The sequence below is a fragment of the Brassica rapa genome, chromosome A01, assembly GCF_000309985.2.
Source record: "Brassica rapa cultivar Chiifu-401-42 chromosome A01, CAAS_Brap_v3.01, whole genome shotgun sequence".
Taxonomy (NCBI): domain Eukaryota; kingdom Viridiplantae; phylum Streptophyta; class Magnoliopsida; order Brassicales; family Brassicaceae; genus Brassica; species Brassica rapa.
In genome coordinates this window covers 16,824,600-16,895,792 of record NC_024795.2, presented here as the reverse complement: position 1 = coordinate 16,895,792, position 71,193 = coordinate 16,824,600, and the positions used below count along the sequence as shown (strand labels likewise).

General features: G+C 35.6%; 7 protein-coding genes and 1 pseudogene across 10 annotated transcripts; 3 read left to right on the top strand and 5 right to left on the bottom strand.

Moving 5' to 3' along the window:
• Window positions 1-13,105: 13,105 nt before the first annotated feature.
• On the bottom strand, window positions 13,106-18,094 carry LOC117133379 (uncharacterized protein K02A2.6-like). The gene is made up of 2 exons (XM_033289407.1): window positions 16,943-18,094; window positions 13,106-13,326 (listed from the first exon to the last, which is right to left on the bottom strand). Exons 1-2 carry the CDS (start codon window positions 17,847-17,849, stop codon window positions 13,220-13,222), a joined length of 1,014 nt encoding a protein of 337 aa, XP_033145298.1. The 5' UTR covers window positions 17,850-18,094; the 3' UTR covers window positions 13,106-13,219.
• On the top strand, window positions 13,730-16,954 carry LOC117133366. Its single transcript, XM_033289387.1, has 2 exons — window positions 13,730-15,095; window positions 15,177-16,954. Exons 1-2 carry the CDS (start codon window positions 14,487-14,489, stop codon window positions 15,804-15,806), a joined length of 1,239 nt encoding a protein of 412 aa, XP_033145278.1. The 5' UTR covers window positions 13,730-14,486; the 3' UTR covers window positions 15,807-16,954.
• Window positions 18,095-30,277: 12,183 nt separating the features above from the next.
• On the top strand, window positions 30,278-33,774 carry LOC103844328 (probable serine/threonine protein phosphatase 2A regulatory subunit B''delta). Its single transcript, XM_009121129.3, has 11 exons — window positions 30,278-30,636; window positions 30,703-30,948; window positions 31,540-31,645; window positions 31,719-31,818; window positions 31,918-32,023; window positions 32,098-32,188; window positions 32,368-32,509; window positions 32,597-32,744; window positions 32,841-32,950; window positions 33,032-33,314; window positions 33,411-33,774. Exons 1-11 carry the CDS (start codon window positions 30,487-30,489, stop codon window positions 33,549-33,551), a joined length of 1,623 nt encoding a protein of 540 aa, XP_009119377.1. The 5' UTR covers window positions 30,278-30,486; the 3' UTR covers window positions 33,552-33,774.
• Window positions 33,775-34,029: 255 nt separating this feature from the next.
• LOC103844335 (protein RRP6-like 1) lies at window positions 34,030-38,422 on the bottom strand. 4 transcript variants are annotated; one of them, XM_009121139.3, is made up of 14 exons: window positions 37,785-38,422; window positions 37,524-37,679; window positions 37,053-37,211; window positions 36,885-36,968; window positions 36,472-36,551; window positions 36,334-36,384; window positions 36,146-36,254; window positions 35,915-35,997; window positions 35,667-35,712; window positions 35,494-35,581; window positions 35,215-35,384; window positions 34,779-34,922; window positions 34,623-34,703; window positions 34,030-34,542 (listed from the first exon to the last, which is right to left on the bottom strand). In XM_009121139.3, exons 1-14 carry the CDS (start codon window positions 38,265-38,267, stop codon window positions 34,192-34,194), a joined length of 2,085 nt encoding a protein of 694 aa, XP_009119387.1. In that variant the 5' UTR covers window positions 38,268-38,422; the 3' UTR covers window positions 34,030-34,191. The 4 variants fall into 4 exon arrangements, with proteins under 4 accessions (XP_009119387.1, XP_009119393.1, XP_009119401.1 ...); XM_009121145.3 differs by having other exon boundaries at window positions 34,779-34,832; window positions 37,785-38,413; XM_009121153.3 differs by having other exon boundaries at window positions 34,444-34,542; window positions 34,623-34,698; window positions 37,785-38,421.
• Window positions 38,423-59,046: 20,624 nt separating this feature from the next.
• Window positions 59,047-62,526, top strand: LOC103844359 (aldehyde oxidase GLOX). Its single transcript, XM_033289294.1, has 2 exons — window positions 59,047-60,341; window positions 60,554-62,526. Exon 2 carries the CDS (start codon window positions 60,562-60,564, stop codon window positions 62,218-62,220), a length of 1,659 nt encoding a protein of 552 aa, XP_033145185.1. The 5' UTR covers window positions 59,047-60,341; window positions 60,554-60,561; the 3' UTR covers window positions 62,221-62,526.
• Window positions 62,527-62,847: 321 nt separating this feature from the next.
• On the bottom strand, window positions 62,848-64,773 carry LOC117133356 (annotated as a pseudogene).
• Window positions 64,330-65,401, bottom strand: LOC103844994. Its single transcript, XM_033289490.1, has 2 exons — window positions 65,143-65,401; window positions 64,330-65,068 (listed from the first exon to the last, which is right to left on the bottom strand). Exons 1-2 carry the CDS (start codon window positions 65,336-65,338, stop codon window positions 64,896-64,898), a joined length of 369 nt encoding a protein of 122 aa, XP_033145381.1. The 5' UTR covers window positions 65,339-65,401; the 3' UTR covers window positions 64,330-64,895.
• Window positions 65,402-66,498: 1,097 nt separating this feature from the next.
• LOC103845004 lies at window positions 66,499-69,225 on the bottom strand. The gene is made up of 8 exons (XM_009121835.2): window positions 69,165-69,225; window positions 68,954-69,034; window positions 68,687-68,866; window positions 68,156-68,597; window positions 67,920-68,053; window positions 67,256-67,802; window positions 67,122-67,201; window positions 66,499-67,001 (listed from the first exon to the last, which is right to left on the bottom strand). The coding sequence occupies exons 1-8, from the start codon at window positions 69,223-69,225 to the stop codon at window positions 66,499-66,501; spliced, it is 2,028 nt and encodes a 675-aa protein (XP_009120083.2).
• Between the last annotated feature and the right edge of the window lie 1,968 nt (window positions 69,226-71,193).

Here is a 71,193-nt window from a genome sequence, read left to right as displayed (position 1 = left end):
GAAATATAATACATGAATCTACACAAGGCGTTACCCTCCAGACTTGTCTGAAGAATACGATCCCATGTATACCAAGCCCCAAGACAAGCGATTATATCATATTTAGTGTTGGTGGTCAGCTTTGGTTCCTTCAAACAATCAAGGCAAGTGTGTATAGTTGACAGGTTGATCCACTTTAGCATCTTTAGTACTATATGCAATCAGTAAATCTATTATGGTGCTAAAGAGTGGTTAGACATTCAAGTATAAATCAATAATAAGATATAGTCCCTTTCACATAGCTAAGCATAACTTTATTAAAATCCTTTTATAAGAATCAGAATAAATAATATAAGTAAACCTCCCCAGACTTAAATTACACTGTCCCAGTGTAACACAGTCGAAGTTATGGTGGAAATAAATCATAAGTAATCAATGTAACAAGTTAGGAAGATAAACCTGACCGGAGTGGGAATCGATCGATGTGCATCGGTATGCATCGATCGTCTTATGTGATTGTAGGTCGATCGATGTCGACGTCTCGTCCACGGTCGATATGTTGGTAATCATCCTACTTGGGTCTTGCAATAAATCTGAAAGAATGAAAACGAAAGTAAATACTAGTAACTAAGAAAACCAATTAAAATTACCTAATAGTGGGTTGCCTCCCACTCAGCGCTTTGTTATAGTCATTTAGCTTGACAGTGGAGGTGTGTGGCTAGTTGGTGGAAAAACAGCTACTTGTTGGGAAACAAGCATCCACCTCATCTCTGCACATTCTAGACCAAGCTGCAATGAAACTTCTTGTGGCCTCATCATTTCTGGTCCATCTCTCATCCATGTTCTGTATTGCATTTGAGATGTTCTGTAGCCTTTCTAGGATGTTTTCAATGCTGAACTGATGTCATCCTATCTTGTCGTAGGAGTATGCTGATAGCTCGTTCAGTTCCTCATGCATTGACTCAATTTTTTTTGTATCAGCTGCTCATCGTCTTGTGTAGACGTGGTATTGATCGATGCGACCAAGTGTTTATCGGTCGATGCTGGTGCCTTATTGTCGATCGATTTGGAGCGTTTTCTGTTGATCGATGTTGATATCTGGTGTTGAGATGCGAGTTGCTTCTGAATGGCTTTGACTTCCTTCTGTAACCACTCTGCTTGGCTATCCAGTCCACCGAGTCTAACGTCGAATAGAAAGTAGATGTCATCACACCGCTTATCAAGTTGTTCCTCCATGGTGTCTATAGCTGTGTAAAGGTTTGATGTGATCTGATCAACTTCTGCTGATGTGTAGGGAAGATGTTCGGTAGGTTTCTTGCCGTCGAGCGATGCCCTGCGGAACCTATCGATCGATGTTGAACCTTCTTCCTGAAAATCATGTTGATCATTAAGCTTGCCAATATCCCTCTGGACATTCATCATATGTGTAGACAAGGTGATAGGTGAGGTGAAACAGTTGTGCATATCCTCGTAGGTTTGTAACCTATCTTCCATTTCTACGAACTTGTTGTCGATCGATGTGATGGTGCATATATCGATCGATGTGGCTGGTTGTGGATCCTTCTTGCGAATGGTGTCCAAATCTTGTTGTAGCAGATCAATTCTCGTGCTTAACCAGTCCACATTGTTTTTGAGAGGGTTGTATACGTCGTTAATCCCCGTGTTGATGTATGCAATCTCCCATTCATCCTTATTCTCTGCCAAACTTTCCGATTATGTAGGAATATGGGATGTTTGTGGCTTGACGTCGATCGATGTTGCTTTGTTGGCGTCGATCTATGGTGATGTCGTAGCTTCTTTCTCAAGGTTGTGCTGCATACTCTCAATATATGTCCTCATCTCTGCTATACTTCTGAAAAGCTCATTGTAACCTCTGTCCAAAGGCTGATAAGTGTCATCTACCAATGTCTTGAGTTCATCTCCTAGCTTTTCCTGAGCTCCACAAACACCAGTCACCATCTCATTAATCTCATCATTGGTGTAGATCTCTGGTGCCAGTTTTGTAGGTGTGAAAGAAGTGGCATGTTCTGGAAGACATAAGTGACTCTCTTCAAATAGGGATGTTCTCTCCAGAATTTTTTTTGATGTTGTCCTTGGTAACAGGGATCATCTCACCAGCTACGTTCCTTATATATCCAGACTCATCTCTGTAGACACCATATTCGTCCTTCTGTTCCCATCTAAACTTTCTGGCTCCATAGATGACATAAGCGCGATGTCCAAATTCGTAACGTCTGTCGATCGATGGTGAAGGTGCCTTGTCGAGCGACATTGGTGTTACCCTGTCGAACGACGTAGGATCAACCTTGTCGATCGATACTTGGCCAACTGGTCGGCATGATTGGTGTGAACCAATTTCTGTTGTGTCGGCCCTTGCATGTTCGTCTGGAACAGCTGGGATGTTGTCTAGAATGCTACATTGCTGCATAAACAAGTTGTTTGGTCCATTGGCCACCTGAAGAATGTCTGCTATGTCCTCTCTGGATACTTGTAGAGTCCTTCCATCCATAGCTCTTGCATGGCCATCTGGGTCCCTGAAAATATCAAATTCATCAGGAGTTAGAAAACCGTAATCAATACTCATATTCTTCTTAGTAAATAAAGAAAGTTTAGGTTTAGAATGAGAATCGATCGATATTGATACTGGAGTATCGATCGATGGTAGACGTTTGTCTGCTAAATTAGGGTTTTTGGATCGAATGCTCTTCCTTGATTTTCCTTCTGATTGGTTAGTGAGAGCATTCATCTTTTCTGCTTCGGTGTCGTGATAAGTTATCTGGGGTGCAAAACTTTTTATATAGGTGTTGGTAAACCTACTTGGGATTGTAATATTCCCTTTCTCTTTTTTTAAGGCGGCGGCTTTAATATTGATCGATGTACCAGGTGTGGTATCGATTGATGCATAAGATCGTTTTGCTGGATGAGGGTGGGTATCGACAGATGCTGAGTAAACTCTGTCGATCGATGGTGGAAACGTGTTGTTCAAGGAATGGCTTGAATATCTGACATCCTGCATATCAATCTCTATAGCTCTTTCCTTCCAGTAATCCTCATCATACCCCTCAGTAGGATCCTCATTGGATGAAGGAATTACAGTCTCTACTGTAAAACATTCATAGAATTCACTGTCTGTCCAACTGCCTATGGAATAGTCATCACGTCCTCTTTTGTTGGGTTGTTGAAAGGCAAAGTTTGGATAACACTGATCTGGTAACGTGAAGTGGTCAACCGGATGCTTCCCATCGAGCGACGTGGGATAGTGTTCATCTGTCGTCGGTGACTCACTGAAATCGATCGATGACGCAGTGTGTGTGTTGATCGATTCTGAGTACTCTGTTTCGTATCTGCTCCACAATGGCATGCTGCAATGTAGCCAAGATCATTTCCACGCTCCACGAGGTTGACCTGTTGTCTCACAACTTGAACTGGGTCATAATGGACGTCTGGATCTATCAGTGTCAGACACAATCTGTTGGCGTTCATGTCACATAGAGCTCCTAATGTAGCCAGGAAAGCTCTTCCAAGCAGAAGTGAAGCGTTCCAGTTAAGCTTGATGTCCAGGACATGAAAATCTACTTGGACAAGGACATTACCAAAATGTACCTCAAGGTCTCTTCTGATGCCTCCTGAGCTTCTTTCTGAAAGGTCCACGAAGGTGAAAGATTCTGATGAGGGCTCTATTTTCAGACCCAGCTGGTTCGCCATAACCTTAGGTAGTATGCTAACTGATGCTCTTGTATCACAAAGTGCATGGGGAAATTCAATACCCTTCACCACACAGGGTATTGCAAACTTCCCAGGATCACTCTTCTTCTTCAATGTGATCCTTTGTTTCATCATTTCCCTGACATTATGAAACATTCTCCTAATGTCCTCCTCAGTCTCCTTAGTTTCTCTGAAGAACATCCACAACCGGTGTGTGAAATAAACTTCATCAAAAGGTTTCTCCACTGGGATTCTGAGGACTCTCTTATCCATCTCCTTCTCATTAGCTTCTCTCTTAAGGTTCTTAGGAATCTTCTCCTTCTTTTTCCTTAACCTTCTTCCTTCAGTTGCCAAATCAACTTGCATATGCTCTGGTGTAGTGTATGAAGGGTTGGTTGTAGGTTCTGGTGGGTTTACTAAAGGTTTAGGTGGTGGTCTGAGTGCGTTGATTCGGTCATTATCAATAGATGGTAACCGCACTCCGTAGGTGAGAGGTGCCCGTCGATCGATGGGAAGTGAGGAGGATCGATCGATATCGGTCTCTCTCTGTCGGTCGACTGCTGGCTCATATGGTCGATCGATTTTGACGTAGAAAGGGAAGGGTGGGTGAGGATATTTTTCTGTGAATTCCTCATGAGTCATGATTCAAACTGTACTATACTCCGCAGTCGATTCAGCAGATGACGTCAATCAATGTTTAGAGTAATCTGTCGATCGATCTTCGTCATGGTCTGTCGAGCGATGTGTATCCATTGACATCGGTCGACACCAATGTGATCCACCGAAACTCATGGAGCTTTCAACTTTGAAGTCTCATTCTCCAAGCTTCTCATGCTTCACCACCTGCCATAAATCATCATCTATGATGGCATTGACGTGGTGTTTTGCTTTCTCAACTCCTGCCTCTCTAGCCAAGGCTTCTTGCCTCTTTACAGTGTCTCCACTCTAAACCACTTGCATTCCAAGCTTCCTCACCTGAGTCCCTAAGGTCTCAATTCTTGTGTTCAAATTGTTGTAGGCGGAATCTATCTTCCCATTGAAATCCACAGTGAGTTGTTGTTGTCCTTCCAGAACTCTGTCAAGCATTGCTTCAATCTTGCTTTCCTGAGTCTGTGGTGGTGGATTCTGGTAGAATGAGTTTCCATAGCCTCTGCTGTTGTTGCTGAAAGGTTTCTGGAAATGTGAACTCTGGTTACTCCTCTGACTATTGCCATAGAAGTTTCTGTTTCCACCCTGGTTTCCAGACCTCTGAAATCCAGTACCTCCAATGTAGTTCACATCTTCTTCTCCTTCCATGTCTACAGCTTCTTCTCCTTCAGCTGAGCAGGCCTGCTTCCTAAGAAGCTCATGAACCACATTTAACTTTGCTCTAATTTTGTCCATCTGCTCCTTCTCTAGGGATGCAACAGACTTCTTCCTCTCAAAGTCAGTGTTCTTGGTGTTGCTGCTGTTTGCTAAATTTTCTATCAGTCTCACAGCTTCCACCGGATTCCTGGTGTTGAAGTTTTCCACGTTAGATGTATCAAGAGCCATCTGATACCTCAAGGCGATACCTCTGAAGAAAGTGCTCAGCAGTTGCACTTCGTTGAATCCGTTGTGTGGACAGTCTCGCTAGAAGAACTTGAATCTGATCCACGCATCTTTGAAAGACTCTCTAGTATCCTGTGCGAATGTAGCGATTTTTCTCCTCAAGTCTTCAGTGCGTGCCTCATCGAAGAAGTTTCACAAGAAAGCATTCTTGATGCCGGCCCAGGATGTTAGAGATCATGTGGATAGCTGCTTAAGCCAGTGCATCGTCTTTCCAGTCAGAGAATACTTGAAGAGCTTGCACAATATGTAGTCCTCGGGGACTCCATCCATACGAATAGCAGCAATGAGATCCTCGAACCTCTCTAGATGGTCCATAGGATGCTCGTGCGGTAACCCAGAGTAGGATATCTGCGACACGAGTGTGTAGTACTGAGGCTTAGGCTCGAAATTCTGCTTCTGAATCTCTAGATGTCAAATAGCTGATCTGTTAGCGTAGTACTCATCTGGACGATTGTAGTCAGCCAGTGCACTTTGTCGAGCAGCCTCTTCTACAGGTTGAGCAGCTCCGGTAGCCTCAGTTTTAGGGATTACATTCCCCTGAGTGTCTAGTTTCTGACTTGTTGCATTACGCAGATGCCCATCCTTGTCATACAGGTTTCCATTCTCGTCCTGTCTGAGAATAACAATCATAACCATTTTTCGCGACTGATGATCGATCGATGTACGCGGTGTAGTATCAATCGATGTCGAACGATGTAGATCGGTCGACGATGAAGGTCGAGTGTCGGTCGACGGTTGGGTGCGAGAATCAGTCGACGTGAAAAGCTGCTATGTTGATCGATGTGAAACGTTTGTCTTTGCGGATCGTGCGTTCCAAGTGAGCAGGATCTTCTGAAAATAGCAGGTGTTTGTCCTTGTTGCTTGTGGTACTGCTGGGCATGCACCTGAAAAGACAAAAAAAAAATTGTGTGAGAATGGGGGTAGAGAAAAGAATGAGAATCAATAACACTAAATCTAACGGCGATCAAAGCTCCCGGCAACGGCGCCAAATTTGATACCACTCAAATTATCCTAAAGAGTGAATTACTCTCTCAAATAAGAGGTTCAGTTGCGGTACTTAGGGATCGAATCCACAAGGAGCTAGGGAACCTATTAAATCTAGTTAGGTTATTAATTCTAGGTGTTTGTTGTTTTATGGTTTAAAAGTAAATAGCAATCATAATTGAGAAAGTCTATTGCTCGACTAACAAGATGATTGAGGGTGTAACTTTATTGGAAGATATTAGATGCAGGGTTTCTATTCAGGTGTTAGAGATTATAATCCTATAGATGCTTAACAGTTGCATGCATGATATATTAGAGCTCAACTCCTTAATCATTGTGATCAGCGATGGCAATGTTTCACTGGTTAACTAACTAGATCTTGGATCTCAACTGTCGTCTTTTGATCACAAGAAAGTGTCGATCGATGATCCTATAGTATCGATCGATTGTCAGAAGACAATATCGATCGATAGCTTCTAGCTAAGCCCTAGGCGTGGGTTGATAATGTTCACTAGTCTCCTAGATCAGCGGTTAACTCTCTCATGCCGTCCTAGCATGACAGATTATATTCTGGACAGGATGATCAAGGATGCTTGACACATTAGCGTTAGGAGTTTTCAAGGCTCCTAAGACAAATGTTGTAGTATAAATGATTGTCGAACCAGTTCTGAGAGATATCAAAACACCGAGAATGCAAGTAATCACTTAATCTAAGTGCAACCAATGATTTAGAGGGGTTAAACTATGACTAAAACTAAAAGCAATAACTGAATGATACTTTCTTGACTATGGAAAAAAGAGAGAACTCATGGGTATAGGGATTAGACCTTGGGTGATTAAGTTTCAAACTAAGGATGGCAAACGATCAATCAAACTATCAACCATAAGCTTAGACACAATCTTAAACAAACTCTATGTCTAGATGAATGTTCATTTACTAACACCTTTCAAACATCAAATGTCTTTGGTTGAATAATATGAAAGCAATCATTACTAACAAGTCTAATGGCTATCTTAGCACCTCTAACAACAAATGTCTTTGGCAAAGTATGCCAAGAGCTTAGAAGAGTTTTCTCGGGCATTTCCTCGAACACCTTTCGGGTGAGAAATGCCTAAGGATCAACAACTGAGAGGCCAACTCAGAGGATGCATTATGAATACTCTACTAGCAAGGAAATATGAATGATCTACACTAAAATATCCTAGCTCTAACCTAATCACCCTTAATCTCCCTAACCCATGAATTCAAAAGGTGATTACTCAGTAATCTCCATGATTCCTCTTAAACCCATGTTGGATTTCAGATTAATCATGTAGAGAAATACAGAAAATAGATATAAGAACACAGAATTTCAATAACAAACTGATCAATTGATTCAAAGAGATGACTTTCCAAAGGTTTTTGGTGGTTTTTCTTAAGAACAAAAGATAATCTGCCTCCTGGTGGCTTACAGAGTATTAAAACATAGGTTTAGAAAGTAAAAACGTGCATAATGAAATGACCAAAAGGCTCTTAAGAAAACTTGAATTCGAGCAAACAATAAGCACGCAGCGACCTCGGCTCGTCGCTCCGACCTTCGGGAGCGACCTGGATGGGTCGCCGCGAGAGGTTGCTCCGAGTGCGATTTCGTGCCTCCAAGAAGCAAAAGAGCGAGCGACTTCAGGGAGTCGCTCCAATAAGGTCGCTCTGAAGGGGTAGCCACAGCGACTTCACAACGTCGCTCCGGTTAGGTCGCTCCCGTGCACTGTTCGTCCCAAAATAACTTTAAACTCTTCATTTGAGCTCCAAATGCACGTAAATGTCTCCAAGAACTCCATGTGGTACTCCAATACCTGATAAGGACTCATGTATGCAAAATGCAACATAAACATGGCTAAACTTTAATCTATATGATCAAAATGCACGTGGCTGAATGGAAAAAACAAAGGAAATATGCAAGATATCAACTCCCCCAAACTTGTTCTTTGCTTGTCCACAAGTGAACTTTCTAGAACTCATAGGGAGAGAGATTTGAAGGTGGGAGCTCATAGCCAAAAGAAACACCACTAGCAAACACAATAGCACACTCTCTTATTACACTCTAGCTTCTCTAGGCCTATCTCAACTCCTTTTTATTTACACCTATCATCAAGCATCCACACATTCAAATCAACCAACTCTCACATTCATTAAGCACAAAACATCAGGTGAATTCTTGCAAATGGTCAGTCGGTCCAAGTCATTTGGGTAAGGGAAGGCTTTTATTCAAGTGATTCAAGAGGTTCAAAACATATAATCTTTAACGTGGTTTACTCTCGAAACAAGTAGTCTTGACATTGCACATAATATATCTAAGAAAGTGATCAACTCATGCATACAATGCTCAATCTCCATTGTTCTACCCTTTTCCCAAATATACAATTACACAATCTTTCCCCAATGTCAAAACCCAACTCACACCTCTCACCAAAAGATTCTAAAAGCATCAGCTCTTTCTCCTTGAAATCTATAAGGGATTTTTCACAACCTCAAAACATTTCTTAGCTCCTAACAACTTTGCTAGCACCCTTTTTTTTTTTTTTCTTTTCGTTTTCTTTTCTCTTTTTTTTTTTTTTTTTTAGGCTGGGGGCCAAGACTTTTCAAAACTTGAGCTAGAGGCTTCTCTACTTATCCCAATAAAACAAATCACTTAAGCACAAAGAGTCTATTCTTTTCATTTTTCATTTCTCCCAAATCATAATCAAATCACTTAACTCACACCTCTCACCAAAAGATTCTAAAAGCATCAGCTCTTTCTCCTTGAAATCTATAAGGGATTTTTCACAACCTCAAAACATTTCTTAACTCCTAACAACTTTGCTAGCCCCCCCCTTTTTTTTTTTTTTTCTTTTCGTTTTCTTTTCTCTTTTCTTTTTTTTTTTTTTAGGCTGGGGGCCAAGACTTTTCAAAACTTGAGCTAGAGGCTTCTCTACTTATCCCAATAAAACAAAACACTTAAGCACAAAGAGTCTATTCTTTTCATTTTTCATTTCTCCCAAATCATAATCACAACACTCACCCCCCCCCCCCCCCACCAATAGCTAGACAATAGAGTGCCCAATCTAGCAATAATGAAGATCAAGTATTGTCGTTCCCGATACTCTCAACATTATGCACATGTAAGACTTTCCGAAAAAGGCCTCACTCATCAAACAATGAAAGCTTAAAAGGAAGGAAAGGTTTTGGGAGTGGTCTACCACTAGAGTTTGTCAAAAAAAAATTGGCATAAAAGATGTGACAACTCAAGTGTGTATAGCCATGACTCAGTACACAAGGGACCCTAAGCAAGAAGCATTAAGTTCGTTCAGTTCAAATAAGGTTGTAGTTGGCTTCAAAGACTGAGTTTCAGCAATCAACAAGTTTCAAGAAGAGTTTTCAAGGCTCGAAACATACAAGTCTTTTTGAGAGGTACATAGCTACTCAGGTGCAACGTAGTGTTCTTTACAAGGCATTTAAAATCATTGCTCCCAATGCAAGTGAATGCAACCTATATGCCCTAGACTCTCCTAGAAATGCAAATGATGCAAACTAAATGATTTCTTTTTTTTGTATGCAAATAGGTATGCAATGCATGACTCCATGAAACAACATCAAAGCAAACATGATCAAATGCTTGGTACCTCCCCCAAACTTGAGTTACACAGTCTCTGTGTTGTCAAGTAAAGAGAGAGATACCGAAAAGAAAACTAATATGCAAAAATGAAATGGTATATACAAGGGAAAGAAAGAAGTATCTCCTACGGATAGTAAGTGGGGGTAGATGCCCCAGCATCGTCGTCGTCAGGTAAGAAGGTGGTGTAGTAACCGCCAGATGCTGAACCGGAGTCTCCATACCATGGTTGGCTCTCAACCTCGTCAATTTCGACCTCACTATCAGAAGAAGCGAGGGATGGGTACTTGTTACCGGAAGTGGAAGGTTGAGTGGGTGGGTTCCTCCATTTACGCTGAAGCTGCGCAGCAGTGAGGGGGAAGCCAAGAGCATCAGGCGGAGGTGGAGGCTGGGGGTTTGATGTGTTTGCGAAAGCGAAGTCTGCCGAGCTACATCCAGCTATTCCTCCCCTGGTTAAGACATCAGCTACTTTCTTCATGAACTTGGCTGAAGTCTTTGCCTGCTTCTTTACAGTCTTGCTTAGCGCCTTGCATTTATCCTTCAGCTTTTCTATCGTTCTGTCCTGAGCCTTGTTCCACCTCTGAAGGCGACCATTGTGGTCATGAGCATCACGAAGAGCTCCAGGGGGAAGAACTCCGTCATGTGGCTTGAAGTAGTAGCGCGGAGGTCCATAGATATGCTCAGATGTGTCTGCAGCAGGCGAGTCAGGTCGCGTAGTAACACTCCTTCTCCTTGATGGAGCAGCATGAACTGGATCGAGAGACCCGTGTTCTCCAAGAAAGTACTCCTGAGATATGTTGAAGCTGATATCTCCTGCTGTCTCTAAACTCGTCAGGTTCCGTTTTGGAAGGACCACTTCGACTGGCTTACCCTGCAAGTAGTAGTGGTAGACGTAGTCCTTCCCATACATCCCACTGAAATAGGTGGCAATCCTCAAGTAGGTGCCATCAATGAACTTAGGCCCTGCTGCGTCCTTTCCCAAGGGAACATTCAGAAATTGGAGCAGTGGTGTGATCATCCCGCCTATTCCCACCTTTGGGCGCGAATCAGTGGTATACCACGCCCAGTCTCTGTAGTGCTGGAAACGGCCTACAAAGAAACTGACCATCCCGAAGGTAGCATAGATGTCGGTGCTGGGAAGGGGTAACACTCCAGGTTGGGCGTAAGGACGGATAGCTGGACAGAGCAGTTGCATGTCTTCCTCAGTGACAGTACCAGCTTGCTTCCGTGGGTAGAATGCATGGACGAGCATCCTGTGGAGGTAACGTACAGACACGTGTCGGATGTGTGAGTTCTTGTCAGCCCCGGTAGAGTGTCTGTTTCCAGTGATCAATTTCCAAAGCTCTGTGGGGAGGTTCTCACACTTAGGAAGGGAGTGGTCTTCTAGGTCCTGGAACCCCATGACTCTCCCAATTACTTTGAAGCCCATGTTGTATTCTCTTCCATTGATCTTGAACCTGATTTTCCCCCATCCTTGCCTCACATGCGCAGTGTCGTGGTAAGTGACCACAAGAGAAGAAAAGAACTGACAAGTGACATTCTTGTAGAAAGGGTAAGCCATGGTGAGGAGTTTTGGCATCTTCAAATGTCCTAGCATCGCCTCAATATCAGACTCAAGACCCAACTCCTTCAGCAAATCAAGGTCAGCGAACCTTGTTGGAGTCCAAGTGACCCCATTCATCAAGTGATCATACAGCTCCTCCACAGATGGAGTTTTCGCCCTGTCCCGATCAACAGCAGCTGTCTTCCCTTTGGACATCTTGGCTTTCTTCGTAGGTGCCTGCTCATCACCACTCTCAGTTTCACTCTCCTCATGAGTGGGAACTGCTACACTTTTCCCTGCCCTCTTCTCTTGTTCTTGCGATTTCCTTACAGCCAAGGTCTGCTGACGAAGAGTCTGCTGCGTTGAGCCAGCTGGCTCGCAGGTTAAAGCTTTCCCTCTTAGTGCAGACTTTTTTCTTTCAGCTTCTTCCCTCTCAGCTTCCAACTTTCCCTTTGTCTTCTTAACCATTGTCACCTGAAAAATTAAAAACTTGAAAAGGGATAAATAGATGGAAGTAAAAAAGAGCAAGACTTTGCAAGTGAAAATTGCAAAAGTGACCTTAACAAATGAACTATCAATTTAAGCTCAAGCTCAACTCAATGCAACAAATTCACACATTAGCACTAAAAGACCAAGTGAAGAGCAAGGATTACACTTCTCAATCTTGTAACACCTTAACAAATCTAGTTCACCCACAAACACACCCAATTAAGGTCAAATTCGAAAACCCCCAAATCTATGAACCCTAATTTTGCCAAAGTGCAAATTAAACTCAATTTCACCATTAATTCAACAACCCAACTTGAGAGATAAGCTTTTCCTAGTCTATTTCACCACAATCTAGCAAGAAAATGACCAAATTTCGATTTTCAAATTCTAGGGTCCATGGACCTACGAATTTGAATTTAAAAACTTAATACCTTGCTTTGGATGAAAGGAAATGGTGAATGGGTGGTGAGGAATAGGCTACAGGGGCGAAAGCTTGGATTTAGAAACAAGAACTAGTTGATTTGGGTGAGAATTGAGAAGGTTTTGGGATTTTTGGTGTGGGTGAGTTTGAGAGAGTATGAGTGTTTGTGAGAGGAGGGGAGAGTGAGAGAGATGGAGTCGCGGGGGTTGTGGGTAGGTTTAGGGTCGTCCAGTTCGGTCTAGGGTGTTTGGGGTCGGCTCACTTGAACAAAACCGGGGGTTTAGAGTTAGAAAACTTACCTGGACCGGTTCGGGAGCGACGTGAGGGTGTCGCTGCGAGAGGTCGCTCCAGGGTCGTTTTCTCACGTCGTGATTCGACGAAAACGCGAGCGACTTTGGAGTGTCGCTCTTGAAACCTCGCTCTGGAGCTGGAGCGACTTCGAGGTGTCACTCTAGGACGTCGCTCCAGGTCAGTTTTTGAGCTCCGTTTCGTCGAAAACGCGAGCGACTCCGAGGTATCGCTCCCGTAACGTCGCTCCCAGCTGGAGCGACTTCATGTGCTCGCTCTGGGAGGTCGCTCCGAGAGTGTTTTTGGAGCACAAAACGTCGTTAAGCCGAGTGACCTCGATCTGTCGCTGCGGCTATGTCGCTCCCAGCTGGAGCGACCTTTCATCCTCACTCCGAGACCTCGCTCCCACGCACGATTTTTGCTCAAACCTGCATCGATCAAGCACCTGCACACGACTTCTCTCTTTCTCTTTTTTTTTTATGCAATAAGATGAAAATGAAAACACCAATGCAATATATCAAGGATACGCATGGGACTTCCTCCCAAGTGGGCTTGTTTTAAGTCTCTAGCTTGACTTTGCCTCCTTTTGGATTAGGCCGGGGTAGGATCAGACAGTGGAGTTGAAACCCCATCTTCCTCTGGTGCAGTAGCCATGTAGAGCTTAACCCTTTGCCCATTGACTGTGAAGTCTCTTCCATCAGTACTTGGTGTGATCCTGATCAGGATTGGAATCAATGGATTGAAGCCAATGTATGGGTCAGCTATACCACTGATCATGGTGCAGTTTAATGGACAGTATCATACTCTTATTGGCATGATCTATGAGGTTCTGGATAGAGAGAAGAGAAGAACTGTTGGTACTGCCTTGAAACAGCTTGAACAAAGAGGATTCAACCAACTGAGCTTAACAGGAGCTATGGAGACCATTCACCTCGTCCAAATATGTATGGAGAACAAGGAAAACATGTCAGGAAGTTTCTGGATTGGGCTATATTTAGATCTAGGCCAAATAAGGCTTTTTCGGTCCAAAAAGAGAGTTGCAGCCAGAATCTTGATCCACTTGCTTTGTAGCTCGCCTAACAGGACGTGGAGGATCTAAAGCTCATTAGGAGACACTCCAAATCAAGTTCAAGTCGTGGCCTATCATAAACCAAAGAAGAACCAGCTTGTTGGTTTGATTTAATTCCAATGTAATGGGTTTAGTTTATTGGGCTTTCATTTAATTTAAACCAAAGACAATTAGGAATTTGAGTAAACCAGATTTGGGTAGATTAATATTTAAAACAAACCAATTTCGAATTGGATTAGGAGATTAAACCATCTTGGTTTAAATTTAGGGTTTTCAGTTTTATTCTTTTAACATATGTAGCCACGTTTTGGCATGGAAAGGAATCAATCGACATTTTTTTTCAACTTCTTTGTTTTGAGTTTTCTCTCAATTCTGCTGGTGTGTAATATCCAGCTTGGGTTCTCTGATTTGGTGTGTCATATCCAGATCAGAAGCCTTGGAGTATCAGGAGGCGAGCCATCTCTCTTGTGTCCCACATCAATCCACAAACCTTGATACAGATCGAGTCTTTGATTCTCTGTTTGCAAGGATTATCTCTGTGATCCATCCTAGACACTAAGCAGGGTGATCCTGTGTCTGTGGAGCAGAAAAAAACATCTTTATAGCATCCCATAGCTCTAAGGAGAAGACCATATCCATCACCTTTCATCCACCCACGCCCCCTTCAAGTGATCCAGGGAGAGACAGCCATTCCAGGGCTGCACCAAGTGGTATCAGAGCCTCTTGAGGGTTAGGGTTTGAAGTTTTAACAAGGGAGCACGAAATCTATCAGTTAACAAACTGTATTCTATGTCTGGATATGAAGAAGAGCTTACAATTCCATTCTTCTATGGGAAGATTGATACAGAGGCATACCTTGATTGGGAAAAGAAGATGGAGTTTCTCTTTGGACTCCTATACTACACTGAAAGGAAAAAGGTATGTCTAGCAGTCAATGGACTCTGTGGAAGTGCATTCTCATGGTGGCAGAGAGTTTCTCAGACTAGGAGATTTGAAAAAAAACCTCAAATTATTTCATGGGTGGAGATGAAGACCTTGATGAAGAAGAGGTTTGTCTCGCAGTGGAAACTTCCAAAACTAAAACCAGAAGCAGCAACAAAGCTTACTACTTTAGATCAGCCTGCCTATTGGTCTGAATTGCCATTAAAACCGGCTGAGAGAAGATCTGTGGTTCCTGTTCTATCATTGAAACAAGAGGAGGAAAAGCTGCAAGCTTCTATATTAGCTTCTCCAATAAAACAGATTGAGGAGAGTCATAAAACTGAACCAGAACCAACAACTCTTTGTTTAAAACTAGAGGAGGAGGCAGAAGTTGCAGAAGCTGAGTGTGGCCACGTACCTGATCAAATAAAACAAGAAGAAAAGGTTCCTGGAGGGTCATCTAAAGCTCTTGAATTGGTGCTTCCTACTGTTGAGCAAGGTGATAACTTTAAGTCTTTAGCTTGTGAGTTACTAATCAGACCTTTGGTATGTCTTCAGCTCAGCTTAGTGGAACATCTGAGAGTTGTTAAGGGCCTGCAACAAGTTGTTTTTGAACCAGGAGGAAGCTTGTGTGTGGTTAGAAGAAACAAACAAATTCTGGATCAGAAAGCAACTGCATACAAGCTCAATTTGCAAGGCTCATTCACTCTTGAAAAACAAGATTTGTGGTCAAATCTTTTTAAAGGGAGAGAGACTGGTATGATAAAAACTATTTGCAGAGAGAATGAAGGAAAGTCAGGAGGTAACACGTCCTTTATCAGGTTCATAACTGACCAGAACAAGCTGAGAAGAGATAAACAGGAACTGGTGGTGGTTAAAGAGAAGCCAGAACTGGAGGATGAGTATGGGGACCAAACCACACGACCACCTGACCAGAAGGATGTTAAACTGAGAGTACATGGTCTCATGTTCATGAGCAGGACGTGGATAGGATCATCCTGGAGAGAAGCATTCAACTGCAAACTCAACAAAGTGGAGAAATCATCTGCCTTGGAAGCCACATGCAGTGAGGAAAGTTCCAAGATGTTGCTGAGACATGAAGAAGGACTGCAGAGCTTTGTGTTTCATCCTGGAGAGACTAGAGAGGTGATGATATATCTCATGGCCAGGTCAGGAACTTTGGAGTAAAATTATCAAGGTTCTATCATCCTACAGAGCTTGGATTTGAGGACAAATCCTTTTAAAGGAGGAGGGGATGGTGTGATCCTGATCAGGATTGGAATCAATGGATTGAAGCCAATGTATGGGTCAGCTATACCACTGATCATGGTGCAGTTTAATGGACAGTATCATACTCTTATTGGCATGATCTATGAGGTTCTGGATAGAGAGAAGAGAAGAACTGTTGGTACTGCCTTGAAACAGCTTGAACAAAGAGGATTCAACCAACTGAGCTTAACAGGAGCTATGGAGACCATTCACCTCGTCCAAATATGTATGGAGAACAAGGAAAACATGTCAGGAAGTTTCTGGATTGGGCTATATTTAGATCTAGGCCAAATAAGGCTTTTTCGGTCCAAAAAGAGAGTTGCAGCCAGAATCTTGATCCACTTGCTTTGTAGCTGGCCTAACAGGACGTGGAGGATCTAAAGCTCATTAGGAGACACTCCAAATCAAGTTCAAGTCGTGGCCTATCATAAACCAAAGAAGAACCAGCTTGTTGGTTTGATTTAATTCCAATGTAATGGGTTTAGTTTATTGGGCTTTCATTTAATTTAAACCAAAGACAATTAGGAATTTGAGTAAACCAGATTTGGGTAGATTAATATTTAAAACAAACCAATTTCGAATTGGATTAGGAGATTAAACCATCTTGGTTTAAATTTAGGGTTTTCAGTTTTATTCTTTTAACATATGTAGCCACGTTTTGGCATGGAAAGGAATCAATCGACATTTTTTTTCAACTTCTTTGTTTTGAGTTTTCTCTCAATTCTGCTGGTGTGTAATATCCAGCTTGGGTTCTCTGATTTGGTGTGTCATATCCAGATCAGAAGCCTTGGAGTATCAGGAGGCGAGCCATCTCTCTTGTGTCCCACATCAATCCACAAACCTTGATACAGATCGAGTCTTTGATTCTCTGTTTGCAAGGATTATCTCTGTGATCCATCCTAGACACTAAGCAGGGTGATCCTGTGTCTGTGGAGCAGAAAAAAACATCTTTATAGCATCCCATAGCTCTAAGGAGAAGACCATATCCATCACCTTTCATCCACCCACGCCCCCTTCAAGTGATCCAGGGAGAGACAGCCATTCCAGGGCTGCACCAGTACTCCACAAAACTATTGCTCCATATGGCCTAACCTCCTTGACTTTGAAAGGACCGGACCACCTTGACTTAAGCTTTCCTGGAAATAGCTTCAGCCTAGAATTGTAGAGAAGAACTTGATCTCCTTCTTTAAACTTTCTCTTCAGGATATTCTTGTCATGGAAAGCTTTAGTCTTCTCCTTGTAGATCCTTGAGTTCTCAAAAGCATCCATTCTTATCTCATCAAGCTCATGTAGCTGAAAAATCCTTTTCTCCTTGGCACTCTTGATGTCAAAATTCAGCAACTTTATTGCCCATAGTGCCTTGTACTCAAGCTCCACTGGCAGATGGCAAGCTTTCCCATACACTAGGTTGAAAGGTGTGGTGCCCAGTGGTGTCTTGTACGCTGTCCTATAAGCCAAAAGTGCATCATCAAGCTTATTGGACCAATCCTTCCTTGTGATCCCCACAATCTTCTCCAAAATGGACTTGATCTCTCTTGTAGAAATCTCAACTTGACCACTTGTTTGGGGATGATAAGGGGTTGCCACCTTGTGCTTTACACCGTTCTTCTTGAGAAGTCCCTCAAACAGTTTGTTAATGAAGTGAGAACCTCCATCACTGATCACAACTCTTGGGACTCCAAACCTTGGAAAGGTGATGCTCTTGAACATCTTGGTTACAACTCTAGCATCATTGGTGGGGCTTGCAATAGCTTCCACCCATTTGGAGACATAATCAACTGCCACAAGGATGTATTTGTTGCCAAAAGATGATGGAAATGGTCCCATGAAGTCAATACCCCACACATCAAACACTTTAACTTCAAGGATTGGATTTTGAGGCATCTCATTCCTCTTGGTGATGTTTCCTCTTCTTTGGCAAGAATCACACTTCGAAACAAAGTCTTGTGTATCCTTGAACATATGTGGCCACCAGAATCCAGCTTGTAACACTTTTGCAACTGTCTTGAAGGTGGCAAAGTGGCCTCCATAGGATGATCCATGACATTGTGTAAGGATCCCATCAATCTCCTCATTTGCAACCACTCTTCTATAAAGTTGATCCTTGCAGAGAATGTAAAGGTAGGGCTCATCCCAATAGTATCTCTTCACATCCTTGTAGAACTTCTTCTTGGCATAGCCCACAGGATTCAAAGGTTCTCTTCATGTGGCTAGGTAGTTCACCAAATCAGCATACCAAGGTTCCTTCTCTTCTGTTGCCTTGACTTCTTCCAGCTTCCTACCAGTCTCACAAACTGCTATCACTGCTTCAATAGCCATGATCTGCTCCTCAGGAAGTCCTTCGTCAATAGGAATGCCAGACTCCACCCTCAACCTGGACAAGTGATCAGCTACACCATTCTCAACTCCTGGCTTGTCCTTGATCTCCAAATCAAACTCTTGAAGCAAAAGGATCCACCTCAAAAGCCTGGGTTTTGCATCCTTCTTGGCCAAAAGGTGTCTCAAGGCAGCATGATCTGTGTAGACAATGACTTTAAACCCAACCAAGTAGCTCCTGAACTTCTCAAAGGCAAAAACAATTGCCAGCATCTCTTTCTCTGTTGTGGCATACCTCATCTGAGCATCATTGAGGGTTTGGCTGGCATAGTAAATCACATGGGTTTTGCCATCTTTCATCTGCCCCAAAACAGCTCCCACAGCATAGTCACTAGCGTCACACATGATCTCAAAAGGGAGATCCCAATCAGGTGGCTGGACAATTGGAGCACTGATGAGTTCACCTTTCAGCTTCTTGAAGGCTTGTAGACATTCCACATCAAAACTGAAAGTGGCTTCCTTGCACAGCAGCCTGGTCAAAGGTCTAGTGATCATGGAGAAGTCCGTGATGAACCTCCTGTAGAACCCAGCATGACCAAGAAAACTCCAGATGTCTTTCACTGTCTTTGGTGGGGGCAAACCAACCATAACATCGATTATGGCTTTATCCACCTCAATCCACTTCTCTAAAATCTTGTGTCCCAGCACAATCCCTTCCTTGATCATGAAGTGACACTTCTCCCAATTCAGCACAAGGTTGGTGTCTTCACATCTTTGTAGGACCCTGCACAAGTTTGACAAACAAGCAGAAAACAAAGATCCGTAGACAGAGAAATCATCCATAAACACCTCCACAACATCCTCAATCAGATCAGAGAAAATTGACATCATGCACCTTTGAAAGGTGGCTGGAGCATTACATAGACCAAATGGCATCCTTCGATATGCAAAGGTACCATAGGGACATGTGAATGTCGTTTTTCTCTTGATCATTTGGATGTATGGGGATTTGGAAAAATCCTGAGTAACCATCAAGAAAGCAATAGAATGGATGATTTTCAAGCCTCTGAAGCATCTGATCAATAAATGGTAATGGGAAATGATCTTTTCTAGATGCAGAGTTTAGTTTTCGGTAATCAATGCACATTCTATGACCTGTGATGGTTCTTGTTGGTATCAATTCATCCTTGTCATTTTTAATCACGCTGATACCACCCTTCTTTGGTACAACATGCATAGGTGATAACCATTTAGAATCTGAGATATGGTAAATAACACCAGCATCTAAGAGTTTAAGAATCTCTTTCTTTACAACATCCTTCAAGTTAGGATTTAACCTTCTTTGATGCTCGATAGAAGTCATTGATTCATCGTCAAGATGTATCCTATGCATGTACAAAGAGGGTGATATTCCCTTGATGTCATCCAGTGAGTAACCTATTGCCTTTCTAAATCTTTTAAGCGTTTTCAAAAGTTCAGATAGCTCAGTTTCAGTAAGTTCACTGCTCACAATGACAGGATAAGTTTCATTAGGACCAAGGAATGCATACCTTACACCATGGGGGAGAGGTTTAAGATCTACTTTAGGTGCCTTAAGCTCACTCCAGTCATCTTGCTGGGTGTCCTCTTGTTGAGTGACTGAGACTTCTTGGTGAACCATCTGTGGAAGCTCCTCGTACTGATCCTTACTGACAAACTCCTGGTGTGAATCCAGCATCATCCCATAGGCAGCACTCTCCAGGTTCTCAATCACCTCAGCCTCTCTCTCTACAGTCAAAGCATTCTGTAGAGGGTCCTCTAGTGACAACTCTTCAAGGAGTTCATCAGCAAGGGCGTCCATCTCTTCAATGTAGAACACTTGCCCTTGAACTGTTGGCTTCCTCATCACTTCTTTGATGTCAAAATGGAGAATGTGCCCTTTACCCAGATGGAGATCAATCTTGCCTTCTTTCACATTAACAATAGCTCCTGCTGTGGCTAAGAAAGGTCTTCCAAGGATTAAAGGATCTTGAGCTTCTTCACCCATTTCAAGCACCACAAAGTATGTATGGATCTCATAGTTTCCAACCATCACAGGGAGGTCCTCTAAGATACCCACAGGGTACTTCACTGAACGATCAGCCAATACCAGAGAAAGTCTACACTTCTTGTACTGAGTGAAACCGAGTTTCTTAGCAACAGATAGAGGCATCAAGCTGACACTAGCTCCCAAATCGCAGAGACATCTATCAAATACCATAGGTCCAAGAGCACAAGGTAATGTAGAGCATCCTGGATCTTCCAGCTTCTTTGGAACAACAAGCCTCTGGATGATGGCACTGCACTCATGAGTGAGAATCACCATGCCCTCCATCTCTTTCTTCTTTGCAGCTACAGCATCTTTCAGGAACTTGCTGTATTGAGGAATCAGCATGAAAGCATCAATAATGGGCATTGTGACTTGCACTTCACTCATTTGCTTTTCAAAAAGAGCTTTGTACTTCTCTAGCAGGTGTCTCTTGAAACGACCTAGGAATGGAAGCTTGGGTTCATAGGCAGGGGGAATAAAAGAACTTTCGCTTGCTGGAGTAATAACTTCACCAACCTTAACTGTTTTCTTCTCTTCTCCAACCTTTCCTTTTCCTTTGGCTTCCACTATCTTCTCCAAAATCTCATCATTGATCTTCTCATCAACAATCACCACTTCATCATCTATGTTGATGGCAACCCCCTCACTTTGTTTCTCAGCATCCTTGGTGAGAGCTCTCTGAGATAACTCCTTACCACTCCTGAGAGTTATAGCTTTCATGGTTTCCTTGGGGTTTTGCTCAGATTTTCTAGGTAGAGAACCTTTTTGGCGATTTTGTTGAGTGTTCATGGCAGCAAACTGGTTCTCCAAAGCTCTGAACTTGTTGTTGAGCTCATTGTAGCTCCCATCAATCTTTGAGTGAAGGTTCTTCAACTCATAGCCAACATGCTTCTCACTTCTTGTTTGAGACTCCAAGATTTGTTTCAGTAGAGCATCAGTGCTGCTGACTTGAGGAGTAGAGGTCGAGGGATTAGATTGCTGTTGGGAAGAATGGTTGCCCTTGTTGTTGAAACCAGGAGGAGGGTTTTGCTGAGGTTGATAGCTGCCTTGCTGATTGTTCCGAGGCTGATAACCACTCTGTTGGTTGTTGGAATAGGATTTCTGTTGGTAGTTGTTGTACTGAAAGTTGGGCTCTTTTGTACCAGCTACCATTGTTGTTGATGAAACACAGCTCTTCCTGACCTTCCAAACCCTCAACTTCATGGACAACAACTGGTGTCTCTTGGCTTGGGTTGCCAACAAAGTGCAGCTGCTCTTGGGTAGCTTTATCAGCAATGAGGATAAGGCATCTTCGGACACACCATTGGTTTTTGACAACCTGCAGTAGCTGTCGAACCTGTCAAGGTGATCAAATGGATCTTCTAGAGCCAAGCCATGATACTTGTTGTTCTCAATCACATTGAGGAGTCCTGATTTGATCTCAAAGTTGTTGGCTGCTACAGCTGGTGCTCGGATTCCCAATCTATGACCATGAATATTGGGGCGGTCGTAAGTGCCAATGGGTCGAGCTGCTCGCTGTTGGTTTGCTGGAGCATTGTTATTAGCGCCATTGACGCCCGCATCATGCTGTTGTATGTCTCCCATGTCAGTGTTCAATCTCTGCAATTGAGCATGTTGCTCTTCTTCACTTCTCTTTCTAGCACACTCTCTCTCTAAAGCTCTGATGTCTGCAGCTCGTGGAACTAGGTTTGATGGACCCCTGCTCCGCAAATTCATACACCTGTAGATTAAAGGGAGGTGAAGAAGAATCAATAAAAAAAGAAAATAAAAATGACTTAGTCTCAAGCAATTGACTAAATCTCAATGTTTAAATCTACTCAGAATTTGGCAACGGCGCCAATTTGGCGTTAGGAGTTTTCAAGGCTCCTAAGACAAATGTTGTAGTATAAATGATTGTCGAACCAGTTCTGAGAGATATCAAAGCACCGAGAATGCAAGTAATCACTTAATCTAAGTGCAACCAATGATTTAGAGGGGTTTTAAACTATGACTAAAACTAAAAGCAATAACTGAATGATACTTTCTTGACTATGAAAAAAGAGAGAACTCATGGGTATAGGGATTAGACCTTGGGTGATTAAGTTTCGAACTAAGGATGGCAAACGATCAATCAAACTATCAACCTTAAGCTTAGACACAATCTTAAACAAACTCTATGTCTAGATGAATGTTCATTTACTAACACATTTCAAACATCAAATGTCTTTGGTTGAATAATATGAAAGCAATCATTACTAACAAGTCTAATGGCTATATTAGCACCTCTAACAACAAATGTCTTTGGCAAAGTATGCCAAAAGCTTAGAAGAGTTGGCTCGGGCATTTCCTCGAACACCTTTCGGGTGAGAAATGCCTAAGGATCAACAACTGAGAGGCCAACTCAGAGGATGCATTATGAATACTCTACTAGCAAGGAAATATGAATGATCTACACTAAAACATCCTAGCTCTAACCTAATCACCCTTAATCTCCCTAACCCATGAATTCAAAAGGTGATTACTCACTAATCTCCATGATTCCTCTTAAACCCATGTTGGATTTCAGATTAATCATGTAGAGAAATACAGAAAATAGATATAAGAACACAGAATTTCAATAACAAACCGATCAACTGATTCAAAGAGATGACTTTCCAAAGGTTTTTGGTGGTTTTTCTTAAGAACAAAAGATAATCTGCCTCCTGGTGGCTTACATAGTATTAAAACATAGGTTTAGAAAGTAAAAACGTGCATAATGAAATGACCAAAAGTCCCTTGAGAAAACTTGAATTCGAGCAAATAATAGGCACGCAGCGACCTCGGCTCGTCGCTCCGAGCTTCGGGAGCGACCTGGATGGGTCGCTGCGAGAAGTCGCTCCGAGTGCGATTTCGTGCCTCCAAGAAGCAAAAGAGCGAGCGACTTCGGGGAGTCGCTACAATGAGGTCGCTCTGAAGGGGTAGCCACAGCGACTTCACAACGTCGCTCCGGTTAAGTCACTCCCGTGCACTGCTCGTCCCAAAATCACTTTAAACACTTCATTTGAGCTCCAAATGCACCCAAATGTCTCCAAGAACTCCATGTGGTACTCCAATACCAGATAAGGACTCATGTATGCAAAATGCAACCTAAACATGGCTAAACTTTAATCTATATGATCAAAATGCACATGGGTGAATGGAAAAAACAAAGGAAATATGCAAGACATCACACATGCAAATTCCTAGGTTCATGTTCTAGTTAGCAAGGCTAAAACAAGCATTAAGAACAATCAATCAATGAATATCACAACTCAGCAAATCTATAGTTGGGGCTAATCCCTCTAACCTATTTGAACCCTGAATCTAACAAGTAAACTACTCAGACATAGCTAATTAATTCATGACACAAAATATAGATAAAAACTGCATAGAATAGAATAGATGAATCAATGGAGTTCCAATCACAAATCTCTCTATAATTTTCTCTCCTAAAACTCTCTCTCGCTCTCTCTCTCTCTCTCTCTCTCTCTTGCTGAAAGTAAGAATACAATGGTAGCTAAAAGCTCTCTTTGCCTCCTAACACTTAGGCAAGTATATAACTATTAGGTTAAAAACTCGTCAGGGGTAATCTTGTAATTTGGTGAAACCTTGGGTTTAAAGTTGGCTGGAACCAAGTTTCGCATCTTGCGTCTCGACATCGATCGATGGTACAGGATGTACATCGATCGATCATAATCTTCAATCGTCGAGGCTTCTCTTCTGTATCGATCGACGGCACTGGATGTGCATCAAACGATTGCTTCTTCTTCGTATCGACCTTTAATGGTCAGCTCGGATGAAATCTCTTTTAAGCTCCTAAATGCTCCATAATCATCACTTTACTCCAAGATACTCTTGAACCTGAAAACATACCTAATAGGATAGAATATATAATATCTAGATAGTAAAACACTTATATACCATGGATGAAAATGAGTCAAATCCGTGGTATATCATTTGGTTAGCTCCAAGTGGATACCTCATCCTCGTTGGACTTGTGCGTCATATCAAGCAACGGATTGAGTTTGCTCCTTTGATGGACTGGTGCATCATATCCGGCAACAAAGTAGTTCGGGAATCTTAGCAGCGTTTCCGCAACTGCTGTGCGACCCATCATTCCATCAGTTCTCCACTCGGAGATCATATCCAATCCTTACCGGTAGGGTGATCCGTTCTTAGGGTCCTTCAAAACCTGTACAAAGCTTTTAATTGCACGAGAGAAGCGAAGACATAGTTCATAATATATATATAAGTCTTAATAACAAAATGAAACACCAAAAGAAGGCTCTAATAACCTTTAGCCGAGAAAAAAATGAAACACTAAAATAAGGTTTTTTTTTCACAAATAGAAATTTTATATATACCAGAGTAACATTACATCTTTTGTCTACAAGGCAAGCCATAGCACAAAGAAAGATCATCTCAAAAAATCGGTTAACCTAACCCAATCTCTACTCCCAAGCACTAACAACGTGTATCCAAAAAACAAACCGACGGCAGTAACTTAAGATATAAATGTGTTTCTTTCATGGAAAATTTGCCAAAACTAACCCACAACTTGATTTTAACCCCAAACTTATACTCAAACTTGAATCAAATGCAAAACTAACCTAAAAACCTTGTGAAATTACAGCTCAGCCTCTTGTGACCCAACAAAAAAACATAAGCTATTTTTACGAATATAGCCCTAGTAAGTCGTCTGAGATGTTGGAAGTCGTCTGGACAACTTCAAATTAAGTCTTCTGGTGTAGCTGATCTTAAAAATAATTTATAAATTTTTTAAAAAATATTTTGATAAGCGAAAAGCTAAAATCATGTAATTATAAACAGTTTTAAGTGATATAAATTAAAATATAACAAAATTGAAATGTTTTCAACATAGATGAGTGTATGTAGTGAATCATGGTATTCTTTGGTCTAGGGTTTGGCAACATATTTTGAAGTATTGTATGTATTCTTAGGGTTAAATTTTGGAAAGCTTGAATATTTTTCTGAAAAGTTAATTTTTTACCTTTACGTGTTTATTTTTGTGTATAATAAACACTTTTGAAGTTTAATTTGATTTTATGAAGTGTTTTGTTAGTTAATTAAGTTTAGGGGTTATGTTTAGGGTCTAGACGACTTATATTTCAGTCATCTGGTGAAGAAATTAAAACAGACGACTTACATGTAAGTCGTCCAAATATTCCCGCCTAAAATAAAAAAAAAATTATTTACCCGCTTAAATAATTTAAACCAGACGACTTACTTGTAAGATGTCTGGGAAGTCTTCTATTTTAGTTTTCCGCTAAAAATATTTTAATTTCCCGCTAAAAATATTAAACTCTTCTAGACGACATATTTAACCTAATTGGATTTTTTGTCTCCCTATATAAAGAAAAATTTACACATTCTCTCTCCTCCTCTCAAATGGCTGCAAAAAAAATCTAATGTTCATCATTCTAAAACTCTTCAACCTCTCTCTAATCTCTTTGACTTGAAAACACCAAACTTTATATGAATTTTTCAGTTTTGTCTCATGTATTTCTTACTAATATATCTCTTTTGCAGGTTTTTAATCAGATGGTACTCATCTTCTACTAATTTAAAGGTAGATCTATTAATTTTAGATATGTATTTTTTTGTGTGTTCTATAAAGGTAGATTTATCTAATCTTCCACTCATTTTTTTATGTTTTTAAGTCATTTGAACGTTTTTGGATATGCAGATTTTTCAGATCTGGATTTGATATGCAGGTTTTTCAGATCTGGAACATATTTTGTAAATATGAGTTTTACATATCTTGAAGTTACTTATCACTCTTAAAAATACAAGTTATTCAAAAACTAGCCTAGAAGACTTAAAAACTAGCGGAGAAGACTTCCACGGAAGTCTTCTCGGATCAGTTAAAAATTTTAATTAACGTGAATGTTGGTAACCTCATAAATATCACCAATTAAGTTATAAATTTCATCCAGTAGCCCAAATATTCATTAAGAAACATGTATTAACAAGAAAATGTTTAAAAGTCTTTATAGTTTTAGAAAAAATGCAAGTTTATTAAACATTGACACAGACGACATCCACAGAGGTCATCTAGTAGACTTCCAAAGAAGTCGTCCATTTAGGTCGATGCGGACGACTTCAATCTAAGTATTCCAGACGACTATAATATAAGTCGTCTGGTCAACGCAGAGGTTATTTTTTGCAATTGACTTTGAAATCTGTTATTTGAGACGACTGAAAAATAAGTCGTCTACTTTTGTTTGGTTGAAAACAAAACTCCAAAAAAGCTAGACGACTTACATTTCAGTAGTCTTTGGTTAGTTTTGCATTTGACTGGATTATTTCAGAAGTTTGAATTTCCTAGACGACTTACATTTCAGTCGTCTCGTGAAAATTAAAAAAATCAATATTTTTTTAAAACTAAACGACTTACAATTAAGTCATCATAGGTTAGTTTTGCAATTAAAAAAACTTCAATATTTAATTATATATAGACAACTTACAATTCAGTCGACCATCAGACGACTTACATGTAAGTCGTCCAGGATTTATGAGGTTTGACCAGAATCTCAGAATAAAATCCTCGACAACTTACATGTAAGTTATGAGGGGGATGACTGAATTGTAAGTCGTCTGGGTATAATTAAATATTGAAGATTTTTTTCAATTGCAAAACTAACCTATAACGACTTAATAGTAAGTCATCTAGTGTTAATAAAATATTGATATTTCAATTTTCACCAGACGACTGAAATGTAAGTCGTCCGGGAAAGTTAAACTTCAGAAATAATCCAGTCAAATGCAAAACTAACCTATGACCACTGAAATGTAAGTCGTCTAGGTTCTTTGGAGATTTTTTTGTAACCAAACAAAATGAGACGACTTAACTTTCAGTCGTCTCAGAAAACAGATTTCAAAGTCAATTGCAAAATAACCTCTACATTGACCATAAGTCATTTGCTAAGTCGTCTGGCAAACAGATCTGGAAAAAAATTTGATTTCATATCTTAAATTGGTGAGATAACTTCCTTAGCACACATAAAGCTTCTCCAAGCACACATAATCTCAAACGAAAGTGACCTACTCAGAATCGTTAGCTTCTATGACTCTATGAAAATAAAAAAAGTAGAATCAAAATCTTGGGCCTTTTTAGCTCAATGTGGAGAGAAAGTGAGAGATATATTGTGTTTAATTTATAAGAATGGAAAAAGAAGAAAGGTACGTAACTCGATTTTGGGAGCATTAAGAGCTTCAAATTGGTTGTTCATGGTGGTTAGGGTATTGATGACAATGACAATCTTGTAATTACTTGAAGATGATGAGGGGTGAGAGAGTAAAAATGTCATTTTCGAAAAGAAAAAAAATTGATGGCATTTTCATGAATTGTATGAACTTGTGGGGTGAATAGGGCAAAACTAATTTCTAAAAAAATGGAGGTTACTTTTGTGTTTGACTTTAAGTTGTAGGTCAATTCTGCAAAAAACCCTTCTTTCATTAACAAACCACTGGTCCAGATAGCGACCAGCGAGGGTGCCCAGCTGCGACATAAGACTGAGTAAGTCCTAGGTTCTTCAAACTCTGTGCAATGAAAGAGACGCATCTAACAGATACATGCGATCCAATCCTTAAATCACATGCCTTAAACACCTTCAAACCTCTTTGAATTTCATTTTCCTCAAATGGAAGAGCTGGCGAACGAGCAGTTTTATGAAGTGCCTCAACAAAATCCCCAAAAGTTGAAACGAACCTCACCTTTTTCTTTTCTTAAGACTCTTCATGCTTTTTAGAGCCCACAAGATGACCTTCAATTTCGCCTCACCTATGGACTTTACAGCAAAGAAAGCTCTTCTGCAATTTTCCAAAACTTTGCCACCTAAAATAAGGTTCTAATGACCTTAAGCTAAGATAATCCAAAATAACAACATCAAAATAAGCTATTTCATCAAGAGTCTTCACTTCAGACGACTTTAGTCAATTCTCCTGTTTACAAGAGAATTTTTCCTGCCTCCAACATGTAAATGAACATGAATTATCATGTTTACAAGAATTTTTTTCAAACCCATCAAACTCATAATGAAACCAATGAAATCATAAATAAGCAAATTACAAGATAACTTACATGTTCATCTTCAAAGCTCCAGTCGCAGACAACTCTTTCACCCTCTTCCTTCTGTTTGCCTTCTGTGACTCTTCATTTTGCAATTTTGACACAAGGCACACTTTTGAACCGAGTTTGGTCGGGACTCGTACTATAATGAATAGCTCATCGGTGGGTTAGTTCAAATGTGTTTTATTATATCGAAAAGATTCCAGTTACAAATAAGGAAAGAGTAATCGGAAAGTAAACTGGAAATTAAACCGATGCTCGGTGAGATGGCCGGGAAAATACAAGTCGGTGAGGATACAAATGAGTAAAGTTTATAGCCGCCAAGTTTGTGTATATGTTTGGATCCCTCTCCTGATCGTCCTCTTCTTCCATATGTAGTCTGTTTTCCCTCGCCTCTGCCCTAGGTCGTCTAGTCCTGGTGGGCTTGATCTCGATCGGGCCGAACAATTGGGCCTTCGAGCCGAGCTGATGTGCTTTCTTTGTGGAGCCGAGTAAATCAGTCATAAGCTAGGGTCGCACGTTTGGTTGGGAGCCGCTCGCTCAAGCTGATGTCCTAGGCCGGCTTAGATCTCTATTTTAAAGGATTTTTTGAGGGATGCTAGCCATCTCCTACACACGAAACACAAAAAGACTCTCTAAGCCTATGTCGAATTCACCCTCTCTTGAATCTCACAATTGAAACTCGAAAATCTCTCAATCTGAGAAACTAGGGTTCGTCATCTATGTGTCTTCATAATTTGTGAATTTTTAGAACACTTAGGGATTTAGAGCTTAAACTACTTGATGTTTTAAATTAATATTGTGTTGTCTTATTTAAAGATCATATAATTCACAAAATAATCAAAACACATTGTATTGTTAGACAGTACAATTAATGGGAAGCGTAGATTCAATACAAAAACTGAATTAAGGGAAACATATGTTAAATCATTAATTGAGGGGTTTATATCTGAATGGAACATACTTGAGAAGTTTTTACGTTAAAAATCTTTAAAAGAAAAAAAAAATAGTCTGAGTGTATCATATTTTAATACTATAGATTCAAAGTTGTTTTAATTTGTGTACACAAAGATGTTTGTAAATGGCTGGGATTTAAAAGTTAAGGTTTTGATGACCATTTTACCAATAAAGTTTTGAAAATAAGATACTAAAGTTATATCAATATATATCATTGCTATTTTGCAAATTTGTATTCAAATTATTAACATGTGACTAACTAACCCCGTTTTTAATAAGAAAGGTTGAACACTTCTATCCTTTAATTGGTGGACAATGAAAATGAATAGAATGAATATTAAAAATTGAACAAAATTTCATTTAAAGAACTGAATTGAAAAAAAAATGGTGGTTACTTATCAAATTTGGAAGTCTTCGTTAATTCATCAATACGAGGAACGCAAAGGAATGAGGTGGGTCCATATGCTTTTAATTTGACAAAAAAATCAATTTAATTGGTATTAATTTCGAAGAAAACAAATTCATCATCATTTTTTTTTAAAAAATTGATCTTATGCTGCTCGACGTGTCACCTTAATTAGTAGTAAGCATACACTAATGTTGATTTTGAGGATTTGGCGCCAAAAAAAAAAGGGCAAATCTCCAAACTAAGCACCTTTCTAAGTTTATATCATAAAAATAGCACTCAAAAACTAAAATGATCAAAATAGCATTTTATTTTTTGAAAAATTTAATTTTTTTTATTTTTCAAAATTTGAAATCTTATCCCCAAAACCTCACTTCTCAACTCTAAACCCTAAAACCTAAACTCTAAACCCTAAACCCTAAATTTTAAACCCTAAACCCCACCCCTTGAGTGTTATTTTTATGACTTTTGGCCTTGAATGCTAGTTTGAGAACAAAAACTTGATTTAATACTATTTTGGTTTTTTTCTCAAAAAAAAAATGATTATTTTGGGGGAAAAGTATTTTATTAGTTTCCAACAAGTTACTAATTATAGTTTTGATTAAGAGATTGTTTATGTCATTCCATCCTCTCTCTCTCTCCTTGAATTTCTCTGCAAAGGTTGAGTAATCTCCTTCAGTATCGGACGGATCTAACTTTCTCCACTAGTTCAGATGTATAACTTTCTTCACCAAGGAATATTTGCATTTGAGAATTGATCAGGATGGCCCAATCCAAGGCGATGGAGTCTCTAACGCTCGATATAGAGCTGTTACAGCTGCCGGAGACGTCACCAATGTCGATGAAATCGAATCAAGACTTCGTGAAGAAGCTCTTTGATCAATGGCTTGCGCTTCCTGAAACCAATCGCCTGGTAATAAATAATAAAATAATGCTTCTTGAATAAATATTGTGACCTTGGGAGATATTTTGTTAATAGGTAGCATCTTTGGTGAATGATGTCAAATCTGGAGTCGCATTGAATGTTGTCTCTGGAGGCTCTTCTGCTACAAATTCAGGGTCTAATAGTCCTTTGGCTTCAATGTTTCCGGCACGCAATGGCCCTCCTCTTTCTCCCAGGAACTCCACCGGCTCTCCTCGGATCACTAGACAAAGGACTGGTCTCTCTAATCTTAGCTCTCCTCTCAAAGTTGTTTCTGACCATGTCAAAGAACTCATTCCTCAGGTCTCACCTTCTCTACTTTAAGCTTTGATCTGGAACATTGTATGAAATGATAGTACGGACTACCCTAGAGGTGGCACTAACTTATTGTATTTTCTTACCCTATGGCTATGATCAGAGGCGTGCCTACAGTATATTAAAAAATGCATTCGTTTTAGGCCCCCGATTAACATGACTGTTTTTAGGGCTCCAAATTTAAAATAACTTCTAATCTATTGGTTTAGACTTATTTAAGAAAAAAACATTTCTACGAAAATTCATTAACTCATTTTCTGAATTCATGTATTTTTTTTTCTATATGACATAATATAACATATTTACGTTATAAACTTATTTTTTTACAGTATTAGACTTTTGTATTTTGTAAAAATAATATATCATATTAGAAAATTATTTTTATTACGGTTGTAAATAAGTTTATTTTTAGAACTTGCATTAGGTCCCTAAAACTCTTCGCACGGCACTGGCTATGATGTTCTCTGCATTTCTTTTATTTTGTAACCATTTTCTTGTGCATCTCTTAGTGCCATTTCCTTTCCATATAATCTCAGCATCGTTTTATGCTAAAAGCGTTGTCTATTATTAAATGTATAGTTTTACTTTGAAGATGGTCGCCCACCACCCAATGACCAAAAAGAGCAGTGCATAGCTAAGATCAACACACTTTTCCATGGCCATGAGGATGGTTTGCAATTGCAAGGTCGGTTAATTAGCTTCTTTTGAGATATCCTTATCTCTAATATTTAGTGACTAACCACGTCTTTTCTTTTCAGAATTTAAATTGGTCACTTCTGAGATCTGCAAGGTTCCATCATTTTTCTCCACCTCTATTTTCAGAAAAGTTGATACCAATAACACTGGTTTTGTGAAAAGGTTTGCAGTTTCAATCCATGTGTAGCTACAAAGTTTGGCGTAGTCAAAAAGAGATCATAACTCTAAAACCCATGCATTTTTTTTTTGTTTTGTTTACAGAGAAGCCTTCATTGATTATTGGGTTAAGGGAAATATGTTGACAAAGGAGATAGCAACGCAGATATTTACAATTCTGAAGCAACCAGATAAGAAGTACCTTGTCCAGGTGGTTTTTATATATTACTTTGTATTTGGCAACAATTCTTTATTGATTTTTACTTCGTGATGAATTTATAACAGGATGATTTCAAGCCTGTTCTCCAAGAACTATTGGCAACACACCCTGGTCTTGAATTCTTGCAAGGCACACCTGAGTTTCAGGATAGATATGGTTAGTTTTAGATTAAAATTTATTATCTTGCAAAATGATATAATACTGACGAAAAAGCAAAAGAGTGCAAAAAGATGTGTGTTTATGATCGATAGAAACATTTTTATAAAGAGGTGTGATATATGCAAAGTTGAGTATATGATCCATTTGTAATCTTTGATGTACACTTTTGGCAACAGCTGAAACTGTAATATACAGAATATATTACTACATAAATAGGAGTGGGAATGGTCATCTTACCTTAAGAGAGCTTAAGCGAGGAAATTTAGTTGACGCAATGCAACATGCCGATGAAGAAGAGGATATCAATAAGGTGTTGAGGTAGGTGGCTAGAGTTAAATTAGTAATATTTTGTAGTTGGTACTAGTTCACGCCTTTTATTCTGACTCTTTACGGTTTACTAATTAGGTACTTCTCTTATGAGCATTTCTATGTCATATACTGCAAGTTCTGGGAGCTGGATACAGACCATGATTTCTTGATCGACAAAGAGAATCTCATCAGATACAGTAACCATGCTCTCACCTACAGGATTGTCGACCGAATCTTTTCTCAGGTCTGCTACTCCGCTTCTTCCCCCCCCCTGCCTTTTTTTTTTTTTTAATCTTCTACGCTTCGGAATGTCATTTTGTCAATATGCCTTTTCATATAGGTACCAAGGAAGTTTACTAGTAAAACCGAAGGAAAGATGTGTTATGAGGATTTCGTTTATTTCATTCTGGCTGAAGAAGACAAGTCATCAGAACCTAGTCTAGAGTATTGGTGAGAGTGAAACTTTTTTTTATTGGGTGTAGGTGTTTTTTGGTAAGAGTTATGTTTATGATATTAATGTTGATGATGAAGGTTCAAGTGCATAGATTTGGATGCAAATGGTGTCCTGACACGGAATGAGCTGCAATTCTTTTATGAGGAGCAGCTGCATAGAATGGAATGCATGGCGCAAGAGGCGGTGCTGTTTGAGGATATTTTGTGCCAATTATTTGATATGGTCAAACCAGAAGACGAAGGGTACATTTGTCTGAATGATTTGAAGGGCTCTAAACTTTCCGGAAATGTTTTCAATATACTTTTCAACCTGAACAAGTTTATGGCGTTTGAAACACGTGATCCCTTCCTCATTCGCCAGGTAACTATGTCCAATAAATATTCCACTATGACCAATTATTTCATATGGTCAAACCCGAAGCCTTATTGCTCTCTTATTGATTCGTAATATACATAGGAGCGCGCAAATCCTACATGGACCGAGTGGGATCGTTTTGCTCATAGGGAGTACATTAGGCTATCTATGGAAGAAGACGTCGAAGATGCGTCTAACGGAAGTGCTGAAGCATGGGACGACTCGCTTGAGGTCTCCTTTTGAGCGACTTATTATGGTAATTTAATTAACAATTTCCTAAAGCTTTAAAAGAGTGGGGGGCTGGTTTAAAAACAATTCGGGTTATGGAATATATGGGGGGAACTGAAGCTGAAAGCTATTATTGATACAGTTTTGATTTGGGTCTGGATTCAGTTTGACATAAACAATAATCTCTAAAGAACATTGAGTTTTTACTTAGTATATTTCCCTCTGGGACGTTCAGTTCTGGTTATGGTTTTATTTGGATACTTCAAAAATAAAAACGCATTTGTTTGTTGATTTGTTGGTTTTTTCTTTTCTGAACGAGTCTCAGTTTCACCCTCTAGAAAATGTCAATTCGAAAGTTAGATCAAAACATAATGTCCTCATTTTATCTTACTATCATGTATTACGCACAAGTTTAACTGTAATGAAAAAGAAGATTCATCAAATTGTCAAGTAGATCATCATATAATCTTTATTTCTATTACTTATGATCAACTATTTGCAACCGATATTGATTAACAACGTCACGGACAGTATTTTGGGAACACTAAAAGTACATTAATATATAAGTCAAAAAATACATTGTATACAAACGAGAAATACAAAATAAGGGACAGAAATTCATTGAAACACTGTACTACAAAAGCTAATCAAACAGCTAAATGTTGAGAAAGCCCGGTTTCAAACTCATGAATTTCCCCTGCTGTTCACTTATCATATTCATCCTTTCAACTTCCCTTTCCCTACCATCTCCAGTTTCTGAGTCATCATCCGAGTCATCATCATCTGAGTCATCATCATCTAACACGATAATATCCGGACCAAATGTCTTCACGTTCATTGATACATCCGGTCCCTTAAAAGGCGTTTCTGAAACACTATCCGCCGCATCTTCGGGTTCCGATGTTTCTTCATCATACTCATCATCGTCATCCGACAGAATAATTACCTCATCTGGCTTAGAGACACATGCTGGCTTTGACTTGGACACTTTGACCTCTTCATTTGCCTGCATATTCTCAATAGATTGGGGTAATAACCGATTGATCCAAGCTTTTTCTTAATCTCTATGTAAGCATTAGTTATCACCTTGTTCTCACTTCCAAACTTCCTCTTTGAAGGCAAAGCTCCAAAACCACCGCTTTGTTCCTCCGAAACATCCACACTAACCTAACAAAAATATTATAATGTCTTTTTGTGTCCTAGATTTGGGAAAACGACAAATAATTTATAACAGAGGTTCACCTTTCCTGAGCCATACGAGACTGTGGTCTTGACGCCCCCGATGTCATTTTCAACCTGCAAAAACTTCTTTGAACTCAGAGAAGAAGCTACAACAGCTTCTGTGCATGTTTCCTCAACGGTGCTTTCAATATTATTCTCAAAGACCTAAGCACCCATAGCGAAAGTAGAAAAACAAATCATGATCTCAAGGTTATGCTCCACTAAACCTTTATACTTAAAATACTGTCTTTAAAAACTTATCAATTCAATAAAGCATTTCAAAAAGCACATAATTTCAAAAATACATAATTTCTTTCCAAAAACTCTATAAAACAACACTGCCATAAGCCACCGCAGGATACAAAGGAAAAGATAGATTTTTAGTGTTAATATAAACAGGAAAAAACCCCCAAAATAGTAATAATAACAATTCAGAAGAACATAACAAATGTCTTACCGTTCCAGGATGCCATGTTTTTAAGGATTGAACAACTGGCTCGAACGCCGCTGCATTTTGCATTGATCGCCTGATGACACTGATCACCGCGTCAACATTACGCTCGATGTAAGGAAGCTTTGACTTTAACAACCGTCGCAACTTTCCCACATTAATTGGCATCTCTTTCGCTATTATTATTATTAATTAAAACAAATCATGACCTAGTACAAACCACTTATTTCCAAGATAAAAGAGATCATATCCAAAAACCTGGATATGTGGAAGTAGAATATCTACCTATTTCAAGAAGAGTTTTGTTTGGTAATACATAACCAGTGCTCTCATCGTCTGCTCGTGCAATCCGATCTCGCCATTCACAAAGCCCCTGCAAGGCAGCAACTACTGTGTAAGCTCCATATGATAATATGATGAAGGGTGCCTTGCGGTATTTGCGCAAGTTGAGAAAATACCGCAACAATGGCAAGTTGAACCGCATTGAAATTAGCTGCCTGAACCCTGAAAATGCCCAAATGGAAACACATACTAGAGATTAGTCTTAGGTAGCTACATCATGCACAGAGGGTAATATATAACTGGGAACTGCACTTAGATAAAAAGCAGAAAACGATCAAGGGATAATCAAAAACCATGTACAACAGCCAACCAATAAAACTTAAGAGTATATTTTCTTTCAAGAAGAGGACAACAAGCAACAAACCCATTAATGTGAAGATATGAATTCTCAGTCAGAAGCTCTTTCTCATATAGTTGCATGCACACATCATAGCTGCGCTTGTAAACCTGTTAACACCAGCAATTTCGTCAAAATAATTATCCAAAAACCAAAGCAGGACACGATGCATCCCCTGAATGCAACGAAATATAGAAGGCAAATCGTAGATAGGATAATACTGGGTAGAAGATCTTGCGAATAGCTAATGATTATCACCTCTACCAGAGGGGAGTCAGGTTTCTCGTCTTCTTTTGAGACTGTGTGCAAATCTACTCGCATCACATCATAAATGTACAAAAGATAATGTGTATCTTCTCTAGCATATCTGCCACCATATTAAAATGTATGAGCTCTACTCACCCAATGCATAACAATAATAACGAGAGAGCAGAGAATATACTAACCTTGTCATTACATCTGGAAGGGGTCGTATTCTCCAGTCTGCATTTTGGTATCTGCAGGCAATTAGGATAATAGACGTTGAACGAAGAGTGAGAGTGTGCTTAAGAAGAAAGGTTAACAAAGGCTGAATTATGACCCACTGTTTATTTGCAGCAACTCCACAATAATGTTTCAGAAGAAATTCAAGACTCTTTCTCTCCAGCTTTAGCACCCTTGAGGCCTGAGAAATTCAAGAAAATCAACATTCCCACAAAAAGACTGACAGAAAACAAAGAGCAGCGCTGAAGAGTATTTTCGAAACTGAGTGCCTTCTAAGTTCTAACTAAAACTATCATCTCATAGCCACAAGAACGTCAAGAAATTTACTAAATGACCCTGCGCAAATGGGTGAATGCTATTCCAGTGTCGTGATAATGGACATAATAACAAAGGGTCTGAAAGATTATATTTTATTTTCTCCACTCGTCAACATTCAAAATTTGTTTTGCTAAGGTGGTTTTATGCGCCTACAAGTAACATGGCTTGCGAAGACAAACTCCACCAGAAATCAAACCTGTCCTGTGTCAAAGAGATTGCAAACATATATGCCGAAGTCACGTTGAAGCCAAATAATATCTCGATCTGCTCCATGCATAACCTAGTTAAATTAAATTTGTTTATGTTGCAGTAGTCATATACTAGGGGATCTGTGGAAAGAAACTTTAGGCATTTTGGAGGAAACCTTTTTCTTTTTAGGGTCTTTGAAGATATCCCTGAGATATGTACCAATGTGATCCCAAAGCTTGAATGTATCGACTATATAATCCTCCGTTCTGGTAGATATTTGCATCAAGCATGTTAATCCTTGAAAAGACCTATACTGATTATGCTCCAGATCAACCTACAAAACAAACAAAAACAATGAAACTTCAGGTTAAGCATGATCTATCAAAGAGAACCAGCATCACTAACTCATCACTTCTGTCTGTCAATGTAACAAATGTAGTGGGGACAGAGACATATAGGGGAAACTATAAATGTCCGTTACTAAAACTGACTAGCATACTGATAGTTCACATCCATTTTAGTTTTCTTATAGTTTGACCAAAACTCAGAGCATAATCAAACTCTTACAGCCTCCACTGCATTGCACATTTCTTTTTATTATAGAAAAAAAAAAGAGAAAGAACGAAAAACAGAGGAAGGTATTTACAGCAAACTCATCAACACTAGACAACTTCGCAGCTAAATCCTTTAGATCATTGATTTCTTCAACAAGCTTGAATGGAGTTCCTTCCAAAGAGAGGGGTTCAACAGGTTTCATCTCTGATATATCTTTATCAACAAAGTCCATCACTGAAAGTTTCTCCTGCAAACACATATCAAAAGAGAAGAGAAGATCAAAGATTACAATTCTGGATGTTTAGATAAGAAAAACTACTTTTTTTTTTTTAGTCTCCAGATATTAACTAACCAGTGGATGAATAAAGCCTAGATTGTTCTCCTTCTTCTCCAACCAAACATGCTCAAACGGTACATTTGCGTTGTTCACCAAAATCTTATACTCCTCCTGAGGCTTCTTTATCGTTGCTATATGAAACGAAACCTTTGCCTTTCCATGTACCGGATCAGTTTCCTTCTTCATTGTGTCTTCCAAATCCAAATCAATTCTCTGGAGAACTTCATCGTTCAGGTTAACAAGCCAGTCATACGCATCATCACCTGAATATCTCATCGGTTTCCCACAGAAGCCACCGATCGTCTCAAGAACACACTGCGAGCTCCCTGAAATCTCATCAATCCGAAGCTTGAACTCATCGAAATTGCAGAGAAAATGGAAGTCCTTATTCGCTGGAATTGCAAGACAAGTAGAAGATAGCTTCGAGAGATTCTCCGGGAGAGAACCACCAATCAACGCCTCCAGGGATTTCAGCCCCGGGTAATCGTCGGCTGCCATGCTACAGGAGGAAGAAATTCTATTCAGTAGAAAATTAGGGGATGATTGCTAAGTGCTGTAGCTTTATATTTTTTTGCTGTAGAATTTAATCTGTAGCTTTATATTTGCGGTAGCTTTCCTTGCTGTAGATTTTTGGGAAAATTGTTTTTTAGAGCAAAAAAATGGTAACTATGTTTTTTTATACTAATCTATACTACTTTATGTCCCATTAGACTAATTTTTTTCAAAATGACAGTAATGCTCTTAAAATTGTAATTTTTTATTCCTTTTTCGTTTTTTTATTTTTTTGTTCCTTTTTTCGTTTTTCTATTTTTTTTTTTTTTAAAATCGATTTTTTTCAAAATATTAAAGTGAATATTCCCAAATATTTTGTTTCCATATTTTTAGGAACTGATTTCTTATCCGTAGAATACAACTAATATGTAGAAATCGGTTTCTACAGTTTTTTTAGAATTATAGTAATGTTTAGATTTTGATTTCTACATGTTTTAGATTTATAGTAAATCTGTAGAAGTCGGTTTCTACGTGTTTTAGATTTATATTAATGTGTAGATTTTGATTTCTAAAGATTTTAGAACTATATGTTAAGCGCGGAATGTGTATTCTAAATATTTTTAGAATACTCCTACTTACGTAGATCACGTATTCTAAACATTGTAGATTCAATGAAAAAAGTAGATTTCGTTTTCTACTTCGTAGAATGTCATTTCTACTTTATTTAGAACATAATATGAAATTTATAATTTTAACTTTTTTATAACTGGAAAAAATATCACTAAGTTCATATAGGTATTTTATCAAAAGTTACTATTTTTCCAAATTTTTTTTGTTTGTAAAACTATTTATTAAATTTATTTTCAAAAATATTAAAGGGTGTTATAGAAAAATATGACACAAAATATAGATTAGTCTAAAGGGACATAGTTACCATTTTTTTGCTCTAAAAAAACAGTTTTCCCTAGATTTTTAAAGCACTAATTTTTTGCTCTGGAAATAAAGCTCTCTACAGCTATATTTTGATTTTTCAGAGATAAGCAAAGCTCGATTGGTTGACATATATAGCTGTAGACTAAATTTTGGTTGTCCAGAGCATCTACAGCCCCAACCAATCATCCCCTTAACCACTCTTTTCTATCTTGATAGAAGTTATTTAACAAGAGAATTTAAAATGCTTTACTTCTCTAGGGTTCACCTTTTTTTTACTATCCTGTTTGTTTATTTTTTATTGATGCTTAATGTTCAAAGACTTTTTTTTTCTTTTTATAGCAACATAAACAAAGAAATAACTTCATGGCACTGTATACTAGACTGTATGCTATCTTGTTTTACATTTATGTATATAAATAAGATCTGAGTGGTTAAAACTTCTTCAATAACTTTATGTTCATTTTTCTGATTTGGAAACCACTTTTAGGAGTAGCAAATAATATTACATGGAACCAATATTCAAAGAAATCTTTATTATGAAAATTGAAGTACAAATATAAACTTATTCTTAAATTAATTTTCAACTAGATCTCGACCCGCGCAACCGCGTGGATTTTTATTTTTATTTATTTTTATATAAACATTTTATTTTCAATTCTACATTGGTCTATATTAATATAATTTATCGTATATTTTTAAAACATAATAATTTTATCTTATATTTTTTTATTTAATTGGTTGTTTCCAGATCATGTTTTTTTTTGCTAGAAAAAAATTGATAATTATTTAGTTCTTATAATGTAGTAGACATATTATTTAGTTCCTATAATCTAGAAAGTGAGTTATTTAGATCTATAATAATGATAATATTAGAAATTAAATGTAACATGAATTTCTAGTAATAGGTCCATTAAGTCTATTTTTTAAAAAATCACACATGAGTCAAAGTTGTGACTTCTCTTTTAATATATAAGATGCCATTGAAAACTACTTAATCCTAACTTTTAGCATTTATTATTTTTCTAAAAGTTAAAATAACCATAAAACATATCTAAATCAATTTCAAAATAATTAATGTTAAAACTAATTAAATTTGTTGCATTCAATCTGTAAACTACCATTACTTAATCAATACCAAAAACCAGTGTTTTTAAACCTGACTCGGACCCTAGTCGAGCCGGTAAATTCGGTGACTCGGTATGTAATCCAGTTTGGATTTTAGGAAAATCTCATTATTTAAAAACTCGGTAAAACCCACAAAAACTGTTAAAACACGAAATCCGGCAATCGGTTAAACCACTGGTTGAACTAATACACAATTTTGAATTATTTTTTTTGTGAATTTTTCAGTTACATTATTAGAATCAACATTCTAATTAAGAAGTTAAGTGTTTAGTTTCTTTCAAAAATAAAAAGATAATATGATCATGTGGATTATGAATCTACTAACAAAACTTTGATGTAATTTGACATTAGTTTATTTTTGTTATCGGTAATTTATTACAATTTTAAATTTTACCTTTGTTTTTTTTTTAATTTAAAGTTTAATTTTACTATTCACACTAGACATTTTAAGTACTTATAGATTTTGAATCTTGATATATTTTTATTCTATGTCATAACTCTTAACTTGTTACAAAATGTCAAAATTGTTAAATAGTCTTTTTTTTTATATTTTGTATGTGCAGTGAAAATAAAAATAAAAAAATCAAAGTTAAGTATATTTCCAAAAGGTTTTTAAAACATAAAGTTTTTATTATATTTTCAATACGTAATATATTATTGTATAACAAAATTATTTAATTTATTAACCCACGGTCTACCTAATAATCTGGTAACCCGATAAGTTATCCGGTTCAGTGTCCGGGTCGAGTTTCAAAATATTTCCAAAAGCATAACAAGATGCCCATTATTACAAGAGTATTTATAAATGTATTTAAAAAATAAATGTAGTTTATTACTATAACGTTTTAGATTTGTAAAATAGTGATATTCATGAATCAAGTCTATTTATTTCCACACTCGGATACTTCAGATAGATAACATAATTAAAACAAATAAATAGTAAGCAACCCACATATATTGACGAAAATACACTATTTTTGTACATATAATTTTGCAGAATACAATCCTTTTTTTTATATAAACATATTCAAGTGGATTGTGGTGAGATCTCAATAACATCTTTCTTTTTGTCACAAAACTAAAATTCTGTTATAAATATAAAAGAGAAAGAGGAATTGGTGTGTCGTATTCATTGTATGATGGGTCTTTTATATAGGATAGCATAGTTTGGAGAAAAAGTCTAACTTGCATTGCGGAACAAGTATATATCTAGGACTTTTCATATGGACATCACCATAATATTCATAACATTTCTCCTTAATGTCCATTATACTAAATTACTTTTCAAAACGCCGTAGATGCTGCCTCGTTAAAAACATTTCCAGGAAAACCCAGTGGAAAAAGCCATGGTTAAGGAAAAAAGAGTGCAACGCGTAATGACTTCCCATGATGTGTACATACGTCAAGATCTTTGAGATGACTCAGTCTGATAATATGAACTAACTTCTTGAAAAGAACAGTGGTTAGCGCCTTGGTGAATAAGTCAGAGAAATTTTCACTTGAATGAACTTATAGGACGAACTTCGCCATTCCTTTGCAGTGTATGAGTCTTGATATGATTTGATCCTTTTCTTCGATTCTCTTGACTTCAAAGACTTTAGATCTGTGATAGACTTTCAACTTTGAAATTATAATAATTCTTTCGGGTGTCTATCATTTGTGTGTTCTTTGTTGCCTCGTTAAAACCTTGTCATGGAAAAACTCAGTGGGATAAGATCCATGATGAGGGAAAGAGTACAACCACACATATTTCACATTTCTTCCCCGGAAAGCAATGTCTTCAGGATATGCATTCCAATCAGATAAATCTCTTTTTGAAATTGAGAATATCATAATACTCTTTCCATTAGAGTAATCAAGGTCTGTACACTTATGGTCCACAATTCTTATTTGATATAGACAATATTTTATTGGTCAATTTGAATTTCAAACCAAATCTCTTACTTACAATCGTCTTATACATACGAGTAACTCATACGTAACTATGAAAGTTACTAATAACTTTCTTTCTTGTCATATGAAATTACATCTTTTAGTTATGAAAAAGATTAGTATTTTGCTTAATAACACTTTAAATATGGTACTTCAAGACCAAACATATATGAGCATCTAAATAAAATCCTTCAAGGATCTTTACTATAAGATCTCATTTTAAATCTCCAGTTTGGAATACATAAAGACAATATGGTATTGTCAAGAGCTTTCTTCCAAAATACAAATTTTTCTATAACTCTTCACTGGTTTTTGATTATATTCAAATCAATGATTCTATTGATCTATAATCTCTTGATAAATATAAAGGCAATTCTCCTAAATAGACTATTTTAAGTTTTGGTCACAAAAATAGACTACAAGGAGGAAAATGATCAAAATGTTTCATTTAATAGGTAAAAGGATCCTAATATCCTAGATATATACAAAAAAAAAAATATTAAAAAATTAAAAAAATTAAAAATTTTTTTTATAGTTTTAGATTATATGTTTTCAAATTGGATTTTTTATAAAAACATTTTTCGATTTGGTTTTTCAAATTTTCTTTTTGTAATTCGAAAATACTTTTTGAAATTTTTTTAAAATGTTTATTTTCAAATTTTTAATTTTTAATATTTATTTTTTATTTTATAAAATTTTAAATCTCAAAATCTCCACCCCTTAACTCTAAACCCTAAGGTTTGGATTAGTTAACCCTAGGGGTATAAGTGTATATTTACCTCTTTAATGAAACATTTTGGTGATTTTGATCTTTAGAGTCTATATTTGTGACATAAACTTTTTTAATGTTATCCTAGGGTATTTCCCTAATTATAAAGATGTATTGATTAACTTCAAATATTTCATATATCCCATAAAACATATTTCGATCGAATAGTTAAAGTTCCTGGGAACATGATTTTGATATCACCAATCCTTCAGGGATTTTGTCTTTTAGGGATTCAATCTCTTAAGGATTATCAGTTTCCAGTGGGTTGCATAATACAAGTTCTTCCTTTATTTCTAGACTAATAAGGAACATGAAAGTAGTTGCATCTACCACATGCGACTATGTCTCTTCACAATCCATTTCATATTGATTTTTTTTTGGTGCAACAGCTCATTTCTATCTCACTTGTTTACACCTTCTAGTGTATGGACTACTGGTCCAAATACTTCTCTCTTTCACAAGGGTTTTTTATCTTTGTCTATTGCTTCTTTCTGATTTGGCCAATTATCTCTTTGTGTACACTTTTCAATAGACTTTATTTCATGATCCTCTTTCTCATTAATCATATCAAATGCTATTTTCTAGGCATAAATATCATCGACGTCGATTTGCTTATTGGTTCCGTTTTATTGCATACATGTCAAAGATTATTGAGATCTCTTCATTGTCTCAAGTACATGAATTTCTTTTAGTCATGTTTAATGTATCTTCTGGAGATCATTCAAAAACTCTATTGCCTCGTTTTGACCATTATCAATATATGCTCCTTTCATATACGAGGATTCTTATCTTAGGAACCAACAAGCCTACCACGCTGCAGGCGTGACTAGCATCTTGATATTGTTCTTCTAGAACATATATTTTTACTGGAGCATTTAAAGCTGTTATATGTGACTTGATCACTATATTTATTTGGGTCAGCAAATGTGTCTGACAACTGCTTTACTAAGCACATTAATTGAATTTTCTTTTGGACTTCTATTTGACATTTGTTTTAGTCCGAGGATCAATGATAACTCATATCAACTTATTTTTTTTACCAGCTCTTTATTCCCCACCCCCCCCCCTCCCCTTATGTTGGAAATACTAATTAACTTTTAGCAATCATATCGAGCCTTACTTATATCCTTCTGGGATGGCTTTAGATACTTAAGTATCAACAGAGCATCTTAACTAAGCTCTGCGGTGGAGCAACTAGTTGGTTTCTGACCCAATACTAATGATGGGGAGAACTAGTGACTACTTGTTGGCTTGATGCAAATTAGTGTTGCTCAAAATGTTTAACACTTATCCCAATGAATTTTTTGTAATCATCAAAGACTTAAGACGTGAATTCACCAAGATTATAAAGATGAATAGTGGGTGATCAGTCCACCAACATCTCTTTTATTCATGCGAATAACTTCTTTTGGCTGGTGAAAACCGTATAACCATTTTATCTTATGAGCAAGCAACATATATCAAATCATTCGGAAGCATCTTCTGGATCTTCAATGACTATTTATATATATTTTCAAATATTTTTCGCATCATTACTGAACCAAAATAATCTAAATAATTCATGCCAACTATTTTGTAAACTTCTGGTCTACTATATATTTATCTCCATTACAGTAATCTTTGTGTAGTACAATCTATAAGAGGATGTAGGCACTTTCTCAATTATACTTTTACGGCCTTTAGAAATATTTTTTTGATTTGAAATGAATTTGACATTTCTTTCGCTTAGTGTCTTAACATAAGTGTCTCAAAATCCCACATATTTACTTTGAGAATGATTCATCAATCTTAATTTTAGTGCAAACATAATCTTTTGGATGTTTCACTTATCATAAAATGTGGGATTCATTAACTCTTCCCCTCGAGATGATAATACTACAGATTTATCAATCTCGAATGAATCTCATTTTCAATCAACAACATACCATACATGGGTTATGTATTCTTTCTTAGAAGCTTCTAACTTTTGAGACTTATAAAAATACAATACCTCAAGAACTTTAAATGGCATTCTTAGAAACTTTAAATTGTATTCTTATGTGTAATACTATGTACTCTTCTAGAGCATTCATATATCATCTTTTTGAACACTCTATAAACTTTATATTAGCTTGTATTGACTCACAATACTTTTCTTTCTTCTTTAGATGAATGAATAATTTCTCTTCTTTATTACTATGTTTATTTTCTCAACTTCAAGTGAGAATATAAGCTCTATAAAAAAACTATTTGGATTTTGACATTATCCATATTCACGTCTACAACCATTTTTATGTCCACTTTCTTGACCTATACTATTTATGTTGATTTTCTTTCTCAGTATAAAATGTCATATTCTCTTCAGAAGAGTGATCATAATCAACTAGCGTGATTTTTCATCTAACATCAATAAGTCATTATTTTTCTCAGTCTCAAGGAGATAAAATATAGTTATAAACTTCTTTAGTCTCTTTTCTTAATCATGTGTCTGTTGGACAACATTACTTATATAAAAAATTATATTTTCCAATATATATGCATCATTAAAAAATTCTTCGAGAAATTTTACTTTTAAACTCAACATCCAACGTAGTTGAGATTTATTTACAGACTTTAGCTCTTGTAATCTTTAGATGCAAAATACATAATGAGCTTTGGATGATCACATTCTGGTGATCATATTTTTTTTCTTTGGATTGTTTTCCAAAACTTATGAATCTTTTAAGGTCAAGCATTAAGCTTACAGTGGTAATGAAATATAATAATCAAAATATTTCAGATTATATAAAAATATTTATTAACAGAAGTATTTCATTATATCAAGAAATAATACTCTTATAATAATTATCCTTACTTTCATGCTATTTAACAAAGGTTGACCAATCAATCAATTTAACAAACAAATTTCATATCACTGCAAACTTTCATGCAAATTGCCTTATCTAATCAAGTTTGTTAACTTTGTATATAAAGCATAAAAATAAGGAGAAGTGTATCTGCGATGAAAGTTTCAGCTGTTCATGTTTTTGAATTGGTTGTGATCTCACATTATATTTTCTCTTTCCGAGAGAGTACACAATCCTGAAAACTTAAAATTTGCTCATACAAACATGGCCATTACATTAGTAAATATCAACATATAATCCAAATTATTTTATGATATTAGACCAAAGACTAACCGACTAAAAGACTTATCGATTACAAATAATTTCTTTTATGATATTAGACCATGAATCATAAAAGTATGTTTCCTTAATGCCATTAAACTATATATAAAGCATATTAAAGTGTATTAAGAAAAAGTTAATTCAGAAAATAACTATTATTCTTACATATAGACAAGCGTTAATGATGAATATATTATCAAGTACTTTTAGTGCTCAAGATTTTAAAACCAAACAATCAAACCAACCAAAGATTATATTTCAAATATTAATTAATGATTCTCAACTATTCAAAGCATGAACCATATAAAGCAATTTAAATCATTAAGTTGCTAACATCCATAGAATTAAGTCAGCCTAAATCAATAGCATCTTATAAATGCAATAGTTCGGTAAAAATAACTAATATGTAATAACTGAGATTTTATAAGAAGCAAATATAAAACAATCAAATAAGTGGCCAGTGACAATAGATTATATTTCAATCTATAAATAAGTAGTTATATGACTATATCATAGCAGTAAATTACGTAACCAACATAATATGCATAGTCAATTCTCTGTCGGGATGAAAATTACCATACTTATGAAAATATAAAACATAAAGCATAAATCAAATTTCCTAAATCACATTATATGATATTGTTAAGTTAATATATTTGTCTAATGTATCCATTTAGCCATAAAAAGAGAATCAGTAATTTAATTCTATTAAATGTCAAATAATACTTAGCTCGATTTAAATTATCGGTGGAAGGGACGAGACATCTTGGCTCGGTTTGAGAACATCACAAAACCGGAAACGTCTTGGCTTGATTAGGTTGCTAGAGTTTTCTTGGCTTGCTTAGGTTGCTAGAGTTTATCACCAGCGGCTAGGACTTAATCGATGGACAATGATGATGACGTCACCAAGAACACATACACCAACAATTATGGATTTGTATAGTAGCTAGGGTTTTAGATTTTACTCAGCGGCTAGGGTTTCGTGTTGATAATGTGTTATAAGTATAGAAGAGAGAGAGGAATTGGTGTGTCTTATTCATTGTATAATGGGTCCTTTATATAGGATTACAATAGCTTGGGGGAGAAACTCTAACTTGCAGTGGGAAACAAGTATATATCTAAGACTTTCCGTATGGACATCACCATAATATTCATAACAAATTCTATTTTGTATATGCATGTATATATATATATGAAATGAACAATGCAGTGCAACAGGATTGGCTATATTTGATTTTGGTATATTTTCTTTATTTTTTTTTTTAATTATGACAACTTATTTTTTTCTAAAATCAATAATTTGAAATTTTATAATCCTTAGATGATGGTTTTCACAGTGAATGTTCCTAACTAATGTTAAAACATAAATGTAAAATAATTAATTAACCAATATGACAAATACTTAATGTGGATGAATGTTTGTTTTTTGTCATATTAAACGTAAAATAACTACTAATGCAGATGGATGTTTGTCATTAACTAATAAACAATTAATTAATAAACATGACAAAATATAGTATAACTAATTAAAGTAGTCCGTGTATGCTCCACATCTAAATCAACAGAGCATACACGAAGTAAAACACTATCCAAATCTGGAATGAAAAACATGACGAAAGGGAGAGCCACGAGAAACACAAATAATGTTGAAAGCTGCAACGAGAGGGAAAAAACAGACAGGGAGGGGGGGACTAAACAAATCATCAAACCCTGGAGCCATCTTCGAGCTATATAAGAGATCATAGATTTCAGATAACCAAAAACCAGATCTTTGCTCCAGTCACACAGTAACAACACCAAACTTTGCTTGAAACATATTTGGAGGTACTTTGTTCTTATACTTCCTTGCACATGGCCATTCCTATTTGAAAACATAAAAATTCAGTACACTTGAAATATCAATACATTTTCAAGCTAATAAACTCAATTTTTTAAAAGCAATAAGACTAAGAGAACGACAGTTATTTGGTTCCTTCTGTATGCCTAAACTAAAATCCAAAACAAATATTTATAAAATAAAGCATCTCAAAAATAAAGCATCTTCATTTAGTGTTTTCAGATATTATAACATCTTACACAAATCTTGAAATGTTCTTTTATTCATACGAAAAATATCATAACACTGTTGAACTGATATATGCATAAGATGTTGAACATGATGTCATCCTGCAATGTACCTTTGCATCTTGAAATCTTGAAATGTTCTTTGAAGCAGTATGTGAAGTTTAAACACATCTAATGAGTTAGATTCATTATCCTCATACTGATCATCCTCGTCATCATTATCATCCATCATCCACCAAACCATCTGGAAAATATTAAAAATCATATCTATAAGTTCTGAAAATAACCATATAAATTACTGCAATACACTAAACAAAAGACGAATATCATAAACACAATTGACTTCATAATCATAAATAGTCATAACACAAAAGTAGTCATAACAAACCTAAGTAAATCAAGGGTGAAGACCTAACAATATATACACGCACAAACACATTCTAAGCCAATAATAGACATGTATCAAAAAGGTATCATTAAAAAGGTAAAATTAAAACATACACTTAACTATTAAGCAAGTGCAAGAACAAACCCACATGCCAACCACGTTTTTTAAAATCAGTTAGTAATGCCATTAATCCCTTTGTCTCAATCAATTCATAAATAGAGTCATAACAAAAGTATACTAGAATATTTAAAACATCTGAAAACACTACAATCCACCATAAATCATAACTCCGAGCATATGCTCAAGATAGCTAATCTTATCATCCTCACTAACATCTTACACAGATCTTGAAATGTTCTTTGATTCATACGAAGAATATCATAACACTGTTGAACTGATCTGTGCATAAGCTGTTGAACATGATGTCATCCTGCAATGTACCTTGAATCTTGAAATCTTGAAATGTTCTTTGAAGCAGTCTGTCAAGCTTAAACACATCTAATATGTTAGATTCATCATCCTCATACTGATCATCATCGTCATCATTATCATCCATCATCCACCAAGCCATCTGCAAAATAGTAAAAATCATATCTATAAGTTCTGAAAATAACCATATAAATTGCTGCAATACACTAAACAAAAGACGAATATCATAAACACAAATTGACTTCATAATCATAAATAGTCATAACACAAAAGTAGTCATAACAAACCTAAGTAAATCAAGGGTGAAGAGCTAACACTATACACGCACAAACACATTCTTAGCCAATCATAGACATGTATCAAAAATGTGTCATTAAAAAGGTAAAATTGAAACATACACTTAACTCTTAAGCAAGTGCAAGAAAAAACCCACATGCCAACCTCGTTTTTTTAAATCAGTTAGTAATGCCATTAATCCCCTTGTCTCAATCAATTCATAAATAGAGTCATAACAAAAGTATACTAGAATATTTATAACATCTGAAAACATTACAAACCACCATAAATCATATCTCCGAGCATATGCTCAAGATAGCTAATCTTATCATCCTCACTAACATCTTACACAAATCTTGAAATGTTCTTTGATTCATACGAAGAATATCATAACACTGTTGAACTGATCTGTGCATAAGCTGTTAAACATGATGTCATCCTGCAATGTACCGTTGAATCTTGAAATCTTGAAATGTTCTTTGAAGCAGTCTGTCAAGCTTAAACATATCTAATGAGTTAGATTCATCATCCTCGTACTGATCATCCTTGTCATCATTATCATCCATCATCCACCAAACCATCTGCAAAATAGTAAAAATCATATCTATAAGTTCTAAAAATAACTTTATAAATTGCTTCTATACACTAAACAAAAGACTAATATCATAAACACAATTGACTTCATAATCATAAATAGTCATAACACAAAAGTAGTAATAACAAACCTAAGTAAATCAAGGGTGAAGAGCTAACAATATACACACACAAACACATTCTAAGCCAATCATAGACATGTATCAAAAATGTGTCATTAAAAAAGCAAAATTGAAACATACACTTAACTCTTAAACAAGTGCAAGAACAAACCCTCATGTCAACCACGTTTTTTAAAATCAGTTAGTAATGCCATTAATCCCCTTGTCTCAATCAATTCATAAATAGAATCATAACAAAAGTATACTATAATATTTAGTACATCTGAAAACACTACAATCCACCATTAATCATAACTCTGAGCAGCTAATCTTATCATCATCACTAGAAAAAGTTATAAATGCATGTCTATTTTCTTCATCAGAATTCAGATGTTTCATTGCAGCAATGTGAAATGGTGACCACTTTATCACTCCAGGCAGCTCATTAAGAATGTCCATTACATAATTTGTAATCATCTCTGATTCGCTCCAACAGCAGATGATCACGTTCCACCACCTGTAACATCCTTTCAGCTAGCTTGCTTTTTTCTGCGAGAATTGTGTTGAATACAACATACGGCTTTTGATCAACTTCTTTACGCTTCCTTTTTCCAGCCCTACTTGTTCCTGCTCTTGGAGCTGGCATATCGGTGTCAGCTGAATTTGAGTCGTCTTCTTTTTCTGTATCCATTCTAGAATCTAAGATAGTTTCTCCTTGATCAGCACTCAATCTTTTTGCTCCAGTCACAGTAACAGCACCAAACTTTGCTTGAAACATATTTGGAGGTACTTTGTTCTTATACTTCCTCGCACCTGGACATTCCTATTTAAAAACATAAAAATTCAATACACTTGAAATATCACTACATTTTCAAGCTAATAAACTCAAATTGTTTAAAGCAATAAGACTAAGAGAACAATAGTTATTTGGTTCCTTCTGTATGCCTTAATTAAAACCCAAAACTAATGTTTATAAAATAAAGCATCTCACAAATAAAGCATACACATAAACATTTCATTTAGTGTTTTCAGATGTTCTAACATCTTACACAAATCTTGAAATGTTCTTTGATTTATACGAAGAATATCATAATACTGTTGAACTGATCTGTGGATAAGCTGTTGAACTGATCTGTGGATAAGCTGTTGAACATGATGTCATCCTGCAATGTACCGTTGAATCTTGAAATCTTGAAATGTTCTTTGAAGCAGTCTGTCAGGCTTAAACACATCTACTGATTTAGATTCATCATCCTCATACTGATCATCCGCGTCATCATTATCATCCATCATCCACCAAACCATCTGCAAAATATTAAAAATCATATCTATAAGTTCTGAAAATAACCATATAAATTGCTGCAATACACTAAACAAAAGACGAATATCATAAACACAATTGACTTCATAATCATAAATAGTCATAACACAAAAGTAGTCATAACAAACCTAAGTAAATCAAGGGTGAAGGGCTAACAATATACACGCATAAACACATTCTAAAGCCAATCATAGACATGTATCAAAAATGTGTCATTAAAAAAGCAAAATTGAAACATACACTTAACTCTTAAGCAAGTGCAAGAACAAACCCACATGCTAACCACATTTTTTAAAATCAGTTAGTAATCCCATTAATCCCCTTGTCTCAATCAGTTCATAAATAGAGTCATAACAAAAGTATACTAGAATATTTAGAACATCTGAAAACACTACAATCCACCATAAATCATAACTCTAAGCAGCTAATCTTATCTTCATCACTAGAAAAAGCTATAAATGCATGTCTATTTTCTTCATCAAATTTCATTGCAGCAATGTGAAATGGTGACCACTTTATCACTCCAGGCAGCTCATTAAGTATGTCCACTACATAATTTGTACTCATCTCGGATTACGCTCCAACAGCAGATGATCACGTTCCACCACCTGTAACATCCTTTCAGCTAGCTTGTTTTTTTCTGCGAGAATTGTGTTGCATACAACATAAGGCTTTTGATCAATTTCTTTACGCTTCCTTTTTTCAGCCCTACTTGTTCCTGCTCTTGGAGCTGGCATATCGGTGTCAGCTGAATCTGAGTCGTCTTCTTTTTCTGCATCCATTCTAGAATCTAAGCTAGCTTCTCCTTGCTTAGCACTCAATCATTTTTCTCCAGTCAGAGTAACAACACCAAACTTTGCTTGAAACATATTTGGAGGTACTTTGTTCTTATACTTCATTGCACCTGGCCATTCCTATTTAAAAACATAAAAATTCAGTACACTTGAAATGTCAATACATTTTCAAGCTAATAAACTCATATTTTTAAAGCAATAAGACTAAGAGAACAACAATTATTCGGTTCCTTTTGTATGCCTTAACTAAAACACAAAACTAATATTTATAAAATAAAGCATCTCACAAATAAAGCATACACATAAACATTTCATTTAGTTGTTGACCCCAAAACAATAAAGCATCTCATGAATTAAGATATTAAATGCACATGAGGTTTAATTCAATTAACAGCGGTTGGTAATCTATCATGTATAAGCAAAAAGGAAGTAGTTACCTCTATGCGTTGATCCCACCAAGCATCTGGCATCTGGCATCTCCAACCTTCTCATAACATCATACACAAGCCCGGTTCTGTTGTGAGTCAGCTTCTTAAACTTGACATATGCTTTTCTACAAACATCAATCTTGTTCTTAAATATGTCCCATATCCATTCCTTACTAAATCTCTCTTCAAACTTCATAGGGATAACTCTCTTCCAACTTAATTTATTCCCTTTTCTTTTCTTTTCTCTTCAGCATAAAGAGTAAGAAAATACCGACATTCTTCATTGGTCCAGTTCTAAAAACAAGTCTCATCAGTAGATAGAAAATCTAAACTAGCTGAAAGAAACAATCACAAAACATCTAAGAAATAAGAGATGTATTAGAATCTTATATCATTAGCCATTCTTCATGTCTAGTTGTGATTTATGTCCAAATCTGAAAAGATAGGCCCTAAAAAGATAAATACAAACATAAGTCCATATATTCCTTAAAAGTATTCTGAAAAATCATATTCAGTAAACAAGGAGAAAGATACATCATAACTTAAGTACAATAAATGACAACTACACAACACACAAGAAGTTGCTCAAACAACTAAACAACTAAACAAATTTAAACAAACCAAATGGGAAGAAGCAACCACATATAATTGCTTGTACAAAGAACATAACAATAGATGTCATATATAAACATAAAATCACTTTCTCAAACCATCCTCGTAAGTTATAACAAGCAAACAAAGGCAAACATTTACCCTCATACATAATCGGATTAAAAAACAGAGATTTGATAATCAAAATCTTAAATCTAAAAAGCAACCCATATCAAGAATAAAAAAAAACCCAACATCCAACTTAATTAATTTAATGGTTCCATTATCCTAACAGAAAACGCTTAGAGAGAGAGAGAGAAAACGAACGAGAGACAGCAAGAGAGAGAACAAATGAGAGAGAGAGAGAGAGAGAGAGAGAGAGAGAGAGAGAGAGAGAGAGAGAGAGAGAGAGAGAGAGAGAGAGAAAGAGAGAGAGAGACCGAACGAGAGACATCGAGAGAAAATGAACGAGAGAGATAACCGAGAGTGTTTCTCAGTTGCCGGAAAGAGATCGAAGAGAGAGGATGATACTTTTTCTATCAAACAAAGAAACTGAAGATAGAGATGATGGAGGTGTGAGTTTGTATTAGGTTCAGTGGCAATCTGTTGTGATTTTGGAAGTATATTAAGGGTACCTTTTTCTTCTTAAGTTTTTTTTGGGTCGCATGATTTTTATCGTTAAACGCTAGTGCCTGGTCGCTGCAATCTGTCGCTGAGCCCTCGACCGGTTAACGAACAATGCTTAGACGCTGAAGTTGGTTGCTGACGCTAGTGATCTCCAAACGAACAGGGCCTTACTTCAAAAAGCTCACTTCACCACTAATAAGTACTACCACACACACCCACAACAACACATTATTGAAAAAAAAACACATAATATATTAACATATCACTTACTACTACATGACACCAAAAAAACCCCAAATTATGTTCTTATCAAATAAAGAAGACCACATAATTGATGACAAAAAAAGGAAAAAAAAAAAGAAGACCACATAATTACATCATAAAAAAATAATACTTAACAACAATAAAACAATATCCCACGCAAAGCACGAACACCTCTACTTATATTATAAACATGAGTTCTTTCCTCTCTCTATATATCTTTTTATGCATCCAAATCATCAATTGGTTAAAAAAAAATGTGACAGCTCAGAATAAATATTAAAATTTTATAAAATCTTTCACATTTTTATTATATTAATATTTTGACCAAATAGGTAAAAAGTGATATAATCGTAAATATTTAAAATTAATTGTTAAATTTGAAATTCAAAACCAAAAGTAAATTTTAAATAATAAATAATATTTCAAACACAATGCTGTGATATGCATATAGATGATGATATTTATTATCGATTATAATATTCTCTTTTTGAAAAACATATACTGTGAAAATATATATATATATATATATATATATATATATATATATATATATATATATATATATATATATATATATATATATATGTGTTTGTGTGTATGTGTGTGTATAACCAAATTTATTAATTGTAATATTTGTTAGACAAGTTATGTTTGAAAATTTATTTGTGATTTAAAAAAATTATTGGGAGAATTTTAAGTTTAACCCATTTTTTTGTACCACAATTCATGTTTACCTTCATTAATTAGGCATTTTCAGAAATACCCTCTTCATTAAAGAAGTAAAAGACCATTCTAGCATTTTTTATAGATATATAAATAATTATCTAAATAAATAATAATAATTAAAAGTTATGGTTTTCGAATTATATGTTTTTAAATTTTATAAATTTATGGTTATCTAAATTCCATTTTTCTTTTTGAAATTCAAAAAATTCTTTTTGAAACTATTTTAAAAATTTTTATTTAAAATTTGAAGTATTTATTTATATATTTGTTAAAATCTGAACTCTACTTTCCGAAACTCCACCACTCAAATCTAAAACCCTACGTCTAGATTAGTTAGCCCTAGAGTTATACATGTCTATTTACCTCTTTAAAAATATGGTTAATGTAAACATAATAAGTGATATTAGAAATGTGGTAGTTCTATTTCTCAAAATTATAGTTGGTTTCAGCTTCAAAATATACAATTAATTTAAAAATATTTAGGACTATTTGATGCATTGTTTAAATATTTCGTCAAAATATTAACATCATTAAAATGTGAAAGGCTTCATATATATTTAATACTAATGTTGAAAAGTCACATTTTTTCTGACAACAAACAGCTAAAGAGTCTCCTTTCGTTTAACCAACTGATGATGTGCATATATAATGAGAGAGTGAACTCATAATCATATATAATATTTTTACTACATTATGTAAAGCTTTGTTATGAATGTAGTATATCTTATATAATAAATACATACTAGGTGGTTACCCGCGTCCTGCACGGGATGAATGGATTAAAAGATATTATAACTTTTAATCAATAGATAATAAAAAGTAAAAGTTATAATCTATTAATATTAAAAAGTACAAGTTATAGTCACAAATTTTACATGTTATATAATGAAAGATTGAACAAAAATGTGCATGTTTATATAAGGTAAGCTTCGATTAAAAAAAAACCTTTTGTCATTGGTTAGGTGTAATTGAAATATAGTTTGTGGAAGCAAATCTATAATAGTAAGCAAAGAATTACTTCCTTCGTTTCTAAATAATGCATGTACTAACAGTTTTTACTTGTTTCTAAAAGATCAATGTTTTAGATTTTCTATGTATTTTTAATAATGAATTGTAAACTTCAGGAAATATTAATTGACAATTTTGGATCTATTGAATTGCTATTGGTTTAAACTTATGGGAAATTGTTATAATTTTAAAAATTAATGCATTGATAGTAAAATATTAATTTTTTTTAATATTTGTGAAAAATCTAGAACATGCATTATTTAGAAACATAGGGAATATATAAAATTAGTTATGAATTTAAGATACAACAAAACAAAGGTAATAGAATTATAACTTTCATCATATAAATTGTGAAAATAGGATAAAACGAAACATAGGATATAGAAGAATATAATATGAAAGGAACAAATTATAAGGAAACAAATTATAGGCCACAAAAATTGAGTCAATCAAATATATTCCATCGCAAGATTAATGGAAAAAAAATTCCTACAATTTTGTGTATAACTTTTAATTGGTCATGAAATTTGTGTATAAATTTGTAGCAATTTTTCTATATCAACTGAAACCATATTGCATTATGTTGATTGCGTATATCAGTTTCCTATATTTTGTCTATTGCATAAATTACGGTCAAACGTATAATTAGCAAAAAGAATCAAGTAAATTTAAGAAACCAATATTATTGGATTTGATATTAAAAAACACAATCAAATTCTACATTTATTTAAATTCTAGGATTGATTCCCCATTTATTTACTTGAATCATATAAGTTTTGTCATATATAATAAGATTATATATATATATATATATATGTTTATTGTATATATGTTTAGAGAATGATAAATGTTTAGACAAATGATATATGTTACACAAAATTGCCTTGAGCAAAAACTCAACTAACAAAAAAACAATGTTTCTTTCTACAAAGATTAATACAAAGATGTTTGATTAATTTTATGTTTGCATATAGACAAATGAGAAGATGAGAATAAGTAGAGGCTTTGATAACATTATCTTCGTGTATATCCGAGAAATGTAATTACGTCTAGGATACTAAAATTGTTATAATGTTCTTCTTATATGAATATGCATACAAAGAAAGAAAAACTACAAACACATATATATATAAAAAGTAAAAATTCCTATATCAAACGTTTAATGTGAAAAACAAATAGTATAATCACTATCTAGTTTTAGGGCCTGACTGGTTCAAACGCAGCGGTTGCGGTTGCGGGAGTTTGTGGATGCGGGCAATTACGGTTTCTAGCGGTTTTAAGAGATTTGTACGACTGGTACTGCGGTTAAAAATTGGTGCGTTTGCGGGTGACTTATGACTGGTTAACTACCAAATGCGGTAACAGTCAAATAATAAATTAACAATATTTACATTAAATATAATTATAAAATATCAAAAATCATAAAATTATAATAAATATAAAATTTATATTTAGAAAGCTATAATTTTAATTTTTAAAAATTTATTGAAATTGTTTTTATTATAAAATTTTATAATATTAATTAAAATATAATAGATATATTTTAATATTTTCATAATTTCAATTTTAAATTTTTTATTAAATATGTTTACTTTTGTATATATATTGTTTTAAAAAAAGAAAAAAATTTTACCCTCCCGCAACCGCCCGCAACCGCAAACGCTAGCTGGAGCCAGCTTTTGAATTTATAAGATTCAGAGCGGTTTGAAGCGGTTTAGAGCGATTTGAGTGATTGTTGCAAACTGCCGACAACCGCTACCAACCGCAAAAGCTGCGTTTGCGGGTGGTAGCGGGAAAACCAGTCGCCCCCTTAATGTGCAATGGTATTACATATAATGTATCTAGTAAAAGGAGGTCTTTTTTAAAAGAGTGTGAGGAAGATTCTCATGATGACACTTAAGTAATGACAATTGTGTTAATCACACATGAGGGTAAGGTTAATAAATAAAAGTGCTTCTGAGATAATAAAAGATACTAGACTTTGACACGCGCGTCCGCGCAGGTGTTTGCTTTATTTTTTTTATAAATCAAATAGAATTGGTTATATTTTTTCAAATGTATTTATATGATGTTGGTATCCATTCGGGTTCGAATACCCATTTGGGTTCGTTTCGAATCTATTCGGATTTTAGATTTTTTCAGTTTGAAGGAATTCAACCTTATTTATGTATTTATAAATTTTGAACCAAGTTCGGTTTGATCTTTGTAGGTTCGATTCGGTTTCCGATAACGAATTTAAATGATGTTTAAAAATTTAAAATCATGTATAATTTAATTTTCTCAAAATCAAAAAATAAAAATTAATATATAACACGAAAATACCTTAATTTAACATAAAATTTAGTTTAAAATATTTAGATGGGCAACCAATATATACTTTAAGTAGTTTTGGTGATTTAAGTATTGTTTAGCTATTTTAAATATTTACTTTTGACCGGTTTTGGTTTGGGTTTTGATACTATTTTTTGGACCGGATTTAGTTTGGTTCTTTGGATTTGGGAATCCAAATTTTATCCCAAAAATTTTGCATAATAAAATTTTTGGATATTCAACAATCAAAACGATATCATATATAGTTCACCTTTTGTATAATAATATTTTTGGTTGTCTCCACAAACATTTAACTAATTTATACCTAGTTTTTATTTTGTAATAACAATTTAAATATATTGTATACATTTTTATTTAATGTAAATCTATAACAACATATATCTTTTCAATTTATTTTATATGTAGTTTAATTTGTTATCAGTTGGTAATACATATCAATAAAATTTCACAAAATTTTCCATACTAAATTTATTATGAAATAACAAAATAAAAAACACCCATAACATATAAAAAGAAATATTGTAAGAAATTATTTAATTATATTTTAAATTTAAAAACTACATAAATTATTTTTTTATTCTTAAGAATCAGTAGAAATTAAAAGTATAATTATATTAACATCATTTAGCATATTTCTATTTAGAATTCCATATATCGACATATATATATATATAATATTATTATTATTATTATAAAATTGAATTATATAAGACCAAATATAATTTTAAATACATAATTGTATTACATATAATTAATATTGGACACAATATTTAGAATTTTGACGCTTTCCATGATAACTTCGTAAGCTTCCGCCATGGATTCGATTCTCCTTGGCCACTCATAGACGTTTTAAGTGGCAAGAAAACCCGGATTTCTATGGGCCTTTTGGTGATTAGTTCTTTCGCCTAGAAAGCCTTTGGGATCACACCAAGGTTATATAAAAAAAAATCGTATTTTCATAATTGATATTGTATTAGTTATGATGCTAGCGTAGAAATAGGTAAATTTTCTGAATGGTATTGATTTAGGAAGTTATCTCTCTTTCTTATTTAGTGCACCAATATATTTTAAAGATACTAACTATAATATCTTTAAATACGATTATTATTTATAACATTTTAATATATGAATATTATGATTTTTTGGGTTTGTAGGAATTTGGTTATGTTTGTCAAATTAATTTTGCCGGTTTACGCCTGTCTATTTAAGTTCGCTGGTTTTATTATGTTATAAACGATGACTGTCATACATAATAATAAAAAGTTAGTACTAAATACCAAATATATTTCTATTTTAATAATTTAGATAAAATAATTTTATTGATATGATTTACTATTTACGTATATAATAGTTAGGTAGTTATGAATTTTGTGTGCCTATAATTAAGGCGATTAATCACGCACATATGCTGAATTCCTATTATCTACAATTAAATTAAATCTATAGGAACAAAGAATTTGGAATGATGGTGAATCATGCAGAAGATACTATAAAAAATAGTGGTTATCTAAATTATAGGAACTTGTTAGTAATTATTTCATTTACGGAAATCAAGCTTTATTGTGAATAGTAAATTTTTGTTAGATCAATTGATTATCTTTATACCAGCAATATATTGTTTACATATACATGATTGTGAATCACAATTTGTGATATCTTGTTTAGCATGTATATACTGTTTATATGATGATTTCCATATGCTTAAGAAATCGTGATGAATAGTTTGGTTTGGTTTGTAATTGGCAGTTCTAATAGAAAAAACTACCGGTCGTACGTTTAGTGGAGTATTGGATTGGAATAATATAAGGTATGTGCTGGTTGCTCAACTATTAAAACTGGAGTATTGGTTTCGAATGATGTAAGTACGTGCTGATCTAATTTTATTAATACGATTGTATATGGAACGGGATGGTTTAACGTTTTTTTGGTATAGAAAATAAATGGGCTAAGGAAAGTGTAAAACTACTGTGTTTAAGGCCAGTGGCATATAATTGTAATTATTGAGAAAAACTTAGGGTGAAGATTTATTTGTACTTCAGTTTTAATAGTTTAGATATATTAACCCCCAATTAATAAAATAAACATGTAAGTGTAAAATAATCTATGACAATATATAAGTGGACGCACCCCATCCTCAAGAAAATATACTACCAACCTCTAACTTAAAATTCTCCAACAAGAAAATATACTACCAACCTCTAACTTAAAATTCACCATCAATCCAAGAACAGAGGCAACACTATGATCAATTAATAAAATAGTTTAGATATAATAACCCCAATTAATAAAATAAACATGTAAGTGTAAAATAATCTATGACAATATATAAGTGGACGCACCCCATCCTCAAGAAAATATACTACCAACCTCCAACTTAAAATTCTCCAACAAGAAAATATACTACCAACCTCTAACTTAAAATTCACCATCAATCCAAGAACAGAGGCAACACTATGATCAACTCCGAGAATGTCATTATCATCCTCACAGCATTAATCTTATGCTTCTCCATTTCCATATTATCCGAACGTGAACCCATCCCGTTTCAGATGCAACTCGATCGATGGGAAGTATTGCTACCGAGCATCGGTATATCCGCCATGCACATGCAACTCCTCCACAACGGCATGGTCATAATGTTCGACCGTACCGATTTTGGAATCTCGAATCTTTCTCTACCAGGAGGCATGTGTCGATTTGATCCTAGTGACACTGCGGTCAAGTTCGATTGCTCCGCGCATTCGGTTCTCTACGACGTTGTCTCTAACACATACCGTGCCTTGAAAGTCCAAACCGATACATGGTGTTCTTCTGGTTCAGTTCTTCCCAACGGAACATTGGTTCAAACTGGTGGATACAACGACGGTGAGCGCGCTGCTCGAATGTTTACACCATGTGGTTATAGTGAAACATGTGACTGGATCGAGTTTCCTCAGTATCTAGCCCAACGTAGATGGTATGCCACCAATCAAATTTTACCTGATGGACGGATAATTGTGGTCGGGGGAAGAAGACAATTCAACTTTGAAATTTTCCCTCGACCTGATTCTCATGGTTATAGAGGATCAAGATTTGATTTTCTTAGAGAAACTACCGATGGAAGTAGCGAGAATAACTTGTATCCGTTCCTTTATCTCTTACCCGATGGAAACTTATTCGTCTTCGCTAACACAAGATCCATTGTGTTTGATTACAAAAGGAACCGGATCGTGAGAGAGTTTCCAGAGATTCCAGATGGTGATCCAAGAAACTATCCAAGCAGTGGCTCTTCCATACTTTTTCCATTAGATGAAAGCAAGAATATTATGGAGGCTGAGATTATGGTTTGTGGAGGAGCTCCAAAAGACGCCTTTCCACGAGCAAAAAGCCAACAAGGATTCACACGTGCCACTTCCACGTGTGGAAGGCTAAGGCTAACTAGTCCGAATCCAATCTGGGAAATGGAGACCATGCCATTGCCACGTGTAATGGGGGACATGCTGCTCTTACCAACGGGTGATATCATTATTGTAAACGGTGCAGGAGCTGGTACAGCCGGGTGGGAGAATGCCCGTGACCCGGTAACCCGACCCGTGATATATCACCCATTTGATCACCGCTTCTCAATTATGTCCACATCATCGTGTCCTAGGATGTACCATTCGTCTGCGGTTTTGTTACCGGACGGTCGGGTTTTAGTCGGTGGTAGTAATCCTCACATTTATTACAACTTCACCAACGTCGAGTATCCAACGGAATTAAGCCTCGAGGCTTACTCTCCTCCCTACCTCTCTTTCACGTCTGACTCAATAAGACCACATATATTGACCAACGACAAAGTAATCAGTTACAAGAGATTGTTCAACGTCCATTTCTCCATACCACAGTTTTTGACCATTGATCTTCTCTCTGTGAGGATAGTTGCACCTTCGTTCACTACGCACTCTTTTGCGATGAATCAGAGGATGGTGATTTTGAAGCTATTATCTGTGACTCATGAGGATCTAACGAATTCGTATAAACTCGATGTGTTGGGTCCATCAACGGCTGAGATTGCTCCTCCAGGATATTATATGATCTTTCTGGTACACGCAGGGATACCAAGTTCTGGTTTTTGGGTGCAAATTGAGTGAACCTTAAATTGAGGATGAATTGTCTGAAGTGTATGTTGCATGTTGAGTTTATTACGGCTAAGTATACATTAATACTGGTGAGAAATAACAGGAGGAATAAGAGATTAGGTATCTTATATAATGCATGACACATGAGCGACTCAGCTTGAGTCCATCTCATGTTGAAATAAATCACTATTATGGATTTCTTAGCTCTTTCTAGGAAATAGATGACAATTACACATCTCATGTTGAAATAAATCACTATTATGGAGTAATAAAATGTACGTATTACAAAATTCCTATTTATGAGATAAAACATTTTTATATTTACAACTAAAACTATTAATGTCTTATGGAATTTTCATAAGAAAATTCAAAATATGGAATAAATCTTATATAGTTTTAGAATAGTTTTAGAAGTAACGGATTTTATAATATAATACCACCGTCTTTGGGAGAATTCATCAGCCATGGAAAAAAGCTGGTACTCAATATTTGAAATGGACGAGAGGGAACAAAGTAACTTTGGTATGAAGAGGCAGATATTGTGTGTATGTATAATTGCAACGTCCCAAAATAATTTGTGTGTTTACGAAGATAATTTCATTCAAAATATGGAATAATTAGTGTATAGTTTTAGAAGTATCAGATTTTACATTTCATTAATTAGAAATGTATTGTATATGTGTCGTAATTCTTTAATGTTGGTGAATAATATTATTTTTCCATTAATAATAAAAAAACATTTATATAGACATATTAAAATAAAATATAATAAAAATCAAAATCAAAATATTATTCATAAACAATATAAATTATGAAGTACAATTGTCGAAAAATAAAGCAAAATCAATTAGAAACCTGCAAAAAATTAAATAAATTTTGTAAGCAATTTGACGGGTTAACATTATTTGATAGATTTACAAGTTTCTAAATATAAGTTAACATGAAATAATATTAAATTGACATACAGTCATCGAAATAGTCAGAAAACGGGATGCTCCTGAATACAATCGGTCTTCTAACTCATCACTACCCATCTGGAAAATACAAAAAATTAATAATTGTAACAGTTTATATACTAAAAAATTTGTATTTGAAAAGAAAGTAGATTAAAATTACCTACCGTGACTACGGAATATTCTGAAAAACTTGTTTGTAGACAACATTCAATGTTTTTGTCTACGTTTTCCCTTCCTTACCAGTTATTAGGATTTTTAATCCAGATCTCGACTTAACTCTTGAAAGTACAACGTAGAGCTGACTATGAGAGAACACTGGCCTAGGCAGAACAATCCAACACTTTCCAGTGTTTGACCTTGACTTTTGTTGATGGTCATCGCGAAAGCCAAAGTAGCTGAAAACTGTCTTCGACGCATTCTGAAGGGAAACTTTGTGTCAGGATGTGTGACAAACATTCTAAAGATCCAAACCGGATGTCCAGCAATTTTGTTTCCGGTTATAATTCTACCTTCTATCACATGGGGCAGTAAATGAGTAACAATTAGCCAAGTACCATTACATAAGCCATCTGCAACATCCATGTTACGAAGACACATGATAGGAGCACCAACCTTAAGCTTCAAACAATGTCTAGGCAGTCCAGCCACTTTAACACTGTTCAAAAACTCTGCAGGATATACTACATTTTCTTCTATGTCAACATCGGATGGGATAATACTGTCAGAGCTAAGGTAAACCTTCTCTTCTCCTGAAAGCATATGTAAATCCTTTTGTTTAGTGATATGTAAAAAGTTAGTTGAACATAAGAACAAATGATAAAACATGTTACCTTGCAACTGCGAAAGCATGTAATCATTTATTTTATCCACTTCATCAATTGTGGGAGTAAAAATGGCTCGATGTCTATACAAATCCAAATTTGTCGAGGTTTGAAAAGCTTGTCCATAAACCTCTTTTGCCATAGTCTCAATAGGATCTTCTCCACTATTTTGTATCAGCAAATCAGAAGGGATGTCAATCTCAACTTGACCGTCGTTAGGCAAATTTATTTTTCCATCTCCAATATCCAAAATCCAGTTTGAGAAGGATTGAAGCTCTTTTGCTGCATCATCAGTAAGACCAGCCAGCAATCTCATGTTTTTTGTTAGCTTCAAAAGTTTGCAGTGCTCCCAAAGATATGACGAATTCAGAGCCGCCAAAGCAGTCTCTGCTCTACCACCTCCAGGTATAACCGGTAAAATCTGTCTGAAATCTCCACCGAAAACAACAACTTTACCCCCAAAAGGTTTGTCTTCAGAATATCTTATAATATCACGCATAGTACGATCCAACGTCTCGAAACAGTGTCTGCTCATCATAGGCGCCTCATCCCATACAATTAACTTTGCCGCTTTAACTAATTCTGCACGATCTGATCCTGGCTCCATTTTCTTGCAAGTACTGAATTCGTCTGCATCTATCGGAATACCAAATCTGGAATGTTCGGTTCTACCTACTTCCAACAACAATGCTGCAATTCCACTTGATGCGGTATTTAGAACAATCATACCTCTAGATCGGATCGCTGATGAGAGTGCTCTGTATACGAAGGTTTTTCATGTGCCTCCATAACCATAAAGAAAGAACACTCGACCGCTATCATTTAAAACTGCATCCATAATCTGTTCGTATACCCCTCTTTGCTCATCTATTATCATCGCCATAAGTCATTCATTTTCCTTTAGCTGATCTTACACAACATATTTAAGCTCATCATCTATAAGGCGATTGCCGTTGTAACAACCAAAATCTTCTTGCTTTGGCATGTGGGGCCATTTATTGAGGCTACGACCATTGCTGAGCAAATGATTTTCAATCTCAGTAAGAGCAATATTTTTGATATGCTCTATGGTCAAGTTCATATCTGCAAGTTTGATAATTTTATTAAATTAACATAGACATTCTTAGAATAAAAAAATTTAAAAAGACAAAACTCACTAGGTCGTCCAGTTTCTTGCTGCTTCTTGTAAAGAATATCGTCGGTAAGATACTCCCAAGTAGCTTCCCACACAACATGAGGCTGAGACAAAGATTTGGAAACCAACATTATCGCAAAAAGCTTCCTCGCATACGTGGCAGGACTACAGTCATTGGCATCTTTGATAGCTTCTACGAATTCCTTGTCATCATCCATCAATCCCAACGCATAGCAAGCATCTTCGTATGTAGGATATAAAACACCATCAATTGTTCTTATATCCTCGTATGATGTCGGCCCTCTTACCCAATTTAGCAATACTCTTAAGAAATATAGCTCATCACCTGATGACTGAATATGCACAATCCATCTATTGCAAAGCCTCGTTTCCGTGGTACCCTTTCTCTCATATCTGATTTTCAAAGAAATATTTTTGGAAATTCGGCATATGTCACCTCTCTTGCCTCTGCGTATTTTCTGTTTGCTATGAACCAGGCCAAAAACATGGATTGGCTGATAGTCTTTTTGTTGAGAATACTCTCAATAGGTTCATCTTCATCAAAAAACACCAGCTCCTGATCCGGAAGATGAAAGCCAAGTTTCTCTACAGAAGTAGTACGAAAATGTGTAGGAAAAGCATGAATCCGCCACGACGACTCGCATGCAGTAATATATCTAATTAAGAAATACGAAAACATAGAATAGTAAAGATGAACGTAGACCTTAAAATTTAAAAAACAGATAAACTCTATTTGTTAATAATGTATTTATTTTATTGTAAGAAAATGAGTTATATAAATTTCATTTATGATATTATATATTTTTTAAAGCTTATACATATATATTTGTACTAATAGTAATAGATTATTGATGTATTTCCGTTTCTTTTGCAAAGACATAGCGTAGAATAAAAATTTTGTTTTATATCTATTATTATTAAATTATAAATTATAATAAATATGATATATACAAAAACATATAGTAAAAATTCTGGAAACATTTGTATATTATAACATCCAACGAAGATAGTATATGATATTATTGACTTAGAACTTCAGTGTGACCATATATTTTACTAACTTGACGAATTTATATTATTATATTATTACTTTTTCGTATTATCTGATATTTTACATTTGCCCAATCTTGGATTGGAGAAATGAAGTTAATGTATAAAGTTCAATATTCTAATTACTATTAATTTATTGATCTTCTATGGATGATGAATTGCTTATAGAGTTTCTACTGAATTTTTAATATATTGTTATAAATTTATAGAATTTAGTACTTTGTAGATACTAACACGAATTGGTTTAAATATAATAATACCTGCAGTCGTAATATGTTTTGATTTCGTCAATGACGCCATCTTCATCTTATTTATCTATTGCAGCTGAGGCATAATCAGGTCCCTTATGGATATATTTGAAAAGATACTTAACAACTCGTGTTTGAACGCACCACTCGACATTCATATGCACGCAATATCGAAGCATGAGGTCTCTGTTGTATGGTACAATAAATCCATTGTCTAATCTGATTCCATTTTTCTCAATCAACCTACCATCAATCCGACACATGTATGCTGGAAATCCATTTGTGTCAATCGATGTCCTGATGTTGAGAGGTTTCGGAAACATCTTAGAACATTTACCGTTAACCATACATGCATTATCCTTCTTTGCTGCACCGCAAGGACCATGCATCATACAATTCCCAACGATTACATACAGTTCTGGATCTACTGTCTTGTCTGGAATTTCAGCGGAAATAATCTTATCTATATCATCGGCTGTTGAAAATTTAGATCCTTTTTCCATGAAGACAAGAATATGACCGTGTGGCATTCCTCTTTTTTGAAACTCAATCGTGTACATTACTGACAAAATAAAAAATTAAATATTTAGAAAATTTGTACAAACAAAAATACTATCTAAATTAGTTGTTTTGCTTAAACGATTAATATAAGCAATATGGAGAACATGTAAAGGAGATTTACCTGCAGCAACATGCCCAAATAAGGAGCCGTTCTTTTTAGTCAACTCACCGATAAGATTATCGAGTTTCATCTTGAAAATTCTACACAATATTTCTGGTCTGTCTTAGGTGGTCAGGTTATATTTTTTCAGATACCTTGTAATTTCAGGCCATTTTGGATTGCACGTAAAAGTGATGAAAATATCTGGAAATCCATGGTATTTGCACAGAGCCATGACATCATAGTAGTGCTGCTTCATATACCTTTTTCCCCCGGTGAAAGTAGCTGGAATGAAAATTCGGCTCCCTTGCTCAGCCATCTTAGCTCCAGCTCTTGTAGCCGCTTTCTGGATTGCAGCGTAACTACTTGACCGGAGCTTTTTCTGATTCAGCCACAAGTAACGCAGTCTACTCGATTCTATTATTGTGTAAGCGTCCACAAGGAACTGATGAAACAATCTGACTGATCTTGTAATTGTAGGTGCTTCCGACCTCCTCTCTAAAATACGAAATGAAAAGTACTCACGCATAGTTACATTCTTGCTTTTTCTCGCAGTGATGTCTTCAAAACCAATAGGAATATTTAATCGAAAGCCATCCTCTTCATATGGAAACAATAGTGGATATTGCAGAGGCAAATACACCGGATGTAATTCACTTATCCTTTGCAACTTTCCACTTGTACTCTCTAGAACAATATCTCCTGTCTCCATATTTAAAACAAAATATCCAGGTATCAAAGCAACCACTTCATTTGCAGTCAGCAGATTATGGGTCCGTCCATCAGATTGTCGACTTTCAATCAATCTCATCCTATAACCTGTTGATCCTTCCACGTCGAATCTGTCTCTTGCAGACCTAAAAGCCTTGACATGAGGGTTACACTGATCTAACATATTCTTCAGAAGAAGAACAAGTGGTTCTCTTAGTTTCTTAGCAGCAGCTCTGTTAGACCTGCTAAGTTTTTTTAAATTTTAATATAAGTTAACAAAACGTTGACCATACTACAGTCTGTACAATATAATCATAGTAAGTTCATATAATGAAGAAAATTACCCGGCATAAGCGTCAAGTCTATTTTTGATTTCATTTAAAGTATCAACGATATACAGATGGGAAAATTTTGGAGCTTGTCCAGGCTCGGGAACTATATCACCAATACGATGATAGTTCTCACCGGACATTCGGAAAACAAATGGTCCATGACCATTGTTAATAGAATGATATATCTTCCCCCCAAGAGATGTGAAAGAGAACATCATATTGTAAGCTCGTATGAACTCTCGATAATGTTTGCTTAACTTGTCTCCTTTGCATAACAAAGTCATTAAGTCCATTGGAGTATTCGCGAGCCAAGGAAGCACAACTTTACCACGTTTACAACACATTGTGAAGACAGGTTTGGAACTACGACGACGTTTTACAATTCTTTTACCATACCACATATATGCTTGACAAAACGTACAATTCCAACCTGGATCTCCGTCGTCGTAGTAACCTGTGTAAGAAAATATCTTTATTAAAAAAAACAAACTAATATGTGGTTATTTTTTTGTAAGAAACATTGTAGTAATTTTCAGGTCATACCGTTTTTTTGTATCCCGATGATAATAGGCGAAGTAACTGTATTATTAGTTTGTTGTGGGATATGTTGTGGTGATGGGTTTATCAAACACTCTCCAGCTGGATAGGTAGTGTAAGTCTGATTCCCGTCATCCTCATTTTCATTTTCAGACTCACTTTCCATTTCATATCGATTATTGTAAGCTGCGTGAAAAAGTGTACTACAAATTCAAAATATATGATCCATGAATATAATTTATTGTCTATGTATAGATGGAATAAAAATTTTACCTTCAGGATGGTCCTCGACGATGAACCTTGGTGGAGGAATGAATTCATTAGTTTTGGTTTGTTGGAATGGACTTTGAATAGCTGAAAAAGATTAATTTAAACATATAAACAAAGGTCTAGCGCAAATAAATTCATGAAATAGGTATAATATTAATATTTACCTTTCAGTAGACATCATATTAATACGATTAAAACAGGGCAAAAGAATTACCTTTAGGAGGTGCATCTGCTACATACACTGCTGGAAGAGTCAAATTTGTTTGTTGTGTCATGTTGGGACCTTGTCTTGCTGTTGAAATTTGTTTAAGTTCAGTCGCACTTTTGAAATAGTAGCATAGAACACCTCAAACAAAAATTTTTATCTAAAACCCGTTGTTACCTTCCTTTTGTCTTGTCTTTGAATTCACCGATGGAGGTGATCCAAGTGTCTTTCGTTTCCTCAAGGAAATGCTGGTACTCCGGGATATAGTTTCTTGATTACCAATTGTACCTAAACGGATGACATTTTTTTATTATATGAAACTTGTGGTTACCTATAAATTAATTACTATTTTCTTTACTATTTGTATAAGATCATACTATATAAGCGCTACTTATATAATATGCAGTAATTAGTAAACAATGCTATTACTCGATGGGTGCATGTTGATTCCAGAACCACTCAAATTTGCGAGAGTAGGTGAACTTTGCGTTGAATTATAGGGACCTGCAGACATAAGTAGAATGAACAGAGAAATAAGTAAGCTAATTTTCACAAAGGGTTCTTCCAGTAATTCTTTAAAAAGCCTTGTAACTCTTGCTTTGAAAAGAAACTTATTCCTAGAGGTGGAACAACTGATGCCTTGGTTGGCTAGAAAATTCTGGTAACTGTGGAATGTAATGAAAATGAAATATTCAGAAATGTTTTTTTCTCAATAGATTAATAAAAATAAACGTGGGAAAAATGAAAGCGTTAGGAGACTAACCTCTATTTGAGGTAGTAAGACCTATTGTTCTTTTGTTATTCAGTATTTCCTTTCGCGCAGCTCTAGCTTGATGTGTTAGTCCATCTTTAAAACTTTGAAAAACACAACTTAATGGGACAGTATGTGTCGATGTATTTTCAACGATTTTTGACGGATTAGACTTTGATGGCCGTGGAATAATGGGTGGAATGACTTGATTCGTAACATTCTGAAAGGGCGTCCTAAAAGCATTTATACTGGACAGAGGTGAAACATTTGTGATAGATGAGTTTTGTGTTATATTCCCCATTGGAGTATTCTCTTTGTCATTGGTACCTGCGTCAATATAATGAGTTTGTGACAAATTAACCAACTATCACTTTCCCTGATTTCATTAGAACAATTACGTATCATTCTTTGTATTCAGTAGTACCAAAATTCAGAATTTATAAAGGTTTTTATTTATTTTCAGTAGAACATACACTGTTTTTTTCTTCTGTGGTATATTCCCCGTGTCTGTAGACACTGGATTACTTCTCTTCATGCTTCCCACTCAAAATCGAATGCTTGTGTTTTCAGTAAGATCAAAACACTACGTATAGATTGAATCGTATGCAATTAGAAAAAAAAAGCTTGAATAAACTAATATAATTTGAAAGAAAGTCGAAGATATAGAGTTTAGAAGCCGACCTCTTGAGCAAAATATAATAGAAATCGATCCATGACTATTAGGTTATATCATCTTCAAAATATATGTATAATCCTTTGTTGCCAAATAAAGTTTCATTATCAAATTCTTACCATGTATCTATTCTTTGCGCAAGTGAATATGATATTTATTGGAAAACACTTTATGACAATATAATTCAATATTATCTTCTTTTACATTGTTCTTTATTAATTAATATTTTTTGGAACTTTAACATATATATAACAACCTTATTTTATCACCTTAGATATATAATTCAATACTATCTTCTAGTGATAAGTTTAAACATTTAAAGTTTTAAACAATAATTTTGCTATAATGTGGACAAAAAAACAGATTAAAGGAGTTTTTCTATATAACGAACCAAATAACACCTCATAATTCATTCTCATAACTATAAAACCCAAAAGAGAGACAACGGAAAACATTATGAAATTTGAAGAAAACAAAAACAAATTTATTCTTAAACTCTTGCACTTTCACGGGCTTATTGGACTTCAACTTTGTTCCTTAATTTTGGATTAGCATCAGTCCTCTTCCGATTCATAATCATTAAAAATCACAAAATGCGGCTGCACAAAAAAAAA

What these genes read in the sequence shown, in the direction of transcription:
- LOC117133366 (XM_033289387.1), top strand. Translation starts at nt 14,487, where the DNA reads ATGTCTGGATATGAAGAAGAGCTTACAATTCCATTCTTCTATGGGAAG. An exon ending in CATCTAAAGCTCTTGAATTG is followed by an intron (nt 15,096 to 15,176) that starts GTGCTTCCTACT and finishes GTATGTCTTCAG; the next exon opens with CTCAGCTTAGTGGAACATCT.
- LOC103844335 (XM_009121139.3), bottom strand. Translation starts at nt 38,267, where the DNA reads ATGGCAGCCGACGATTACCCGGGGCTGAAATCCCTGGAGGCGTTGATT. An exon ending in CTAGTGTTGATGAGTTTGCT is followed by an intron (nt 37,212 to 37,523) that starts GTAAATACCTTC and finishes TTTGTTTTGTAG; the next exon opens with GTTGATCTGGAGCATAATCA. An exon ending in TCTCGTATGGCTCAGGAAAG is followed by an intron (nt 34,704 to 34,778) that starts GTGAACCTCTGT and finishes TATTTTTGTTAG; the next exon opens with GTTAGTGTGGATGTTTCGGA.
- LOC117133379 (XM_033289407.1), bottom strand. Translation starts at nt 17,849, where the DNA reads ATGTTCAAGGATACACAAGACTTTGTTTCGAAGTGTGATTCTTGCCAA. An exon ending in AATAGTTTTGTGGAGTACTG is followed by an intron (nt 13,327 to 16,942) that starts GTGCAGCCCTGG and finishes CACCAAGTACTG; the next exon opens with ATGGAAGAGACTTCACAGTC.
- LOC103844328 (XM_009121129.3), top strand. Translation starts at nt 30,487, where the DNA reads ATGGCCCAATCCAAGGCGATGGAGTCTCTAACGCTCGATATAGAGCTG. An exon ending in ATAAGAAGTACCTTGTCCAG is followed by an intron (nt 32,024 to 32,097) that starts GTGGTTTTTATA and finishes AATTTATAACAG; the next exon opens with GATGATTTCAAGCCTGTTCT. An exon ending in TCGACCGAATCTTTTCTCAG is followed by an intron (nt 32,745 to 32,840) that starts GTCTGCTACTCC and finishes CTTTTCATATAG; the next exon opens with GTACCAAGGAAGTTTACTAG.
- LOC103844359 (XM_033289294.1), top strand. Translation starts at nt 60,562, where the DNA reads ATGATCAACTCCGAGAATGTCATTATCATCCTCACAGCATTAATCTTA.
- LOC103845004 (XM_009121835.2), bottom strand. Translation starts at nt 69,225, where the DNA reads ATGACACAACAAACAAATTTGACTCTTCCAGCAGTGTATGTAGCAGAT. An exon ending in AGCAGATGCACCTCCTAAAG is followed by an intron (nt 69,035 to 69,164) that starts GTAATTCTTTTG and finishes AATCTTTTTCAG; the next exon opens with CTATTCAAAGTCCATTCCAA. An exon ending in CGTCGAGGACCATCCTGAAG is followed by an intron (nt 68,867 to 68,953) that starts GTAAAATTTTTA and finishes TTTTTCACGCAG; the next exon opens with CTTACAATAATCGATATGAA.
- LOC103844994 (XM_033289490.1), bottom strand. Translation starts at nt 65,338, where the DNA reads ATGGATGATGACAAGGAATTCGTAGAAGCTATCAAAGATGCCAATGAC. An exon ending in GCAAGAAACTGGACGACCTA is followed by an intron (nt 65,069 to 65,142) that starts GTGAGTTTTGTC and finishes TCAAACTTGCAG; the next exon opens with ATATGAACTTGACCATAGAG.